The sequence below is a fragment of the Lepeophtheirus salmonis genome, chromosome 7, assembly GCF_016086655.4.
Source record: "Lepeophtheirus salmonis chromosome 7, UVic_Lsal_1.4, whole genome shotgun sequence".
Classification (NCBI taxonomy): Eukaryota; Metazoa; Arthropoda; class Copepoda; order Siphonostomatoida; family Caligidae; genus Lepeophtheirus; species Lepeophtheirus salmonis.
Window position 1 is genome coordinate 36887131 of NC_052137.2, and position 60948 is coordinate 36948078.

The window sequence follows — 60948 nt, forward strand, 5'->3', positions numbered from 1 at the left end:
ATGCGTTCAAATGCGGTCATTCTCGAGTAAATATATCCTTAGTTCTCTGAGTTTAAAAGTCCAAATTGCGCATACATATCTTATCAGACATTTCAGATGTTTTAGTTTATACTCAGTGATAATTAGTGATGTAAATCCTGTGATTTTGTAGCTGCTTTTTTTTTTTTTTGAATTGGTAATATGAAGAATGAATTTTCTTTTTCTTAGCTGTTGCCATTATTAGGGCTAGGTACTTTAGCCTTATACTATTTTGCCTCAGAACATTTTGCCTCAAGTAAATTTCCCTTAAAATATAAATAAATGAGCTTTATACGTTGTTATTGCCTTTTTTAGTTTAAATTGATTTTCCCTTTGAATTTTTTAATCAAAATATTTAATATTCAAACGATAAAAAAAACACTAAATGGTAGTTTTCTGTTATAATAATGATGGGACTATGCCCCAAAATTACACTGCATATTATCGAAATCTTACAATGTAATGAGTTCGAACTATAAACAAAATACGTAACATAATCAAAATATTAAGAAAAATAAACATAGACAACTGTTCGAATGGAATAAGTGTTCACTGCTCCGTTATTAATAATACATGTAGATATTATGTATGATTCATATGGGGATAGACAGACTGCTGGATAGACGAACGTCGAATATGCATAGTATGAGTTCAAGATTAGGGATTCCCACTTCGTCATGATCTAGAATATGTGAGAAGAAGAAGTGGTTGGCTGTGATGACGCAAACCACTGTTAGGATTTGGAGAGGCACTCAAAGGATGGCCATGGGAGAGCATGAGAAACTTAGAGACGTAAGCGAAGAAAACTTTTAAGCTCAGGACTGTTGGACCAGTTTAGAATCGAAACAGTTAGACAAGAACGATGGTCTTTATTTCTTGTCCAAGAACTACAAAACAGTCTACATTACGTAGTCACTCAGGGGGGCTCAAATACTTCGAATGATATATCTAGGACTGGGAATTCATACCTCCAATGGATTTCAAGCCAAATTATGGGAACCATAACTTGTGAATTATAGGCTCTTTCAACGAATTTTAATTTATAACTATACTATATTCTTAGTTTTCTCTCTGATCAAACCTTAAATATAATTAAAACTTTTATAATTAAATAACTTTAACTGTGGAGGCTTTGTTCAAATAAATATATTTATATTTTATTATTATTAAGTGTATCGATTATTTAATTAATGACAAGTAATATGTAATTGCAAATCTCTTTTAGCACGTAATCATCTTGAAATATATTCCTTGTTCAAACGATTTTTATTCATGATTACATTTAACTTATTGAGTTTATGTGCTCGTGAACCTCAAAAGATTCAACATAATGCCTACAGCACCAACAGTTATCAATTGCCCGTCCTCAGGTTGTGATGAAGTTATCGAGAGCGACTCAGAGGCAGTGGAGATTGCTCTATTCAATACTCATAGTTTGAGTCATCATAAACCACTTTTACGAGACTTAGAAACGGGTCGTAAGTCTAAACCACCGCCTTGTCAGATACCCAAAATTGATTTCAAAACAACTAAAGAAGGTAGGAATAGTTTTCTGGCTAGATGGGAATAGTTTACAAGAATTACGAAAGTTGAAGGTCGGCAAGGGATATACCAATTGTTTCAATGGTATGAGATTGCACTGGGAAATGATTTGCATAAAACAAGTCCAATTTTTTGGGAAGAAAATGAAAATGTAGTTTTGTTAGCTATTAAATACCTGGCAGTCTAACCAGAAATTCGCTCAGTAAAAACAACTGATTTATTTACTATGAAACAATTCCATAGAGAGCAAATTAAAGAGTTTGTGTCAAAAGTTCGAAGCAATGCGGCGATCTGTTACAAAGTGCAAATGCGATGGGAACATTGATTTTAGAGAAGAAATAGCTCAAATAATATTAATGACTGGAGTGAAGGATCAATAAATTATTCAGGGATTGTCACTATACCAGAAATTGATAAAAATAATCGCTCAGAGTTGACCCTAATTATTGAATCTAGAGAAGGAGCCAAAATTGCTACAAGCAGCTACACAATATCGGCAGCAGTTTCTACTTTCAATTGACGGTCCTGGATGAATCAAGAAATAGAGTAATTTTTTAATGATGGTTATAAGGGTTATAACAAGAAACCTCATAAAGAATGTCTAGAAGGTTGGCGCAAAATTAGAAACTAAAATAAGGAGGAAATTTCTGGAATTTCACAAAACCAAGATAATAAAGAAAATGCTCCTATATGGGAGATTTCTTCATCTCAGACATCAAAAGCTCACCTCGTATTCAGAAACTAAATAGGGATAAATGAAAAACCCCTGGGTTAAACAAAAGTAAAAGTGTAAAATATATATCACATAAATATCCTCATTTCGTCCAGTGATGATCTATGCAATAGCTTATACGTGTGCTCAACTTTGCCCTTGTGGATGACAAGATTTTTTCAAAGCCGGGTTATGACTGCAAGACCTTATAAAAATTCAAGGTCAAGCTATGGCAGTGAATGAGGAAAAAATAAAATATGTGGTGCTGTTTTAGTTAGCATATCAAAAGAGAGTAATGATAACAGTAGGACCAGTGGAGCAATGGTCTAATTAAGTCTACAAGATAGGAGTCTATACTTATCAATGGATGTATTAAATCAGCTGAAGGTAATTGAAAGGTATTTTCCCATTGTAGTAAACGCTGGGATGGTGAAAGAAGATCATGCAAAATGGGCCGAATGTGGCTGTTAGAGGCGCACGGTACCTCCAGAAAAACCAAGGGTATTGCTTTTTGAAACTGTTGAGTTGAATGTTGGAAAGTTGATAGATATGCAACATTTACTTTTAATACATGTCAATATCAAGCTTTACCCAACGTTTAGGGTCCACCAATACTATTTGAACAAAATTTGATCCTGGAGCTGTACATACTCCTTCGCATGTGCCCATTCACTGGAAGGATAAAGTGGAGGAAGATTTAAGAAATGACGAGAGGATGGGTATCATAGAACGTGTACCAATGGTGAATGGTGCCACAGAATGGTATTAACTAGGAAAAATGATGGATGTCCTAGACGTACAGTGGATTTGTCTCCACTCAATAAGTATTGTAAGAGAGAACCCTTTTCCATGAAGTCTCATATCCACATGGCAATAAAAGGTGTGATAGATTAAGATTGTCACTGGAGAAATTATTTTGTGTTTCATAGGAAAAAATAACTTACAAACAGAAATATACCGAATATGCCCCCCTTCTTCTTGATGGCTCCTATGATTCTCCCAGGCATACCTGCAACCAGATTCTCCAAGATTCCGGGGTAAAGAGTTTGCCAGACAGTTTTGACTTGCTGTATAAGCTTCTCTTTGGATTTGTAATTTGTCAGGCTCTTCAACAGATTTTCAATTTGGTTTCAAGTCAGGCCTGTTACCAGTCCATTTGTCTTTCATCCAAGACCCAGAAAAATGCTCAGAACACCATTTCTAAGTTGATTTTGAGGAATGTGATGTAGCAATGTCTTGTATGAATACGCACTGTGATGGCTGGAGAACAATTTTGGAGGTACTACTTGTTCCCTCATAGCTGTTGCGAGTGAGTTCAGTCCGAGCAAACTTTTCCAGAATCTCAGTTTGATAGTACTTATTGTTTATCCTCTTATTTAAGTCCACCACATGAATCATTCTGACTCCCATAGCCCCAAATTCACTGCCCACCATTACCTTCAGCAGATGCTGCTTGCTTTTTCTTGGCCTAATTCTTGGGAATTCAGTTATCTGGAAGAAGCTCTCATCTGACCATACTAAACGTTTCTAGGCCTCCACAGACCCCCCTTCTTGTCATTGGAAAGGCTAACCTCTTTTCTTCATCTACTCCGTGAGGAAAGGGTTGGAGCGCCTTTTGTAGGTCTTGGTGCCCAGAAAGTCCTTCAAGTACCTTCTCACTGTCTCCCTAGAGATCTTGTATCCCTTTGATGTTAGCCAGGCAGACAATTTACGGTAGACTGACGTTTTTCCCAAAACTTTTGGATATGCCCTATTTTGTAATTGGTGAGGTCGAAGAAGGACGACCAGGATGGTCCAATGATAAGAAGGGGTGGTCTGTGGACACTAAACATTGGGTAAAGCTTGATATTGACATGTATTAAAAGTAAATGTTGCATATCTTACTAAGCTCATGAGTTGCACCCCATCTCTCAACAGACCTCAAACTGACCCAAGTTTCTCGGCAATCATCTTCTTGGAAATTCCACCGAGTAATTTGGCTACGGTATGACAATGTTTACCCCACATATACGAAGATTCCAATACAAAAGAGCAACTCGGGATTTTTTTTCGAGTGGGGATAGATATAATCGACGTGTTGATGAGATCATGGTTGACTTTAATACAAGAGTTAGTTGCGTTGATGATACTCTAATGTATGCTACACAACTGGAAGGTCATTGGTGGAGGATATTAGTTTTTCTGCGGCACATGGAGAAATCAGGTGTCCTACTTAACTCAAAGAAATTCCAATTTCTAAATAAGATTGTTGTCTTTGCAGGTTTCAGTATAACTGATAATCGAATAGAACCCTTACCCAAATTTATTGAATCGATTTTTTCATTCCCAACTCCTAAGTTGGTTACGGATATTCGGTCATGGTTCAGATTAAATACCCAGGTGGCCCATTATGGAGGCATGAAAGATATAATGGAACCAATTAAACCATTCTTAGTCTTAAAAGAGTCCTTTCATGGAGTAATGCACTTAATAGCGCCTTTTTGAATACAAAATAACTCATCATCAAGAAAATAGCACATGGAGGCAGATTTTTGACCCGAAAAAAGCTACATGACTAAAAACAGACTGGTCCAAAAGAGGACTAGAATACTATCTGAGTCAAAAACATTGTCATTGTCTGTCTCGAATACCAGAATGTTGCTCATGTGGATGGAAGATTACACTTGTGGGTTTAATATTTCTAGCTGATACTCAAAAACGATATACATTGGTAGATGATAAATGTTTCGGAGCAGCATGGGCTTTGGGAAAAGAAAAGTATTTTACAAAGACGTTACAAATTGGTAGTTGTAACAGACTATAAGCCGCTCGTTAAGCTATAAGGAGATCGAATTCTGGATGAAATTCCATTTATGCATTTTTTAGACTTAAGCAGCGAACGTTAATGTGGAAGTTCAATATTTTTCATATGTCTGGTATTAAAAATTCATTTTCTGACGCAAAGTCAAGTAACCAATAGAAAGCAGAGAGGATGTGACTGCAGACGAAGAGAAGGAGTTGTTGATTGCTTTGATAAGGTCTGCACCTGAGTTGGGAAGAATCAACTGGAGAACAATTGCAGATATAACGAGACAGAACACCGTTTCTCAAGCACTGCTGATAATGATGGAAGTTGGAGTACTGAAAGGCAATCTGCCTAAAAAGATAGAGGGATACACACCTATTTGGAAGTGTTTCTATCAAATACGTGGCATGATTATGCACCAGGACAAAGTGATCGTACAAGCACCACTTTGTAAGGAATTTTTTTAAGATGTTAGCTATTGTTGCCCACTTTTGTGACATCGGAGGTTATAGGTACCATGTACATATGATTCTTGAAGCTTTACTAAAAGGAACAGGCGGTTTCTGAAGAAACTTGACAACTCATTTAGGGAATCTGGCGATGAGAATAAGGGAATCAATTTCGAGTCAGAAAGTGATCGAAAACAAACAGTGTGATAACGACAGGGAATACCTAAAAGGTCGTCGAGAAATAGAAGAAAAATAAATTTTAAGCCAGGGTGAAATCATGTGATATTTACAAAAAAACAACAACAACAAAAAAAAACAACGAGGTTTTTATTGTCTTAAAATATCAAGGAGGGGGTGAAAAATTATATAACTTTAACAGAGAACCTGACAAGTTATTTGATTGAGAATAAATCCTGAAGGGGGTTGAGTTCTATTTGAAAAGAGACTCAATGTGTAGGCTTTGTTCACATAATGATATATTTTATTATTAGAAAGTGTATTGATTATTTAATAAATGGCATTCAATATTTAATTGTAAATCTTTTTTAGCATGTAATCATCTAGCAATATATTGGATGTTCAAGAGGATTTTTATTCATACTCTAATTTACAAATATAAAAAAATATACTTGTTGTAACATAAAAATGACTAAAATTATAAGGGATATAAATTCGAAGATATGCTTTACTAATATTTAAGGTTATCGGCTGGATTATAATTCTGAACTTGATTTTGTAATCTTTTATTAACATTAATATTTATTAATTTTTCTACGTCTCATGACCCTGATCCATATCTCTTTTTTTTCTTTGATAAACAATATTCATTTTTTATTTGAATAATCCATAATGTCTAATGATCTATTTAGTAATGGAGCAGTGAGCCCTTATTCCATTCGAACAGTTATGGCCTTTGTTTATAATTCTTATAAAATTACGTATTTTATTTCTAGTTCGAACTCATTATATATGAGATTTAAATAGTATGCATTGTAATTTAACAATAATGTCCCATCATTATGCCAACTGAAAACCACCATTTAATGCTTTTTATCGTAATAATTATTACATATTTTAATCAAAAAATTAAAAGGGAATATCAATTTAAACTAAAAAAAACAAAAAAACAATAACGACGTAAAAATCTCATTTGTTTATATTTTAAGGGGAAATATCCTTGCGAACGGCTTTAAGACGATTTGTTCAAAGCAGAAATGCTGTAAGGGGAAATGTCCTGATGCAAAATAGTTTAAGGCAAAAGTACCGGTCACTTTTATTTACTTCCTGAGTAGTGAACATCCTTTTCTAAATAGATTCAATTATATTTCAAAACCGAATTAAACATTCGTGTGTGCTCATAAAAGACGGAACGTAACCTGATGATTTGTTGTGGAGTTGTTATTGTAAGTACTACAAGTAGAATTTGGGATCAAGTTCCTTGTTTATTTCTCCCTCTCATCCCGTGTCACAACTGAAAAAAATGTCAGGGTTACCATGTTGATTTTTAGCTTCTTTTTTTAAATATACCCATTATACACAGGATTTTAGGATTTCAGGATGATACTAAGCGTGAGTATTTTGGTCATGTAAAAAAGAAAAACGGGAGTATCAACATTTAGGTAAGACTTGTAACTAGGCTTGGACTCAATTTGACTATTTTTTTCCACTAAATATACATAAAGTAACCTTTGAACTATATTTTATTCCTTTATGAATGGAACTGGACTCGATGTAAATATTCAAGCACTTGGAATTGTGAGCAAAGACTAAAGATTTGTATAATTACTTTTTCCCGCCTCCGGTTGTTGGAGCTATGAATTCAGGATGGTTATCAAAAAATTTGTGTACTAAATATCTTTCAAAAACAAGCTTCTACTCAATTTACTTACCTACTGACCCTGAATCTCACATGAATACATTTTGTTTGATCAAATTATTATTATCATGGATAATAATGACCTTTCCAAATATGATTATATTATTTGTGAATGACATTCCCTGGGTAAATCAATCCAATTATCATCGTTATCATTATTTTGAACCTTGACTCACTAGAAATGAGTTTATTTCACTTGACCAAAATGATGAAACGTCTTACTAATACTCTTACTATTTTTAGCTATAAACTAGTGTTGAGACTCGGTCCAAGATTGATTTTTTTTTCTGGTTTGATCCTAACTGATTTTTTCTAGATCGGTTTTTAGGGTCTGAATCTATGGATCAATTTTCTTCTCCCCTAGCTTGATTTATGAGTTATACAAATATGATTTATTCAACATGTATATTTTACGTTATTGGGACGATATTCACAATTTTTAAAAACACATGACAGATTAAGAACACATCTAGAGAATTGGTCTGAATGGAATTTTAAATTAGACTGATCTAGTTCGATTGTTTTGTAACACTGATTATGATAAGTTTTGATGGAATAATAAAAATCATAACTTTCGCAGACAGGTCTAAGACTTTCGGACCGAAACTCTACAATTGTATTTACATAAATTTTTCTCAAAACAGATCATGGATAGATTTTATCTATTGTTTATCTACAAATCAGGACCATAGACAGCATCTTTTCCCTGGGGGGGGTAAAAATTTGGCCCTGAAAAGTGCCGGATATATATTTTTTGATCACAATATGACCATAGCCAGGATAAATAATAACATATCAATGTCATTTTCGTGTGGGGATCCACGCACTGTTCTGCGGTTTCTACGGCCTTGCATATATAGGGTGCAACAACATAATTTCCTTTTTCACAATGGTAACAAAACAACTTTTATAAATCAAAGGAATTTTATTATTGTTTCAGAACGATAGTACACATTTAAAGTTTTGTTTAGTACAGTTTAAAAAAATCATATAAGGTCCTCCATTGTCCATAGACTGAATAAACGAAATTTTGATACTTAAATACACGATGATTTTTTCATTTTTATTTAATCATAAAATAACATTTCAGTAAGAGGCTTTAGAGGTCTTACTTATGTTGTTTTTTGCAGAATCAAATCCTGATTCAATTACCTGATTAGCCAAACTGCGCCAAGTTATAATACTTGTACGTGGTGCGGGGAAAAAATCTTTACACTTAGTTTTCCCTATATTAATCAAAGTTTTTATGAATGCGGTAAAATTATTCCGGAAAATACTAAAAATAAATAAAAAGAACTAGATCTTCCTAAGTGCCTTAAATGCTATCTGAACCTGACCAACGAATTTTGTTCCATGCACTTTGGGCACTGGCTTGACGAAGTTCGAGGAGAAGTAGTTACCATGGTTCAGACTAAATACCCGGACATGAACGTGGTGTTCCAGTAGGTTGGTGTGCCTGCAAACACGTCCGAAAAAGAACCAGAATTGGTTGGAGGACAACTTTCCTTTCTGGCTACAGAAAATGTGGCCCCTACTCACCAGATGCCAACTCTTTGAACTTCACTTCTTGGGTGCATATTGAGTCCAAGGCCTGCACCGTCTGTCACCCAAATATCAAGAACCTCAAGGACTGGGATGCTATGTCTGAGGATTACATCTGCAATAGGTGCAAGGCCTTCCTTGGTACCCTGGAAGCCATCATTGCTGCCAAGGGGCTACATCGATAATTAGGCTAGTCAAAGCATCATATTCCTTATTTTTATTTTTATTGATATACTCTATTACAACTGGTTGTTGAAATACATCTTGATAAAGTTTTAGATTGAGAGTGTAAATATTTTTTTGGCCGCACCCGGTGTAACACCAGATCTGATGGCAACAAGGTTAGCTCTCTAACACAATTGTCAATGGAGTTATTTGTGTTCAAAAATTTTTGTAAATTTCAAATTATGAAAATGAATTGAAAAGATTGTTTTTTTATATTAGAAATTGAAGCTCTTAACTGATTTTCATAAGCTCCAGTGCGTGAAAGCGACTGATTGTATTTCCAAAAATACTTTTAGAAGATCGCCTCTAGAATGAACCCACACCCACCCAGCTATGGATGATTACCATGTATAGAAAAAAGGAGGTTATGCTGCAGCATATAAAGTGTTAATCTTTTCGAGTGGAACACATTTTTTACTTTCAATTCTGAAAGAGTAAAATTTAATAGAGAGGTTTTGTAAGTACATTTATTTAACAAAAACATTTTTTATACTTTTATTTAAGATGTGACACCTAAGCTCTAATAATTGCCTCAATAAGATGCTTAAACCCTTTGCAGGCCATGACTATGTAGTCAAACTCGAGCTTGGTCCACTCTTTCTTGATGGAAGCCTCTAGAGGTTGGATACTCCTGTGAGGAATAGCATACAACTTCTCCTCCAGACGTGACTAGATAGAGTAGTCCAAGAGGTTTGCGTCTGGAGAGAAGGGCAGCCACAGGATAAGGTCCCAAAAGACGGGAAAATTGTATCTCAGGAAGGCATGGATCTTGGTGGTACAATGACACGGAGTTCGGGCTTGATTGAAAACAAAGTTCTACCGAATTTTTGTCCTGGCCCTAGATAGCACTTTCTTACTAAAAGTTCGATGTAATCATCTGCATTGAGCTGCTCCATCCTCTCGACAAAACGAAGGACAGAGAGCTACCGTTTTATAACAAAGTTGAGAAACGAAAGACTCCTTGATCAATATTTCCATAAGGTATTAGTCGTGGTGACACTATTTTTCGTCCGCTAGGAGCATTGAATAGTACTTCATAAATAACTATACATCTTTTTAACTGAATAAAATTGTTGAAAATATGACCATAACGCGGCAATGTTTTTCTTGGTGGCAATATGAAGATTGTTCTTGATAAGTCCTTGGTAGATACGGAGTGGGATTTGCTTATATTTCCTTGTTGTTGTTGCTGCTCGCAGCACCTTTAATAAAAAAGTCATGTCAGCTAAGCTAATCCCCTCCCAAACATTCTTCAAATTGTCATATTTATTTTCTGTAATTAGTCAGATGGAGTTGAACTGATTAAGTAAAAGTTTTAGTATTTCCATCTGACCAAGGAATTGTCTTAGAAGTATATATATATATATATATACATACCAGGTATGGGCCTATGAAATGGGACTTTTAATTTATTTTTTGAACGTCACCATTTTTTTAAAAAATGGTTGCAAATTTTTGTTTCAAAGTATTAAAATTAACCACACATTTCCCATCTTTCAGGCAATTATGGATACCTTTCCCAAAAAATTGCTCGTCTTTGGCTGCAAACCAGCTATCCATCCATTTTTTGGTTTCAGCGTGAGAATCGAAGCATAAATCATTGAGTGCGTTGCCTATCGATGCAAACAAATGATAAGTAGAAGGCGCCAGGTCTGGTGAGTAAGCTGCAAGAGCAAGAGGTTCCCAGCTGTACCGTTCAACATGCTGGCGGGTGGCTATAAAGTGATGTGGTGGTGTGTTTCATCTAGGAAAATTACCTTGCGTTGCCTGGCTTCCTTTTTTGGGCGTTTTTTGGTTCGATGGTCAAACACCCAATTGTTCGGCGAGGTGTTCTTGCATTTGGCCATCATCTTCATCGATCAATGATTGCATTTCAGTGTCTTCAAACTTTTTCGGTGGCCTGTCGCACTCTTCATTTCTCACGCCAAAATCACCACTTTGGAATTTTTCCACCGTAAGCTTCCACAAGCAAATGATGGGTATGAGAAGCGCTTTTCTTCAATTAGTAACAAAAAATCAATGACGTCGGCACATTGTAGTTTGCAGGCACACAATTAGACATTTTCACGAGTAAAAAAAGTGCGTTGTTGAATAAAACAATGATTTTAATATTGTTGACACATGTCAAAATAAGCATTTAGATTTTTGGACCGGTTTATAATGTCTAACTGGTGACACCTAGGGACCAGTAGCCGAAATTCTCATTTCATAGGGACATACCTATTATATACATAATGTATATTTCTTTCTCTAGGAGCGATCGTGAATTGAACTTACGGACGTTGAGTTGATGAGACACATTTCTGCCGAGCAAGTTGTCTAATTTTATACTAAATGTCTAGTCCAGCTTGTTTTCATTTTTAGGCTCACCTTATTGTAAAAGATGGGATTTTTTTTTGATAAACATTGCAGTTGTATATCCCTCGTGCTCTACAAAAAGTACCATCCCTATTCATTTTGTGATCAAGGCTGTGGGAATGAGTGAATATAATTAACAAACATGTTTTTTTTCTTTCTTTCTTATTTAAACGAACTTTTATCGTCTTCCCTTAGAGTATCTTTACATTCGAATATATGTATTTGTTTACACTGGTCTCTTTTTGGGAAGACAGAGGGTAAACTAAATCAAAAATAAATAATATTTTTTCCTCGAGGTTTAGAAATGAATTGAAAAATCTATTAATAACAATGATTATTTTGGTTTTGTTTCACTTTTTGAGTAAGGCTATATGAAAAAAAAAAAAAAATAATAGTAATAACAATTTACGACTTCTGAAGCAGTATTTTGTCATGATTAATATATGGATGAATTGAGAACATTAAAGTTTCAAAAAAATGCATTGTACCTTGTACAATATGATCAATTTTGAATTAAAGACATTAAGACTCTCTTTAGCAGCGGCTCTTAACCTCTTTACCAACATTACCGTTGTAATTTCAGCATTTCAACTAATTTCGCAGAATTTGAACTCATAATTGTTATGACTTTTTTTATTTATTATGGAAATTTTTTTATATGTAAAGAAGAGCGGGATTGGATGGAGTCCTTTTAACTTTTTGGCATATAGCTCAGCTGGAAGTAGTGATATTGAGATTTGATTTTTTTTTATGCAAAGTTAAAAACAATTTGATGCTTTTGGCTTCAATTTCATAACATAGTAAATTGTACTTTAGTTAATCTTAATTGATGAATTCTAAAGTTGGCAATATTTTTAGCCAATTTTCCCCATCGATGAAGCAAATTGGTGTATTAGAGATCATGATTGAATAAGATAGAGAAAAAATCAGGAGGGCTGGGAAATTTTGTACAATTGAATTGAAGACAATAATCGAATTGATTTAAGAGTGTAGAATCCAAAATTACTTGGGATAATAGTAATTCTGTACTATTATCGTTTGAGAGTCCTTTTTTACCCTTAGAACAATCCCCAAATTAAAAGTAAGATTAATAAAACTTATGTCAAAGGGTTTTTGATCATTAAATAGTGTTTTTATTGATTGTGTATCTCGTTCAGAACTCGATATATTTACATTTTTAGGCTGAAAAATGATAAAAATGAAACTCTTCTTTAAACCCTTGTAACTTATTCATACTACATAGTGATGAGGAAGTTCATAGCCTGTATTATAGAAAAATAGTCAATGTATAATAATTTTTTTTTTTTTTTTTAAATATTTAAAAATAATCATCTCCAAGGGTTTTGTTCCATGACGTATTTGTTAAATGATCCTATTTGACATTTAAAAATTCTCTACTCCTCTTGAATGGATTAATTTATTGTTTCGATCCTGGTATCGCATTCGCAAGGAAGGAGTTCACTCTACTACATTATGAGGTCTGGTAATTTTCTTCAGATTAATTTTCCTCCAATTTTCCCTCGTAGAATTCGGAACCCGAATTCGTACAGAAATCCCTTTTTTGGCTTGAATTTATTTGTACAAAATGAGTGTTCCCCTGTGTAATAGTAGAAAATGATGGTATTTATCTATTTGTATAATTAAAATTTGATTTATCCAAAAATATATGTTTCAAATAATCTAATAACCTAATAATCATATATCATAAAACCGATACAAAATTTATATTAATAAGCAAAGTTTATCTGTATGAATGTATAAATGTATGTTAGAATGAAAAAAAGTAATTTTTGATGTAAAAAATAACCATTACACTTTATTTTACTAAAACACAAGTCACATAAATGAGTAGACATTAATTAATGCTATCATTTTATTCTGATCTATTAAAATAACGCATTATTATGTATTTACGAATAATACACATAATTGTGGGCATTTGAACTTTTTGAAATAGTAATTTTTATTGAAATAGTCAAAAAAAAAAAAAAAATGATGATATTCATAATATATGAAGGAACACGTCACGTAGAATTACTAACATAAAGTAAATGCATTTCATCAAAGTTCTTAATAACATGTCTTAGAAGTAATATATATATACTATCCATGAAATATTTAATTCTTGCATTCTTCTCATCAAAAGTGCTCCAAATTTTTCATTCAAATATTTCTATCTCATTTTTGAGTTGAACCTTGTAGAATTTGCTTATAAAAGATTCAACTTATATAAAATCGAAGCTTATACACGACATAATACATTAAGTGATTTCTAATGGACTTTAAACAAGAGCCTAATGCCCTTTCTTCTGATTGAGAATCACAACTCTATAGAGGATTTTCATATGACGTCGTCATTGTTGATGTCGACCATTTCGAACGGCTCAACAACCAAGTTTTATAACAATGAAACCCCCCTTTTTAATTAATACTAAGGAAATTAGTGAACTCTTTTATTTCAAAATGATTACTGATTATAAAATTTTAATTTTAACCTTGTTTTATTATAAGTAGGACCCTAAAATGTATTAAAAATATATAATTACATCGTTGTTTAATCATATTGCTGTGTTTTAGATAAAAATTAACTATTATAAGGGAGAAAATATAATATTTACTCCATTTATTCTACATTTATCGTCCCTAACCGAACCAAAAATTATAGAAATTTAACCACCTTTACTGAATAATATTTTTATTTAATTCAAAAATCAGAGTTTATCATTTCCATCAAGTAGTATTCAATGCAGAAGTTAAATCTATTTATCTCTTAAAGTCATTTGTTGAAGTTTTATCAAGATTGATTGTAAATTTGTCTATTTTATTTAGTAAAAATATTAAAAAATAAGAATATCTAAGATAGCGTCTCCTTGAATTATGACGCAATTTATAACGTTAGTGAAACATTTCTTTAGAAATATGGCAAGTATATACTTTAGTGCTGCCAACCAATCTAAAATTTTACTCAGCTGCTCAAAAATGATTTAATTGTTTTAGCACAAACCCCAATTAGTCTTTTAGTCGATTATGATGATAAAATCATTTATATTGGAAATATAAAAAAAATGATCATCTAATACTTCGTTCATAACTGTAATTTTAATGCATTGTTCATGACTTCAACTTGGATTTTAATAGAACGGATATTGTTTTAATGTAATGAAACGACATAAATCCATATTAATGTTAAACGGATATAGTTTTGAGTTCACAGTTTGAGACCGATTAAATAACTGTCATTAGTTTGATGATTACTCTTGAGGCAAATATGGACGCTAAATAGGTTGAATGTAGATTTTGAATTTTTAATAATATCATTCCATTACTCATTTTTGGAATACATTTCCAAGGGTCTTCCATGCGTTTTTTCTTGAATTAGTGATATTATATGGAGCCCTGCCAATCCTTTATGAACGGATCATCCTTACACATAAGCACATTGCACATATATTAATTTATATTTCAAGGAGCCATGAAGAAACGTCATACTGTTTTCCAGAAATGTATAAATTCAAATGTATATTTAAGGCTTTTGTTTAACTTATTATGACTCTCAATTAAGTTATGTATGCTTTAAAGTTCAAGCCACTAAAAAGGGCTGTAAACCTCATTCACTTCAAAATTATATATTGAATAATATGTACCTAAAACAATAACTGAGCAAAAAACAAAAAATATTTTCTTCTACGACAATTTCCATTATGAAGATTTCCTTAAAATATCAAAATACAAGTTTCAAAACATCTTGTATAAATATCTTCATGTAGATCTCTTCATTATGATATATGTATACTTATAACTTTTAAAATATTTTGTAGAAAGTGAAACACAAGGAATGACCATGACATTCCTTGTTTGGGCCAATATATATATATATATCATCATTATATTTTTTATATTGATGTGTATGTGTGATTCCTTATACCTTTTGGTTAGGATTTAATGATTTTTTATTCCTTCATTTTTTTGTGAGAGTCACTAATTCATACATAGATATATAGGTATATGTCCCGATGGATAGTCTTTCCCTATAATATAAAAGTCCTTTAATAAGAATTTGTGTCAGACAAATATATTTAAATGAACTGTGGAGTTCATTTAAAGAAATATATTTTGATTGTAGTGTTCTCCAAGGTAGTTGGAATTCTAGACACATGGAATAATCTTGAACTGTTTTTCTTTATGTCCCCTTTTGAGAAAATGGAGTAAAAAATTATGTTGACTCTTTTTTTCAAACAATAATTCAATTTATGTATATTCCCCTTATGTCGGAATACAAATCCTGCGTGATTATTCCAGGTCTCTAGAATTCATTGACGGGTGCTATAGTGGTACCGTATTTTATAATTTTATAAAACAAAGTAAGAAATAAAAACTATCTCCTGAACACTATTCAATTTCTGTGCTAATCACCACAAACACAATTACAAACAAAAATCCTTCGGATACGTCAGAAAAGGTATACATGTAAATTGAACCTCAAGACAATTTTGTTTTATATTTTAGTCGAAAGGAATTCAAAGCGGAACCTATTGTTTTTTTTTACTCCGGTATAATAGTGGTGCCGGGGCCCTGACACATTTAAAGCAGTACATTTTTACTAACTCTGTTATAAATTTGCTGGCCCAGAATACCACAAATATTCTAGGGGTCCCCTGTTACGGTTCTCTGGTTCTATCGGTCCTGGTTCTTTCATTTCAATGGTCCATATCTAACTATTTAAAGACTTTAAAAAATGAGTGTATTAATTGAAATATCAATAGAAACTTCCTATGCACTTCGTATATATACAAAGATACTTTATTGCCTTTGATTCGAAGGGAAACTCCTAAAGAATACTTGTTCGTCCAAACAGAAACTAGGAAACAGAGCGCTTTATGGAATATGTAAAACAGATCGGCTGGTTCGAGAATTTAAATTCACTGAGTCTTTTGTTTTAAAATATCAGCTTAAACAAACATTTCTGAACTACAGACTGGGTTTTACCAGAGATGAGCAAGCGTCTTTATCCACCCCTGCCTACTATACTAAATTGATATTAAAACCCGTACTTTGAGTATCATTACGTCATAAAAAATTGTCTGGTCGATAACGTAACCCTTCAAATTTATAAGTAAGAAATTTTTTAATATTTAAAACGAAGTAATATTAAAACTATATTCTATAATAGATGAAATAAAAAGATCTGAGCATTTTTTCGCTTTATTGGAAAAATTAAATTAACATAGTTTGGGTTATCCGATTCAGATATTTTCGACGTCCATATTACCAGAACGGAATCGTATAGAAACACCACTTCACTAATGCATTCGATACTGTATTGGGTTCATATGCAACAAACATTTTTTTGGTTGCCTGCTCCGTCTTTTCATCTTGATCAAAGATATACTGAATAATGTATCAAATTTTCTCTTTTTTTTACTTCCATTTTAGAACGTTGTAAAACACAACCGTCTTCACCAAACACAAAACTGTAAATGAACTTTTTTAGTGTAGACTTAACCTTTAAGCTTTTTTTTTTTGATGGGATGTATTGATCGTGAGATACAGCTCACTAAAGATATCTAGCAACAAACGCTCAGAATTTTTGACTTAATCTATGATCGTCATCAAATTTCTTAGATGTGCCTTTTCCAAACAAAAATATTGTGGACGCCCCTAAAAAGGGTATTTGAATTACTCATAACAAAATTTTTGTTATATATTTTTTTTCAAAATACTTATACTAGCTTAGATAGCGGAACGTGTACAAAAGTATTGGTATCGTGACAACACTAATTAATTGTATTTATTTAGTACAATTAGTTTCAGTGGATATAGAATAATTTGGAGCATCCCTCTTAATTTCTAGGTGAAACTTGGATTATTAAATAATTTCACATAGAAGGGAAGGCCATTATTATCCTAACGGACATCCAAATAAGACATCTGACAAAGTTTCAAAAAAAAAAACCTACATAAAATATATCTAATAAATTTTATTAAATAAACTTTTTTATTATAACGGATTTCTGATTTTCTCAAAACATGTACACAAGCCACTAAATATTTTTAATATAAAAGGAATTATATTTACCATAAGAGGCGTTGGCAAGAATTGTATTTTGGTGGGCTAATTTTGATGAAAAAAAGCCAAAAATTAAATTTTTTGCAAATAAAATTTGAAAAACTAAATTTTTTGAAAATAAAATATGAAAAGCTAACCTTTTTGGAAAATTAAGTTTCAAATAATAACTTTTTTTGAATTTTTTTTTCCAAAAATCCCCATTTTTTCTCAAATGTTAAATTTTTTGTCAAAAATTCACACTTGATCACAAAAAATTAAATTTTTTGAAATTTTTTTTCAAAAATCTACACTTGACCACAAAAAATTAAATTTTTTAATTAGTAATTAAATAATTTAAAAAAAATTAAATTATTTTAAATATATTTAACAAAAAAAACTCATTAATTTAGGAGGGGGCTAGAACCTACGGACGCCCCTGACCAAAGTATGTACAATTCCCCTAAATTGAGGTCATTTTAAGTTATATCTAAGGCAGAGTTACCTAGGACAATACTAATTAGCTCCCCCACTACTCAATAAATAATTTTTCTTCCAAATAAAGTACCTAATCCCCTTAATTCCTGTAGGGATAGAAATTACTATAGTAGCCACTCTAAAGTAAGCACGAATATCTGAGTCTAACCCTACGGTAAATATGTGGTGGGCTCAAACAATACAGCCTAACACGCCAATTGCGACCATGGCATAACGCAAGGGACTCATCCTTACATGTCTCTTGTGTGATAGTTTGAGAAATTAGCCCAAATCCTGGAAGAATTAGAATGTACACCTGAATGAACAATGAATAACAAATAAATATTTTAATATTAAAAAGAAGGAATGGAATGACAAATGTTTCAAAATAAGTGTATTTGAATATGCTTTAAAGTCCATCACTTACTTTTATGTTGAATAAAATATAGATATTATAAAATCAAAGAGCGGTTAATTGACCTGGATAATGGGAAATAGAAATCTCTTTCCTTACTTAAAAATGAGACAAATGTGATGTTATGGAGTCTCAAAAAGTATACAAAATAAAATTACTAACTGACTTTCTCTAAATGCCTAACAATGATATCGTCAATACATTTCGTCAATTTTGTTAAATATGCTTCAGATTAAATAATGTAATATTTTGTGAATAACTATGGATTTTTGAAACTTTTTTCTAAAAAATTTAATTTTAGAATTTTTTTTGAACAGCTAAGCATTTTTTAATTTAATAATTTAAATTTCATTTTTGAAATTATTTTCCAAAAAACTTAATTTTCTGGGAATATATATAAATCTTTGGGATTTTTATTCCCATTTTTCATAAGATGCCTGGGTAGTTTAACATCTTCAAAAAACTCAAAGAAAAAAAATCTGAGTTTGCAAGTCAATCTCAGATTTAATTTTTTTTTTTTTTTGCGGTGAATTAACACCAAATAATCTTCAAAAAATCACAAATTATTCACCTTAAAAACTTAGAGTTGGATTGAGTGTCTGATCCAAAATTCCATTTCTGAGTTGGTCTATTGTCAATAAAATCACATACACAATTTGAGTCAAATCCGTTCCCTAGTACCAAAAAATTATCATGAAATGACCCACCTTTTCAGCACTTTTGTGATAAACTTTCATTAAGAAAAAGTTCACTTTCCTTTTTGGTACATTTTTTTTGTTTGACGTAGTAAATTGTTTAAATAAATTTTTCATTTTCACGTAAACATGGAGGAAAAACAGGTCAACCACAACACCCATGGTCTGTTTCATTCCTCTTCTTGATTGTAATCTTGAGTAATAGCTAGTCAATAAATATAAAATTACAATCATGTATCCCATGATGACCCTAGGGCATCATGCCATTGATCCTTCCCCTCTCGTTCTCTTTTACGTTTATTATATTGATCATATTGTTGGAAATGAATTAAAATAATCATTTGGTTTTTGGCTATTATAGGGAGCCATGAATAAGGACTCATTAGTGGTGTATAGTAATAAGTAATAACAATAGCCTGTATAGAAAACAATTGTAAATAAGATACACATATATATGTATTTCGTACTGTATATTCATAAATGAATAGGATTTCTAAAGGATAGCTGATGCCTAAGGCATTGATTGTATAGGTAGGGACATACTATATGATATGATATGTAGGTAATCTCGGCCCCTCTATTCAATTCTTTTAAACAGGCATTTTAAAACTACTTTTCCTTTAGTTTTAACAAAAAGCTATACACCATGTAGCAAAAGAAAAAGCCACGTGATCAATAGTTGCACAATGACGTGTTCCTAGGGATAGTTTTTTACTCCATAATTACTCTGTAACTATTAATGTGTAAAATGTAGATAAAAATTAGTGAGGGGACGATTAATCAGAATTGGGAACAGGAGAATCCGGTGTTTTTTTCTGGAATCAGAATTTGCAATTCCGATAGGTATCGCTAATTTTTAATTGTATTGCATCGGGATCGGCATCGTGATTCTTTTTATCGTCCCATCATAAATAAAAATTACTTTTTTAACATTTAAAAAGAAAAAAAAAGTACTTTGTTTGTTTGTTCATTCTTTTTAAGATCGTGTAGTCTTAACATTTCTATCTTTGAATGATGTATTCCCCCAACCCCTTACTTTTGCTCTTAATTTCCAAACTGCAGATTAAATTTATAATATAAATGTTTAAATATAGTTTCAAACTATTTTACCTGCACTAATACTATTTTAAATATTGAAGGTCTCTGTAGCAGTTATACATTTTCTTCTGCTAAAATCATTGAATAGGTAGTGGATATTAACAAGGGTCTTAACTCTTTAGTAACGTCAGTTTCGCTCTTGCCTTCTCCTCGTACTTTTTAAAATTTCTTTACGCTATCAATAACTAACTTAGCGGCATCCATGCATCCAACGTTTTAACTGAATTAACGAGGTAAATTCTGTAACGGGAAGAAAAACTTAAATACAATATGAGGGAAAATCACAAAAAAATGATGTATTAATGTCACTTGTGGTATTATACATACGACATTTTGCGTGTGAAAATTATACAGTCCGTTCTGCTATTTGTTTTAAAGCTTTAGTGTTAACTAGTGTGTGATTCTAAAATAAAATAATTGAATTTACTATAGTTAATATCTTTGACTACTACACCCACTTACCCGATATATTTTTCTGGAAATTCGACTCTACCTACTTGAGGCTGAGAAATCGAAACTTGAAACATTCAAATATTATAAGAATATATACCAACACTCAAAAGGATTATAAAAAACTACAGAGACTTATTTCTTATTAAAAAGGAGAAACCGCATTACATATTATCAATGTTTCCAGTTTAGATGATTTTTGGCTATATCGATCCGATTTTTAACATATATATCCAAAAATAATATAGTTTATCTAATACCACACAAATATGGCTGATATTTGAACAGGGTTTTTTATTTTCCAAGGCTGTTATCGTTATTTTTATGTAAGTATTAAGTGCAATAGTGTAGATTAACATTGAGTATAAGGGCAGGTCCTTGTTGAACTCAGAGTAGAATTAACGATCGATATCGAGATAATTCCTTGCTATACCATTGCTAGATATTGAATGGGTTTTGGGTTTATTTCCGTCCTCTAACCCCTAACCCCCTAAAGCTAATTTAAAAAAAAAACCATGGTAGCTAAGTGGCTAAAATCTTTAAACTGCAAGAGCAGCCATTTTAATTTTACGGTTTCTTTTTTTTTTAACACACCAGCAACTCATCTTTTTTACAACAATATTAATTATTTACAAATTGAAAGCTTCCATGTAATAGCTCACAGCACACATGAAAATGTATCAGTTTTATAGGGTAACCCAAGGGCAGCAGAAAATTTTCAAAAGTTCAGGGAGTGGAGATCAATAAAAAAAGGGCCACTTTCAATAGGGGATGAGCGTTGTTTACTTATGTTCGTTTCTAAACTCGGCATCAGATGAGTAGTTCCATATTGCAGAAAATAATAAACCTCCTTGAATAATAATTATAATTATCCAGCCAAAGAATACAAGCTACTTCCTAAAGATTTATTGGCCTCTTGAAAATTGCTTTTGCTGGAGACGTGGAAGGCCTCACGGATATTGTTTTAACCTTTATTGGCCTCTTGAAAATTGCAGTTCTAAAAAGTTAGAACCACATTCTCTTATACACATTTGTCTTCATAGGTCCAACATCAACATATACCTATATGATGGCAAAGTGACATAGTTACCGTTGAGCTATGACGTCATCATAAGATTTATTTTACTCTTTTTGGGTCATGTACATATTTTTGGCATTTTTTGACCTCATCCCCATATTCACATTTAAGACACATAACATGCGTACTTTTATATATATTGATTTCAAAACTTGTGTAGCTACGTACGCACATTGTACATAGCCCCTTTCATCAGTTACTAAACACGTCATTTTTAAATTGAACAGCACTAGTATATTGTCTGTGAAGTCATTGAACAAGCTAAATGTACACAATATATTAAGCCGATTTTGAGCCAAATGTTGTCAAAATGTGCTGACTTTTAGTGACAGAAATACCTGAGTTTCCTTAAGCTGGCCATGTAGCACTACATATTATGTGAATGCTCCAAAAACTCAAACACGACCGAAGTTAAAAATTTGTGCATTGACAATAACAATAACTCGGTTATATGGAACCTCATTCATAAAATAAAAGGTTAGACTATAATTTAATAGGACTCCCAAGAATATTTAATTTGATGTATCGTACCGACTGCTGGACAAAAAAGACAGATTTTGACAGAACACACAACCACTCATACACTGTGACGTCAATATTAAAAGAGTGTGGTGAAAATCAAACATCAGTCGTACACAATACACACGTTATGGTATGACATTGTATTTCTATTAACATTGGTAATAGTGATTCTATTAACCTGTTCCGAGCATCAATATAAAAACAATCTTGAACAAAAATCAAAAAAGGGGAAAAAATCCCTATTAATTATTTTACTTCGTATATAAACATAGAGGCCAATAAATATGTAGCAGACATATTTGAGTTAGTAGTAAGCTTTCCATTCAAATTTGTGGGGTGATTTAAGGTACTCAATAATTATAACTATAGTTTCAAACCTTTATTTGTCTTAATGGTGCTGATATTATCCCCGATATAGACTTTCAAACAAAACATGTCAACTTCTCATTTTTTGTTGTGACGCTCAATTTTGGTTAGTTCTATAAGAATAATTTGTTGATAGAAGGGCGAAAATTTGTAGAAGAATGCAATATCAAATTTTGAGTAAATCCTTCTATCTTGATTTTGTGTGTTGACGGACTACATATATGTATGTGTTGGGTTTCGATTTGGAAATGATAAACCAGTCTGAGACCGTTACACAAAATAAAAAACAACAAAAAAGCTCGGTTTGAACTGGTCTCATATAAAAATTAGGTCTAGATCGGTCCAAAGGAAAAATTCGGTCTATTTTGGTCTCAAACAAAAAATAGATCTAGACCGATTCTACAGATAAATTGTTAATAACATAACATCATATGTTTTTTCAAGTACAATGACGTTATACGAAGTTAAAACAGAGATATCTCGGATTAATTATGATTCCGCCGTCTCTTATGTGTATAAATGTGTTTGTTCCAGAGCTTATCGTGTACTTTTGAGATTTTGGGAAAAAAATGAATGATTGCTGATCTGCAAAAATAAAAATGGTCTCTCATAATATATGAGACCGAAAAAAATCGGTCCATAAAGTGAGACGGAAAAAAATCGATCTACGGTCTGATACCGCGGTCTGGACCGAAAAATCTGTCCCAATCGGTCTAGAAAAAATCAGTTAAGACCGAACTGAAAAAAAAAATCGGTGCTGGACCGAGTCTCAAGACTAATATATATGTTTTTATATTTAATACCAATTTGAGGGGAAGAAAAAATAAGTACACAAAACATCCTGGGTGTGGCCGTATTGAAGCTCACTTTATATATATATTATAATAACAACATAAATATGATTAGACTATTATAGAGAAATATAGTATATAAACGTATCTTGACCTCGAAGAAATTTAAGTTGGATCCTTATTCCTACCCCCCCTCTTATGAAGTGTCTTTTCTATCAGCAAAAAATATTTGATATTTTTTTACACATATTATATAAAATTTCTGTTTTAATTAACATAGTAAATTTTTCTTTTTTGAATGGTTCCATCCTATCTATCAAGGTTATCGATATTTTATATTTATGTTGTTAAATAATTTCATTGAAAGAAGTTTAATCTGAAAAATATTGCAAAAAACTAAATAATATCCAATGTAATACTGTAATACAATATATATTTGAAATATCACAGCTGACGTTTATATGATATTGTTTTGTTAAATACATAATAACAAAATAATCGTCTATATATAACTTTACCTTCTTCATTTCTCTCTCCTTTTTTACATCATCTACTCTAATACTATGATGGTGCATTCCCTCTGGATGGAAATCTCCTGGAACTAAGATGATTAAGAACTTTAATAATATTTTTATTGCTTGTTGAAATTATTGACAATTCATTTCAGCATTTTCTAAAAATGAAATGTAATTTATTTTATGTTAAACATTTTTTCATATCCATATACAGGGTTGTTCAAAACTTTTAAACCTTATTATTAATGCAATAATTAAATTATCAATAAAAAATCTAAATTTAGCTGTTATAAAAGTCTATAAGTATATTTCGAGCAATAATTTTTATTAATAGCTATCCGCCATATATACGCCATCATTCGAAACTATTGATGATATTTGACGTTGAAATGAGTTGCATGCTGTACGGATCATTTTTTCGGGTAGTTCTTCCCATGCAGCTTCGATTGCATGTCATAGAGTATCCAAACTTTGATAGGATCGGACTTTCACATTCGACTCTAGATACCCCATACAAAATAATCGCAGGAATTAGTATCGGACTTGAAGGTGGCCACATTAATTTGTCCTAAAATTAAATGTCCTTTTCCAACCATTCTTGAGTTCGGCGTCTGGTGTGTATGGGAGACCCAACTTGCTTGAATACGAACAAGCGTTATTTTCAAACCAATGAAGCAACACAGGTTCTAAAATCCTTAAAATGTAATCATTCTGGTTATTCGGTTACCTTCGGACAAAAAAACTAAGGGGAGTTTCTCTCCGGAAACTCCGGCCAGACCATAAGAGTGGTAAGAACAGATATGGTTTTATCGTCCATGCACACAACATTGGACCTGGACCAAATCCGATCGTTTTGTCTTTTGAATTGTTGATTCTAATTCCACTTCTTTTCATCGCTGAAAACCATTTTCGTCCTTGGTGTACAAACTTGTAACAATTATCGACAATGCTCGACTTTTTTCGCTCTAATACTGGCATTGATTTTTTGACCGTATGTTAACATGTAGGGCATCATCTTCAAATCCTCACGTACAATTCTACGTTGAAATTCCTATTTCATCACCCATTTTGGATATCGATCTTTTGGAATCATATAAATCTAGTCGAAGCATTTCAATGTTCTTCGGGTTTTGTTAAGTCCTGGGGCGGCTGGATCTTGGATTAAAATTGACAATTCAGGTCTCGCAGAGCTTCTTAATTGTATATTAAATCGAACTTAAGCTTATTTTCATAGATAAAAGTCGATAAATTTGAATTGGTATTGTTCCGTGGTTAAGGAAACTTAGACTTCATTCTGTAAGGGGTGCATTACGACTGAGGGAGTGAAAATTTGTTATTGGAGTATTGAATCTCTTTTCAATGTCAGCCAATCAGATTCCCCATTGATTGATTTGGCGCTAAAATAACTATGATGTAAAATGAGAGGTTTAAACTATTGAACGACCGTGTATATGCAATATACGTATAAATATACACTTGAAATATTTTGAAGGGCATTCTAACCTAATTAATGCATTTTCATGCACATTTTGTTCTTAAAGGAAGGAGTTTTGAGTTGAGGGGATTATAGCCAGGGCTGTATATATACTGAAATTTAAGGATGAGCGCAAGTCCGTCTTGAAATTCATTATCAAGTACCGAGTCTAATTAGAATTTCAAGTCGGAGTCCGAATCTAACAAGTTACACAATTGGATAGATATATGTTCACACGTATATTGTAATGTGTCTATCAATCTTGAGGTACACTACCACAAACAGATGAAATAACGCTCTCATACTCTGCTATGTGGTACACATTTAAAGGTAAATGAGTCATAGAAGCTAAACTAATATAGTTTTGATTTTCATAACAAGGGAAGGTAAATATTATCTTCAAAACTTAACATAATACTATTTAAGAAAATAAACAACAAGTATTTGCGAATCCTTGTTTGCTCAAAAGAAAAGGATTCTATTCAGAAGATCTTCCTTCATTGATAACCTCTGTTTTCTTAAAGTTAGTGTAAGAGCAGAGAGCCATCTTTTTACACTCACTTGTAACGATGGCATTGACACTAACTAATGTCCAGAATACATGAAATGTTCTTTAATTATGGTGTCAAAGACAGTTTTTTCTTCTCCGAGTCTATGTTCATTCTCGACACTGATGATTGATTTTATAAATGACATTTTTCTTGAGGTAGGGTGAAATTTTTGATGAACTTTCTTGTGTCAGACTGCCCTAATAAACTTTTATCAATATTAAAAAACAGAAGGAAGTACTCGGGACTTGCGCTAGATCTGTCCGATTCCTAAGAATACAGAGCAAATACCCGAGTCGTTAGCGCTGGTTATAACTTCATATTTTGTATGACGCGTTCCCCTTGAATTATTTGGACGTTCCATCTTTAATAACTTATGATAACGTAATCCCCCCCCACTCTGATCATGACGTTGAATTATAACTTATTATTATAAGTAATGTGATTATCGACTCAGACTCAAGGAATTACTTAACAATCAACAAACCTTGATGCCCTCTTCTTCAACTTACTTAAAAGAAAAAAAAAGTATACCTTAAACACATATTCCTTAACTGGCCGCTCCCATAAAAACTTATAAGTGTCCTTGGGACTTAAAGTTGCCGATCTGTAATATTTTTTTGACCTAAGGTATATTTCTTTCTTCTTTATGAAAATTATCATTGTTATTTTTTAATTTTTTTAATCTGCCTTTTTTTAAGGGTCTTGTACTATTTTTGACCAAAGTGTTTTTCAATGATGCAATCTTACAATACAATACATGAAATAGACAACTTCTTGTTATCTTCATTCCTTAAAATGAAAAAAACCCTGCAAAATACATTCTACATCTTTACAAAAAAAAAAATAATTTAAACCATCCAATTAAATTATATCTTAATTACTATCTAAGGACAAAACGTCATTTGTTATGGTTACATATATATGCATAGGTATTTTTTTGGTTGAAAAAGAAGGTGAAACTATGGTTTTACTCAGAGCAAAAAAGAATAAATGTATGTAGTATGATCAGGGCCGGTGCCACTAGGGTTGTTGTGTGACCCTCTCCCCTAAAATCATTCAAACTAAGTGTTTACAGACTGTGCAAACATTTAATTTTTAGGAAAAGAGACTCACAAGGCTTGAATGACCTCTTTTTAAAAAAAAAGTTGATTAAAAAAAAAAAAAAAATTCAAACGTCGTTCAGTAAAAATGAACCAAATCATTGATTAAAAAGGGCCTTTTATTATGTTTTGGAAAAATGAAATGGCCCATAACGGTTTTTTTTATGTTCGTTTAATTAATTAGATGGATAGTGATGAAAATTGTGCTTATTTTGGGGATTAAAAAAAAACAACAACTGAAAGTCAACCTTTTGAAGAATGGTTTGAAGGAGAGCAGATTACCTTTCATAACGTTGCATTAGATCAGCTAAAATCAGCTATAACGACGGAGGAGGGGAAGAAAGGAATAAACAAGGACATAGGAAGAATGAATCCAAAGTCGATCTTCAATTCTACTTGAAGTCCAACAACTACTGACAATTAGAACTCCTGAATAAATCTTTATGGGCACTCTCCTTCTTTTTTGAGCATACACTATTGATCAATCAGTTTTTGAGTATAATTGATTGTAGAAGGAAAGGAAGTTCACTATTCAGGATTTAAATAATAGTGACAACAGCCGAGGAAAAAGAATTAATCCTTCAGATTCCAGGCCCAACTATGCTGGCCAGCAAAAAATTACATATTATTTATCTACCAACAGATGGAGTTGCACTGATTAAGTATGAGTAGAGGAGGGATTTTTGAAAAGAGTGATTTGAGAAGGTGGGAGCGAGAAATATGGTATTACTGGAATAAGACCTATGTTAATAACAGCCGGTCTGTTATATGATTTTGGGTAAGCAAATGAATTACTGCTATAATGAGGAGAACCTTCTAGATTTAAAATAGTATTAGTGCGTGAATAATATCATAATTATATTTACGGTGATTTATATTTATTTTATCATGGACTTTTAAAACAATTTATACTAAAGATAGGGGATAATTCTTCTTTTACAGGGAGTTATTAACACCGCGGCGACCTATTAAATAATGAACAAAAAAGAAGAATGAGCACACGCATCAACCGATGAACTAAGTTTTTTCTTTACACCGATCCCTCCTTTAAGTATATGTAAGTAAACATTATAGTATAAAAATTACTTTATCTAATCTAGGAATTGTCTTTGAAGTCCATATAAGTAGTGTATATTTCATTCTCTATGAACGACCATGATTCGAACCTACGCACATAGAGTTCAAGAGAGAATAATTTCTCGTGAGTGTGCAATTCATTGAACTACATCGCTTCATAGATTTACATCCTATTTAAAAAAAAAAAAAATAATATCGTCATATCAGAGTTGAAAAAAAATATCAAAACCCCCTCCCCCAAAAAAATCCTTGCATCAGTCCTGAGTATCATAGCAACAAGTACAATTCCACTCAAATACGTCATGCAAATATTTAATATGTAATCAATTATACATTATAAAATATACCTGATAAGAACCTACAAGTACTAACAGTTTTTTTTTTCTTCTATTTTTCATGGGAGAAAAGTTCATGGGATGCATCATGCAGGGATGAAGAAATTTACTGTCAAATTCTATAATTGATGCATATTTAAACAAATATATACAACCATATGTATATACCGGTTGAAAAATAAAAAAATATACACTCATAGAATTCAAAGCTCCGAAGTGATAAATGACTGATTTTCAAAATTTCAGGAATAAATAAAATATATAAAGTATCAGATCTCAATACTAAAATTTCTAATTTTTTAAATTGATCTGAGAATGGCATCAGAGTGGGACATACGACTTAAGTTCAGAGCTTTAATTTGTGCAGATCATACCCTAAATCAATGTTAATGGAAATACGCGTGTACGACTGATTTTTGACTTCCACCATGCTTTTAAATATAGACGTAATTGTGTATGAGTGTTTTCTCAAAATCTGTTGTTCTTACCCAGCAGTCGGTACAATACATCATTTCAAAAAATTCTAGTAATAGTGACGTCATAGAAAAGGATTGGTTGCATGTTCTGTCAAATTCCACCAATCGGTACGATACATCAAATTAAAAATTATATGATGCTAAAAGACCAAAGGAAACTTTGAAATAAGTATTGCAGTCGTAGAAAATCCATTATCTATGCAGATAATCTCAAGAACATCATTGAGAGGAGTCAAAGTGGCTCCTTATAGTCCCAAAACCAATACTTTTGATTATTCGTTATGGCAGTATTTATGTTTACTACTATTATTAATTGTGTATAGAAATATATGTGTGATACGCGTGTACCTATGTAGAAGTATCTCTTATTCATTCCGTGCTTATTATAAGAATATATCCGTGATAGGATTGAATAACGGTTGGCGTAGTCGATAGTTTAAGCAGAAAAGACCAAGCACTGTGAGACCATAGGTACTCAAGACTACTAGGTGAAGAAATTGATCCAGCCACTGAACCTTCATTATTATTTGGCCACCCTTCTCTGCACACTATTTCCCCATTGACTATGCCATTTGAGGTGTAGTCGAGAAGATAACCATCCTAGCATTTACCAAAATTTGGATGCTCTCAATCAGCAGTGGGTGGACATTTACAAGGCCTTCATTCAGAAGTGCTGAAGCTCCTGTAGCCACAGTTTGGAGGCCAAAGGAAATAATTTTGAAACTTAGAAAGGTATATAATAAACAAGTCTGTGAAAAAGCTTCAATTTTATACTCTTTTTACTGTATCTCTCTCCATTGAAGGATTACTCCAATAGTATCAGCAAAGGTTAACAGAATTGAATAGAGAAATAGCTGACTATAATGGAGATGGTATTTTATACCATATTATGGAAAATAATAAAGTACCAACTGTGTAAATTTGTTGTTTGCACCTTGTATATAGGAATTTGCATTGGAATCAATGGGAAAAATGATTATCTAACAACATATGTTGTTTGAGTTTATGCATTTTTTTTGTACATATGGTATATCGGGTGAAACCTGGGAATTTACATAATCAAATGATTCCAAATTCGATTAATTTTAGGTGATTTACTTAATTACATCCGAATATTTATTGTTTTTATCAGGTACAGATTGATTAGCAAAATAATTTTTTAATTTTTTTCCATTAATGAACAAAATACCATTGAAGCAGAAAACAAGGCAGAAGGTTTCGACATACACATTCCCACTGAAATTTCAAAGCAAATTGGTGTATCCAGGAAGACTGTTTACAACATAGAAAATAAACTGGAATATGATGGGTGGGAACATTGAAGGGAAGGATGGCCCTGGTAAGAAACCTAGTTTTAAGTCGAAAATCCTCAAAAAACACATTAAGGAAAACCCAACTACATCAAAACCAAATAATTCTAAGGTTCTTGGAGTCTCACAAACTGAATTTAATGGAACAGTTGGAAAATTTGGTGGTAAGTACTTGGTAATGTTGAAGAGGTATTTACTTACAAACAGTATGCTCAATCTCCCACGTTAGTTTGTAAATTTCAAGTTTCCACCCGGTACATATTTGAGACAAATATTTTCATGGGAAAGGATGTCAAGGAAATGGTGCATTAGGGGTGTCGAACATACGACTGGTCTTGAAATTCAGTCAGGGAACAAATCTACATGATTAAAAAAATATTGTTATACATAAATAAGAATAAAAATCTTTTCAATAAATACACAATTTTATACTTTAAAAATGGGATGTACTGGTACATAGATAAAGATCAATATAGGGGAGTCAAAGGGTGTCCATTAGTAATTCGGAAGCAAGGGGTTGGAGGACCATACCAGGGTGTGGGTATATATGATGTAAAATCTGGCTGGTGATTGTGGGGCTACAGATAATCTGGGGTAGAGGTATGCCCCTTTATATTATGGCACTCATAGGCTTTTCTCTGACAAAAGGGATAAGATAAATATAAAACAAATTAATATTTTGTAAATTTGCTATAGAACTGTTCTTTCAACCAAATCCTCAGAATACCTAAAATCCACTATAGAATGATAGTTTAAAACGTTCACAGTTAAGAAAAAGTGCAATATATTTACAGAATCAATGTTATGTAGACGACTTTACAATGATATTTTGGAAAAGTCCGTATAAGACAATAAAGTCAATCAAAAACAAGTTTGGGGTCGTATATAATCATTCTCTAAACTATCCGGGTTGTTGATGAATGAAGAGAAAACTGAAAATATCATTCATTATAACAGGTTACATGGAAAGGCTTGGCCTCATTTTAAATTGAAATCAAAGTTACAACTCTTGGAATCTTGGATAGGCAAAGGAAGTTGCTAAATGAATGCAAAGAGATTTGTAAGATAATTTGGAAAACAACTTCTTACTTATCTTCTTTCAATTTAAAAGTATGGGATTAGAACAGAGCATGGAATATTTATATTATTCCTAAAGTAAAGCACCACTTCCGTGTTACACCTTTCAACAAGAATATCACTTGGGGAAAATTATGTATAGAAAATTCCAACTTGAATTTATTAACAAAAAACTTAAACCACTAAAGACCCATTGAACTTAGGGGCTTGGGTGTGATGGATTCGTTTTTCTATGAAAATATCTTAATTTCTATTGGATTAAAAAGTTATGGAAATATAACGACTCTTGGAAAATTCATTTAAATAAATTCTTAAAGCTAAACCACGTGGAATTTCAGGTAGGGACTTTGGATGTTTATTTAGTATACTCGTTATACTCAAAGTGTTTTAAAAATTTTTGTGATGGTGTTGGAGGTTGCATAAGCAAAAGTGTTGTGTGTAGTATAAACTCCAATATTGCTGCAGATGTTAACTTGAAAGATTGTCTAATGGATAAAATGGTTTTTGTCTTATATTCATCTATTTTTGGGGAAAAACAATTTAGTAAAACGTCCTCTCGTCCCTTTTAAACTGAAATCATGCGATACAAGTACTTCCTACTTGAGAAAACGTATATAACCACCAACCCTTAACACCATTCAACGCATATTTGGAACAACACATCATTAAAAAACGTAGCCAAGAAAGTCTTAAGACAATCACCGATAGATTTTTTAAGTTGAGCAAAAGATAATTTAAATACAGAATACTATCCGGGACTCTCGAGGTTGCTGCCAAGTATTTTAATGAGGAACGGGGCATTTGCTTCTTCTGTCCATGTTTTAAAGAAACAACCAATCATATTTTGTGGGAATGCCAATCTTTATTTAAAATTTATGGGGATATTATTAAAAAGGTTAGTATATTATTCAATAACCAACTGGGTAAAAAAGATTTCCTCTGTACTTCAAATAATAAGAAAGTTGATGCAATTGTTATTAAAACGCAATAAATAGTTTATAAATTACGGACAGCAAAATAAAACAACCTCAATGGAATTTTACATATTCCCAATCTTTATGTAAATGTCTTATTGAAAAATTCAACTCTTTTATTTTTATTTCATCGTCCAATTAATGTTATTTCTAAAAATGTATTTTAAATATTCTTGATTGTGTTGTATTACAATGAGATTGTTAATGTTAAAATGTATGGCAATAAAGGCCAATAAAAAATATTAAAAAAAAACGATAGAAAGAAGATTCCTCTGTTCTTTTTCAAAGCTAGCAGTAAATCGGCCAGGAGGCCTACTATAAAATGCTTAGGTAGGCCATCTTACCATGACTGAAGAGCAACTACTCGGAGGGTAACCACGTGTGGACTCAGGACGACACCCTCTCTCACACGTCTTCCAAGTGCAAAAAGTTATGTGCACATAATATGGCTCGATTCTGGTCCAAAGTGATATGCCCCCCTTCCTCACCAGATTGGAATCCACTGGACTTTTCTATATGTGGCACTTTGGAGAGGGAAACCAACAGGACCTTACACTCAAATGTGGACTCACTGAAGTCCTCCATAGTGCCTGCATGGGGCAAATTGTCAGAGAAGTTCTTCATCTACTCCTGAATGGGCTTCAGGTGACATATGAAGGCTGTGATTGATAATGAAGGTGGTCATATTGAGTCAAAAAGTTTTGCAGATACTTTGTTTACATGTTTTGTAAACATTTTTTTTTACCTATTATTGAAAATATAACATTATTGATGTATTTCTAAATCCATCTCTCGAGTATTTGTTTTGCTGCCCTACCCCCTGTATATGTATTGTGGATTGGAAAAATTTAGTTTACTCAGAATATGAAGGGACACACACACATCCACTTGCCAACTATGCCTTTATGATATACATACCCCTCTTTTCAAGTGAAGTCAACGTATCCCTTTTCTTACACATACCTGGTTTAGTATATGTTTTTCTATGGTCTAGCCCATAAAGAAATAGGTGAATACATAGAGATGACAAAGGGATTTCGATTGACAGTTCAACATATTAAGGCTATAGTAGAAAAAAAATCTTCCGTCCATAGCAACGAATGTCCCCTATGGCAAATGATAGAAACAAAGATACAATAATACCTTGAAATACAAGAACCACAGCATGCAAGCATTTATTAAAATACGAGATGGTCGAGAGTTTGCAACAGACCGCTAGAGTTACTTCAAGCTTAATTGTATTAGTTATTTATTTTGGGATAAATTGATTTGACTGACGTGATGAATGGTAATATAATTACAATACTTTCCCAGCTCCAATTCTATTTGAAATGTAGAAGATTCTGCTCTTTATGGCAGTATTTTATTTTCTCCCCAACTAATCATCATAAATTTATATTTTTTGTCAAACTCTTATTATTTTTCGTTGATTCTTGAGGAGATCGGATGTCATATAATTGATATAATTATTTAGTAGTTATTTATGAGTATACTCATCAAAAACAGAGAACAACACTGAAGATTTCTTGGGGAGTTATCTTCTATATTAAAAAAAACCACATTTGTTTATTAGTCTACCCCTAATTACTCTGGTCAATGCCGGGCAACACAACTAGTATATATATATATATTAAATATTACCATCATTCAGGAAGTTGTATTATTTTGCCGCAAGACTGCGCCCCTTTCATCGTTTTGTAAACAAATGAATGCCCCATTACATGACTTTAAGAATAGATAAATAATGTTTTTTTCACGCAGCGTAATGATAATATTTAATGAACATAATTGTTCATTTATGTCACAATTTAATGTCACTTTTTTTCATATAATGTCCGCATATAATAAATACGTCATAATATACATATTGATGTGTTTTCTTGTACCACAACTGGTGGATTGATTTATTGGTAGATCACGTCAATAAAGTTTTTTTTTTTTCTTCCATATACATACAACGAATGAAGGCATATCATTTTTGTTTCTTCAAAGCATATTTACTTTCTAATAAATATCTAATACTCTAATTATCATCACATGATCTTTTCGAATTCTAAGTAGCACAAAATGATTAACTTTCATTTTAATTAACAGTTAAATTAATCTCTTATTGATGATATAAATCATGTTGAATTTTTTTCTTCTCAATGTTACTGACTTGTTCAATTTGTTGTTATATGTATGTCCATAGAATATCAAAGTGTAGCCCTAGTGGAAGTGATATGTGTTCAACAAAAATATACAACAGGTAAACTGCAAATCATGGAGTACATCGTTGCCCCCTTAAATTATGAAATACAGGGTGCATTATTTTTTTTACTACTGAAGTAAATATTAAAAGCTCTCTTTTTGACACATAGCATCATATATTTTTTTTTAAATTGGGATTTTATTAAAATTTAATATAAAGATTAAAATAATAATAAAATACATCAAGAGGGATTACGATAAAATTAATCATAAATAAACTTTATGGTTTGAAATTAACCCTTCGATTAGAGCCCAACCCTTCAATATTAACAACTATTTTTTTTTTACAGACTATATAATAATATACTAATGTCTACAACTACAAAATTTTAGTACATTCAATATGAAAATGATAAAATTAAAACAAACAACAACAGCTATGTCTCTGATGTTCAGGAATCTACTTACTAAACATTGAAGGGTTGAGTAGAACTTACATGACCATTCTGAGAAAAATCAAAAAAATTCTGCAGCGTATTTTCATTCTCTATCCTCGCAACGGGGGATCCTGAAGGAAAAGGTTGCGTATCTTGCTGCAGATGCAATAAAAAATTTCCTCAAAGAGTAAAAGCTTATTGGACACCCAGAAGTGAGGCAGCTACCTACATCGTATTTGGTGTGGTACAAGTGCCTAATTTTGACCCCAAAATCCCTTTTATAAAATAAAATAACAAGTAATTAGTCTTGGGTTGGTCAAAAAATGACTACTGTTCTAATAATCCGTATTGGTCTTTAATCGTAACTATAACAGCTGAAATGACGTAGTTACTAAACATGTCCTTCAGGCTATTCAACATAACTTCTTTCAAGAGACAAGATACTTGAAGTTTAAATTAGGATGTGTTTGGCTAGAACTGATATGTTATGTTCTACCTATAATTCATTACTTTCTTTGTTTTTATATTATTCAGTCCTAGCTATAACCAAGTTGAGAAACGTCATTAAGCTTTTAGGACTGATATGCAGGACTGAACTGGAAGGGGACTGTAGTCTTCAGTTCGTAATAAAGACCTACACAACACTGTTCAACAGCAAAAATGGATCAATAACAGCTTAGTAGAATTTAATCTTCTAATTCCAAATATGGCCTCATTTTCTCTCTTTAAGCCTCGTGGCCTTCAGAAAAAGGCCATCCATTTTTAACTATTTTCGGCCATTTTTAAGATTCAAAGCTATTTAAAGCACTTGAGTTTGAAGATAGGAATAAATTATGTCAATAGATATTAAAGCCTAATGTTAAAAAATTCAAAAACCTTTTTTAAAAGTCTGCATCATGGCTATAACTCGAGATATCTTTGTTTAAAGTGACAAATACTTAGGTCATTTTTTATTCAGAGGTTCATAGCTTCAAGACGAATATATTCATAAAGTTTCAAAGTATATCATATAACAAAAAATGTGTAGCCTTTTTCTGAAGACCACGAGGCTCAGCCAGAAAAAAAGGGCTATATTTGGAATCATGATATTAAATTATACAAAGTTGAGCATGTGCTGTTCTAGAGCATAAAAAAAGTGTGATTTTGTTGAATAGTGTATTAGGTATTCCATTTGACAGTGGAAGATGTAAACACCCTTGTGTGTATGTGAGGTTACATCATTGAAGCATTAAATGTGATGAGAAGGTGGAGACAATATATAGGTGCGCATGTAGGAATTAGAATGTAATGGATCATTTAATATACTGTATATTTATAAACTATATCTAGGTATATATAACTTTTTTTGTTGAATAAAATAATGGAAATTTGTCTACTACAAATAGATACAGTTCAATATTACAAAACAACACAACAATAACAAAAGGCATTGAACAACGGTACAGAGCTTTCCATCCTTTTTTATTCTCTCCTTCCATCAGCCCTCCTATTCCCATCTTGAGTTCAAATATATACGTATGTATTTCTGTCTGTATTTTTCTTAAACAGTGCGTAGTATCACACACTCTACGATCAAGGAGTGTCAAAATGAACTAGGATTCAAATCCCGAGGAAACTCCTACCAAACTCGAGGATCGTTTAATCTGTTTAGAAATACATTGAGCATGGGTATCTCGGAAATGGAACTGGATTTACTCTTTGACGTTGAGGACTTGGCACTGAAAGTTGTCGAGGCTGTGTTCGTTAACTCTGTAGTGGACTTTGATGTTATCTTTTGAGCGGATGCTATAGAGTGTGTTCCAGGTGATTTCTACATAATGTTATTGATGAAAATCATTGATTATGTATGTGTAGAGAGGAAGAAGAAAAAAGAAGTCTAATTAATACAAAATTATTCATAGTGTATAACGACATACATATATTAATTTTACGATTCTGTAGCGTGTGCGTATAAGTATATATAGTATAATATGAAATGACTTGGAAATAACAGGAATATAAATTGGTAAAACGACAGAGTCATTTAATCAAACATTTGAAGAAAAAATAAAAAAATACAAGAAGAATAACATATTATAGAATTCTTAAAGAGTTGGCCAGCTGAGGAAGATGCTTTTGATAGTCATCTCATTATTAGTATCCAGATGTGTTAATTGTCCAAATTCATCTGTATTTATACATATACTTGTGTACATTTTAATTGAAATCAATCAAAAAAACTTACATGTGATGACTGCGAGGGTCGGAAGTCCTCATCATGTCTTATGTTATATTTTTTGGAGGATACATTTTTAAGGGATGATGAGGACTTGAGTCTGGCTCTATACGAAGACTGAGATACATCTGCAAAAAGAAATATATTAAAATCACAGGCTCGAATGAGAATATATTCTTTAAGATTATTACAGTATTCATCTTCGTTTGAGCTTGAGCTGGTTGTGCTTGAGGTAGCTACTTGGCGAGCAGAAATGCTCCTGGATCGATGATAGGACTCAAATCGAACGGAATCATTGTAAAGAGATGACTCACTATCGCTATAAGCAGAGAAATTGCTTGAGCTTCGACTAAATTTACTTGAACTCGATAAATCTGTTCCTTGGAGGGGAGGGATTGTCATGGATTTAGAATGACTTTTATTTAAGCGAGGGAGACGAGTCCGAACGGCCGGGATTTGATCGCTAGATCTATGATAAGAAGGCTTAGAATAAGAATTATTTTGATGAGGGTAGGAATGATAATCTTCAGATGATCTTCGTTGAAATTTACAATTCTTGCCGGATAGATTATGCTCAGAAATAGAGATAGAGGTAAGAGTGGAACTACTCTGAGAGTCCACTATCTTACGATCTTGCTTCGAAACTCTTCCCTTATGCTTGTGTCCTATAATAAAATTGATTATCAAAAAATATTTCATTTTACAGGACAAGCTGACACAGGATGTCTCAACTCCCTACCTCTTAAATGAGCTTGTAATTGATGAGAGGAGTTCACAGAAATTTGGCACATTTCACATTTCATTTCTGTGGCTGCATCATCTTGACTAAACTCTGCTCCCGAGTCTTGAAGTTGTCTAAATACTTCCTTTGACTTGACTTTACGAGCATGTCGAGATCCAAGTTTGTGGTTATGAAGGATATACCGTGTGGGGAATGACATGCAACAAACGTCACAATAGGCCTTAGGATTGAATCTATTTCGTTTCTTTTGATCAAGTTGTTTAGACGGGTCGATGTTTTTATCTGGAGCCTTAGATGGGACATTTATGTTAGGAGGTGGCAAATGAAATGTCGGAGGAGGAGGCAAATTAGTGGATATTGGTGGAAGGGGCGTAACACATTCAAAATATCCTTGTTGTGCAGTTGGAGAAGCAGGAACATAGTGAGAACATGGATGATAGAAACATGATGAGGTGCAAAGCTGCTGCGTGTGTGGCGTCGTGGTTGTGGTATACGAATAGGTAGGATTTGGAAGAGTTATGTAGGATATAGTTGGTGGTGGATGTGGAGGTGGAAGGGGTGGAATTGACGATACATGAAAAGGAGATCCTGAGGATCCTGGTAAGATGATCTCTTCCCCATTTCTTTTTTCACTTTTCGATTTCTCAACTAGGTAAATGAACATGTTAGTTTAATTTTATTACAGTAAACAAAAAGATGGATGGGCAATGAGATCCTTACTTGTTTCCATGCAGAAATGAAGGTACTGGAGGCGTTTGTCATGCTTTTTCCCATTTGCATGAATTTCAGCTTGACGGCATGAGTTGAGTTGAATATTGCATACTTTACAGTAGTGGGGTATTGCCTTGGATCCGTTTCTGAGATAAATAAGAGGAGATGAAACATAGGTAAGCTCAAATGGGCATAATATAATATGTAAATTCCTTACGTGTTACTGGGATATGGATCAAGTATCGTAGGACATCGACAATCTTCTCCAGGATTATCATATATTGGCGGTGGGGGCTTTGTCTTTTTAGATGGAGCACTCGTAGTTAAATCCGAGGACTTCATCTTAAATAAATTCGTATATTTGAATAGAAAAAGGAGAGAAAAAAAATTAAACTACGATATCCCACTCATCACAAAAAATCACTGAATGAAGTATTATTGCTAACTAGAGTCAAAGTGAAATCACACGTTTATTTTTCGGCCTTAAGAAAAAAAAAAAGTATCCCCTGAGTTCTAGTATTTTAAAGGTATATAATTTTGTCTTGAGCTCCACTGAGAGGAGCGCCCTCTCCATGCCTTCATTTTTTTATTGTAGTTATTATTATTATGATTTCAAGTTACAAGAAGACCTTAGTTTATTGCCTTAAAAACGGGGATGGTTGGTTTCACCCGCAAGCCTTCTCAGGCGTGCGATAGAGCTAAACAACGGTGAGTTTTATTTTTTTTGCTACGGTTATCTTGACCATTTCTTTCGTGTGGAATGCTTCTTCTTATATATGTTGGTAGGTTGGTTGGTTGGTTGACCTATTTTCTTTAATAGGCAGACAAAGTATGCATCCATTTCACTTTCATTTCAGGTTCATTGCTAGATTTTTATTATTCCTTGCTTGCTTTTTTCTAAAGGTGTAGTATATAGGTACATAATAGTAGTAGCATGTCGAGGCAGCAGGAGCAGGTGGATGAGAATGAGTACCAAATGGGAATAATATCTAATCCAGAATCATACATTTGTGTGTGTCAATAACTTATACAATCACATAATGGTCACTTTTCTGTACAGGTAAAGAGAGGAAGAAGGAAATATTTCGATAAAAGATTAACCTTGGACAAAGCCACTCATAATGATGGACTATACAGGGGCGTACCCCAAAATTAAGGATTTTTTAAAAAGATTTCTTTGCTTAAAATAGTGTCATTCGGGCATAAATATTTGTTTTCAAAAAAAATAATTTTCTGTGAATAGCTATGGATTTTTGAAATTTTTTTCAAAAAAGATTAATATTTGAAATTTATTTATAACAATTGAATTTTTAGAATTTTTGGAGAATAGCTATTGTTTTTCTATTTTTTCAAAAAAAAAATTGCAAAAACAAATCCCCCCTCCCAATAAATAAATATATATATATTTAATCTTGCAAACACCTCTCTTAAGAGTTGTGACTAGTTAAGTCCTTCCCATTATTTTTCTCCTCTTGGGGTGTCAAAGGAAATGACAATGAGTGGGACAAATTTCAAACCAACCATATTCAATAACTACACGGAACAAATTCAGTTGATCACCAAACCTCTTTTTAAATCTTGGTTTTGATAAATACAAATAGCCCTTCCAGAAAGTAATACTGGAATTACTTATATCAAAAAGAACTGTGGATCATACTTCTTTTCTTTGAAAAACTATCCTCCATTTTTATGATTTTATTTTTATGATCACATCGGGTACCTTGCAAATTTTCACTTCAAATACCCAAAATCACATCCTCACAGTAAAATAATGAAAAATTAATTGATTATTATTTGAAAGCCCATATCAGCGCCAATATAAATTTCTTAAATCGAATAAAGGTATTAAACTATTATTAAAACTTTTTTCTATTTAATTTATTCTGCAAATTTGAATACAAAGCCTATAATTGACTCAAGTATAGACTATATGTGTATATGAATTTAAAAAAATAATTGGGATTTTCAAATAATCCTTGATTTCTTTAAAAGTTAGTTTTAGTGTTGATACACCACATATTTAGTTTTTAGAGTGCAATATAAAATAAAATATCGGAAATATACATTTATATTACCTATCATAACTATCTAAACAAAACACAAAGTAATATAGAAATATTAAATAGTTCTGAGTTAAATTGAATTTTAAACCAGAGAAACTATATTTCTCAAAAGTCAAATTCAAAAAATAACATTCAAACTATTAACAAGGTTGTCCGCAGGCGGTGGGCTGAAGGTGTTGTAGCCCCTGTCCAAAATAAAGATTTTTTACTTTCTACTATAATTTTAAAGTTCAGGAACTTTAAAAATTATATGAGAAAATGGGGTAAATATTTTTTCATTGGGGCAAGATCTGCTGCAGAGTAAAAATTTAATATTTGAAATTTTTTTCCGAAAAAAATTAATTTTCTACAAATAATTATGGATTTTGAAACTTTTTTCCAACAAATTAAATTTTTTGTTAATAGCTGTGGATTTTTAATTTTTTTCCCAAAAAGTTAAATTTTCTTCAAATAGCTGTGAATTTGTAAATTTTTTCCAAGAAATTTACTATTTAAAAATTTTATTTTTGAAGAAATAGTATTTTTCTATTTTCTTCTGTGTATTTTTGAATTTTTTTCCAAAAAAATTAATTTTCTGTAAATAACTGGATTTTGAAAGTTTTTTCCAAAAATTAATTTTTTGTTATTAGCTGTGGATTTTTAATTTTTTTTTCAAAAAAATTTGTACATGAAATTTAACTTTCTTTTTTTTTCAAAAAATTAAATTTTCTTCAAATAGCTGTGAATTTTTGAATTTTTTCGCAAAAATTTAATGTCTAAAAATATTCTTTGTAAAAAATAGTATTTTTCTATTTTTTCCAAAAAATTTATCTTTTAGTAAATAGTTGTGTATTATTGAAATTTTTTTTTCAAAAAAATTAATTTTCTGTAACTATGGATTTTGATACTTTTTTCCAAAAAAATTAATTTTTTGTTAATAGTTGTAGATTTTTGAATTTTATTTCCATGAAATTCAATTCAAAAAACCTCCTAAAAAAATATATATAATCCTGCGGAACCCCCTGATTATCCATGAAAAATAAGTCACAAATACTTATGAGAGAGTTGAAACACAATTTCGAATGTTGCATGCTCTAACAAACATTTACATTTATTGTAACTAATGATTGTATCCGGATATTTATTTGGAATAAAAGTAAAATTGCGTTTCTTCAAATTATATTAATACATAATACATCATGTTATCTTGATTCACCTTGGTACAAACTAACGCTATAAAGGTTCATTATACTTGCTAATAAAAATGTTCCGACAAAAGAATATATTCACTAACTAGCGACGAACTTCATTACTTCTCTCAACCTTTCCTATGTATATTTAAGGGATGAGGTTTTGTAAGTCATTATAATAATCTTAGTTTCCATTTGTTTGCCGACATTTTATATAAATAATCCATTTTCAGAAATGAAGATTAATAGAATACGATTTTTTTACATATTCAAATTAGCTGAGTCTAGAGGAAACATTCAAGGATTAATACATTATTAGATGTTCAAAAGTAAATAATATATAAAGACTTTGTTTGGAAATAAGTATATAAAGCATTTACTTCTTTTCTAAGCCATTGAATAGAAATTTATTAAAATTTGGAAAAAGGATTAAACATTGCATAATATCAAATATAGGATTTTAATACAATTTACAGTACTTCAAATCTATATATAATAACATTAATTGATTGAATGATAGATAAAAAGAGTGTTTCAACTCTCATGAAAACCATTTAGTTGATTATCATCAAAGGAAGTATCCACTATACAAATGTGGCTTGTCAAGATAAAACAATCTTGTATATAAATCATGAACATGTGAAAATCTGCATTAATTTATTTAGTCCATATTTATTTTATCATCATCCAGAAAATTTAAGGATAATGTATATTCAATTTATCTGCTAAAATAATTACAGTAATTCACAAATATTTTGCTCTTACATGATGGGCCCATTATAGTGAAGTCAATCCCTCAAACCAATAACGACCAGTCTTAACCACAGTCTCCAACCTCTGCCCTGAACCTGACACAGGCCTTGATGAGGAACTCATTGCCCATGTTAGCTACCACCTCGAGAAGGGAAGCTCACAAGGAGTCAACGGTATTATGTGGACGTTTATTGGACTCTCTCTCCATGACGCCCCCCACATAGTAGTCCAAGGGGTTCAAATCCGACTAGCTAAGAGGAATAATGTACATTCATTTTAATCGTATATTATATTAATTTATGACCAGTTATTCCTTGAAGGTGTTTGCGACCTGCGACTTCTTGATATCATTGTTAAAACTTTTAACGTTTTGTTTTTACTGCTTCATAAACTCAATAATCTCCTTGGGCAGGCAACCGGCACGGAGGCACACAATATTGGCCTAACGCCGATCGTATTTGAATGACATATCAAGGATTTTATACTTTGTTATTCAGGTTTGTCAAGTGAATCTAATGAACACACTTTCATCTCAAGCTTGTCAAGATATTTAGGTCTAAACTTTTTGATTTAAGAAAATTATATTGTTTGTTAATAGTAATTGACGATAATTTGCCTAAAATAGATATGAAAATTCATTCTATCTTTAATTTTATGTAGACAGGCCACGTACATATGTTTTAAAGTGGGTTTTAGTTTGTAGCTCTGGATGTTAATATCTTCTTTTCTCAAAGACAAAATATGCGAGTTAATGTTATGATTTTAGTTTTCTCTTAGTTTTCGCCACAGGCTCCAAAAAATAAATATTCTTATTTATTTGCATATTTAAAACTACTTCACTAATACTTTTCACAAAATACAGCTAGTGTAGTGCAGTTAGACATTAAGTAGTAATTATTTTAGAGCCCTATCTTGAATTATTATAACTCTTCTATTTATTTTTTCTTTTATAACACAATGCATAAAAGGCCATGATTTTCTCATACATTAAAATTCAATTTTCTAATCTAAGGAAAACAAAAATGAATGAATGTAACGCATTGAAGCAAAGATAAAATCATCATTCTAGCTTGAAAGAGCAGAAAGAAAATATGATACGTGTTCTTATTTTACAGCAAAATATTGAGGAAGGTAGTAATGAAACAATTCATGAGTAAATTCAAATTGGTTAGATATATTCCAGGGGCATCCGCAGGGGGTAGGCCGGAGGGGATTGAACCCCCTAGCTACCAATATTATTAAAAAAATATATTTTTATGTATGTAATCTTTTCTCTGTACTAATGGTAATTAAATGTAAAGGATCCTCTTTTTTATGACAGTATATCATTTTCTCTACACCCTCCCAAATTTAAAAAAAAACAGCTGATGTTATCAAGTGTCTTGATTCAGTAATACCATATGTATTGCTCTCGCCTTCTCCTTGCACTCTCCAAAATACCAACCTCTAAATGATTATCACATAGTAATAAGCATATTAAATACCAGTAGAATCAAGTATCGAAAACTATTTTTATTTTATTTTTAGAAAAGCCAATTTTAGCGAATAAAAACTTGTGTATATTAGTGGCAAAATTCCACTAACATTGACCAATCTGACAACAAAATTGTAGAAATACAGGTTTTAATTATTATTTTATTTATTATATTCAGGGTGGAATATTCTAAGAAGCAGTAATTTCAATTACAAGTAATTTTAATAAACAAAATCTAGATTTTTTCAAGACAAAAAAACACATTTAAAATAGCATTAGTGCCGCGAAAATATTAATATTTTCTTTTAATACATCTATATTTATTTAATTATGTATTTTTAAAAACAGTTTACAGTAAAGATGAAAGATCATTCTTCTTTCAGAGGGAGATTCTAACACCACGAGGATATCTTAAAGAATGAACAAAAAGGACAAATGAGGACAAGCACTAATATTTTTTCTTTACCTAATTGATAAACTTTGGGGTTTTCTCTACAAAAATTTCATCCCTATATATGCCTCACCTTAAAAAGTCAAGTGAAACCTCTACTTAGTGGAACTAATTTTATTTCACCTTGAACTTGAAGACTTTACTCAATTCATTTTAGTTTCCCTAAATGTTTGGCCAATGTTAATATTAACCATAGAACTATTGATTTAATAGTCAATACTATTGTTCAAACTAATTTGTATTTTGCAATGGCTTAAAAATTATTTTTCAAGCTGCATTTGTAAGTTATGATCTCTCTTAAACCTATTTTCTCTTGTACTTAAGCTTTTTTACTTATTTATAACTGAGATCTCAATGGAAACAATAGCTATACTCAAAGGTATGACTCTATGTCCCATTAAAAAAAATGTTCTAATGATTCATTTAAGCTATGAAAAGAATGAATTAATTATATACACCCTTAATTATAAAAATGTGATTATCAATTTTAAATTTTATTTATGGGGTGTTATTGACTTTTTAACAGGGATAAAAAACCATCAGTCAGTAAAATATTTATTTTTAGAATACTCTAACCTTCAATTGTGAACTTTTGACTGGAAGCAAGGATAACTACAATGTACTTAAATAGATAGATAGTTGAAAAAGTACTTTGACATGGCTGACATCATTGGATTGAAATGATAAATTATGCCCTTATCATTTATTTATAAATACTCTATGGGCTTGAACAAACTATAAAGAATGGTACTGAGAAAATTGCCCAAGGGGGGAATTTGCACAAAGAGGAAGATTGTCCAAGGAGGAAATTTGCCCGAGGAGGAAAGTTGCCTGAAGCAAACAGATACTATTTTATATAAAAAGGGATTTGAAACAAAATAAGAATTAAGACACAGGTATTTTCATCTTATTTTTTTACATTCTACACATTTTTTTAAAATCCACCATATAATGTTGAAACTTGTCTCTTTTATGAATTTGCAAATGAAATTAAGGTTGATGTTGTTTTAACCAAAAGTTAAAGATAAATTTATACTTTAATCCTCCTCCTTTATTTTCTATCAAATGATATTCAAAAAGGCAAAAAAATAATTAGAAGCTTAATATTGTAAATTAAGCCTTTTAAAAAGTAAATGAAACAAACATTTGACCTTTGTTTGACAATTTTCCACCTCGTTCAATTTTCATTCAGGGAAGTTTCCTAGTATCATAAAAATTCATTAAATCACACATGTGAATGTGTTTATGAAAAATGTAAAATAACACGGAATATTTGTGGGGGAGTGTTGTCATTTATAGTTTTGCAGCAAAGTTTGTATGTCCGTCGACACCTAAAAACCCCAGATAATTCCGGGTACTACCGCAAGTTACTAATCAGTTATTAGTACTCAAAACGCATTAAATGTTTTTACTTTACCCATTCTATCCATCTATTTAAACTGCCCAGGTAAGTATCAATCAAATTAGGCTTTTTTTTGGTGGAAAGATCTAGTTAAATCAAAAAAATATAAATATTCAACCTTGACATTACCTAACTTGAAATACATAGATAAAAAAACAAATTGAATAAAATTGACCAAAAACATATATTTGATAAATATAATTTTCTTAATCAGCCCAATGATTGAATATGAGATAACTATGGAGTGACAAAATACATCATTTCTTTTATAATAAGAATATGCTTATCAAACTTTCTTCAATATATTAAAATTTAGTCTTTTATTTTTTTAATGTCTTAGTTTAGCATCTTTGATGAATAGTTAAATCCTATGTAATGTTTCAATTATATAACAACACCACTCACTGCAAATTTTGTAGCTGTGAAATGCAATAATAAATAATTCCTTGGAAACCCCCATTTTCGAATATCGTATAGATTTTGTGCTACGTCATTGCAAATATAAACAATTATAAAGACACGGATGAGATCATGGCTGCCTTTTGTTTACATATTAAATCATTTAAAAAAAAAAACCCTCTCTAAATAAATAAATAGTTTATAAACCGATCTATATCTGAATTTGATGACTTAAGTTGAGTGTTGTCTCCGTCTTTGTTTATTTGGTCTTGTCCAATCCAGTCTTAGGAAGTGCCCTATCAGTCCTAGAGACCGGTCCTTAAGACTGTCAATCTTTCGTACTGATTAAAAAAAAAGAAGAAATAAAGTTGAGTGGCATTATCAAGGACCGAACTTTATTAGTCTTAGGTCTGATATGTCGGAAAAAACTGGACGGGACTTTAGTCTTTAGTCCTAAATGAGGACTGACATAACACCACTTATGAATAATACACTTCTTTTATATGAAGCAGATGTCATTTGCAAATATGTTCAACTAATTAAAGTAACAGAAGCTATTATGTGGAAATAAATCATGTCTTGATAAATGATTAAGCATTGGGTTTCCATGAAAAAAACGATGATTTAAAAAAAATAATTAAAACGTAGTTTTCTGTTAAGTTAAAAATAAAACTTCAATCTAAAAACAAGAACATCGTATTTATGTTTGTATTTATAATTCTTATTATGAATTGAAAAGTAGCAACCTTTAAAGATCCATCACATGGAAATTTTGACAATTATTATGAAGCAAGAAAAAATCCAGTCCTGAATGTTGTTGAATTTTAAAGTACATAGATAATCAAATCTTCGATATTCTGTAATAAGTATATGTTGTATCAAAAAACAAAAACAAAAATATAAAAAGGTCCTTGAACGCGACTTTTAGCCTCTTATTAAGGGGAATGAACCTAAAGAGATATAGTAGACAAGGTTGTCTTAATATAATCAAGTTTAAATATGCTCGAGTCTTTGAGTAATTCATCATGATGGATCATCACACATAGGGAGAGAAATACGTAACATAGTCTAAAAACAAAGATACTTCAAACGGAGTGGACATATTTGTACTCAAAGATACTCCAAACGGAGATGACATATTTGTGCTCAAAGATACTCCAAACGGAGTGGACATATTTGTGCCCTTTTGTTTGTTACAGAAAGTGAACGCTAGTCGGGCTGTAACCTGGGTATTGAAATATGTGAGATCGTTGACTTAGAGTACATTTTTATTTTCCCTGGGTGGAGGTTGGGGGGGGTTAAGGCAATTACTTCTTTTTTTCGATAGAGTCTCAAAATTATATATGACTTGAACACCTTGCGTGCGAGCTGACCCGCAGGTCGCTCATTTCAAAAAAATTAAGTAACTTCAAAAAACATTGTATAAAGGGGAGAATTTTAATTTTTTTACCATTATTTTTTTAAATATATTGAGTATATAAGTGAATGAAAAAAATCAAGATCCTTAATCCGTATATTTCAACATTCCTTGAATAGGGCACTCCACAATGGAATAGAGCTACGAGTACTGACCTGGTGAAACTTGTTAACTCCTGGTACGCAGTACATACGTACCCAGAGACCCTTCCACGCAACGTGAAAAAATATTACAGTTGATTATGGGGCTAAATAAATCTAGCCAGATCATCAATGGTTTTAGGTTCACTCAAAAAAGGTTGCTAACCCACTATTCTAATGTAATTATTAATTTCATAAATAAAAAAAAAAAGAGGTTTATTGTTTAAATCAGCAGTTTAAAATCAACTATTTGAGGTATATTTTAAAAATGGTGATAAATCAGTATACTACCATGTTTTAAAGAAATTAGGGGTAATATTGAATTTGTTGAACAAAACAAGAAGGGAATTTTTTGTTCTTTTTAAATCTCACAATCAGTCGACCTATATTTCAATTAAAAATAGTTTAAAGACAGGGGTGGGGCCAAGTACATTGGTACTTGTACTTAAGAAATCATAAAACACATCTACTGATACTTGCTATAAAAAGTAGTAATTAAGTATCTACAATTACTACTGATTTATTGCAAGATGAAAAGCGGGTTCAATCGGACAATAGTACAAGATTGTATAATCATCTTTAAATGATTAGATCTGCCTTCTCCCTTAAAGACGATACTTTGTTTTCTTTGCAATGAATTTCTAAGCTCACTCACAGTAATTTACTTGCTGTTAAAGTAGACTAATACATAAAATAGGATTATTAAAAAAGAATAAGTTAATATGTTCTTCATAGTACTTAAATACATTACAAGTACTTGGCTCAAGAACATATCAAAAATTACAAATTTTGGAAAAGATGAGTGAGGTCCAGACCAGATCTCATACTTGGCTAATGCATTGAATACTGGATATTGTTTTCTAATAACCTGAGACTTAGTAACTCTTTAATATGGTAAACCGCATAATTTGTTGAAAGTGGGTATGAACATATTTAAAAAATACACCATATCTTCAAGATGGTGCAAATGTTGTCGTAATAAACAAATGAACTGCTTATAAATGCAAGTTGGCGAGACTGTCTCCTTGGATATGTAAACAAATTACAAATAAGTAAACAACGTTCAGGCCTCATTTAATATACTTGTGAATTATCTTATTAGCAAAGCTTGGTCCCTAAGATATGAAGTTTTTTATTTCAGCATTATTTATAATGATAAAAAAATAAAAACTGTTATACACACCCAACTTCAATTTAGCATATCTACTGAACTTTTAAATGAAACAAAAGAAAGTATTTGCTACGTATTTTGCATCTAAACTAATTTGATCCAGACAAAATTTTATCCACGTCATAATTTGAGGCCATGAGTTCAAAACAAGCTAAAATTAAAAAAAAGTTTTGAATAAAACCCTTATTTTTTAATTAGTGTCTGCGACTGAATAAAATTTATATTTCACATATTTCATTTTTCCGAATTACTTTAATTGTTTGAAATTGAACGGAAGGTATAGAAGATATGACAATTTGAAATTTGATGTAGAACACAGTTTTTTCTTATATTCTAACAATAAAGGACTTCATGCCCCCCCCCCCTCAAAATGTGTTTTGTTGATTGCAGATAAGGTTATATATGTCTACTAAATTTACTCCATGAGGAGATTGGGTGAAGAATTGCTTTTATGGGGGGGGATTTGATCCTATAATTATATTTATATTTCTTACGGGAAATCTCAATTTCTCCTAAGATAAACATACAACAACAAATTAAAATTATACCTATTAGTTTTTACATTCATTTAAACAGTTTTGGTCTCGGTTCATTTTGATACATGCTCAGTTTGGTAACTGACAATTAAAAAATGGGGTTTCTCGAAAATTCGGGTCCAGGGAAGAATATTAGATACAAACAGGGTCGCAGCTAACTTATACGCAGAGTGCATAGTATCCCAAGCTCCAGTAGGGCCATAAAAACTAAGATTACTTAAGACAATGGTTTTCAAAGGGGGGTGGTAAGGCAGGGCTAGTAAGTGGGGGGGGAGGACGTAGAAAGATGGAGAATTGACGATTGCTACACATACAAAAGTACACATGTTTGTATAAAAATACCCTCAGCTAAAAATTATTAGTATATGGGGGCCTTGGCATATAATAGTTTTGGAAACGCTGCCTTAAGAAACATTATAGGGCCCCGACAAGCTGAGTAGAGGACCTGGATCTATAATCCACCACACATCTTCCCTCTTTTATTTACAGCCCCTGGTGCCTAAAACCACTTTTCCAGATAAATATACCAAAAAAAGAAACACAAGAACCGATACATTTAGGTAATATATTGTGGTCTCAGTTTGAATTTGTCGTTTCAGGTTCTAGAACCGTAACCACTTCAACTGCTAAAGCAATAAGGGTACATACAACATTGCTTATTATCACTGAATTAATAAATTATAATTCTATTTAATTGGACATGATATTTTTTTTTTTGCGTATGATCCTTGTTTTTATACGACCGCCAGTTAAAATTTGACCGTGAATGACGATTGAGACATGTACAGCCTCTTTCATAGCCGTGACTAATAATTTTCTTTGGTTTGGAAGCAATCCCATTACTAGTAATTTTGTTCGGGCGGGAATTTGACAAAAATTTGACAATTTTGAAAGAATGGGTTTTTTAAAAAGCAATATTTTAATAGGACAAAACAATTATTTAAAAATAATTGATAATAAGACATTCATTTCTGGGCCAAAAAAGCTGTTTTTTCGAAAAGTATGGTCCCATATATCACCCCGTTATATTATAGGCCTTTGAGGGGGGGGGGAAGTGCACTAGTATTTTATTTGATCAAGGTGATATTTTTATTTACTTATATTTGTTTTTGTCATGACAAATTCGATTTTTTGATAATTTAAAAAAAAATGATTTTTTAAAAAATAATGTTTTGCTCTTTAAAAGTTGTTTTCTCTTATGCAAATGCAATCAATATTTGTATTTATTAATCTTATAATATTACCCTCCAAAAAACATCGACTGGTCAACATATCCTTCTTTTTTTAAATTAAAATAGGCTCACCCTACTGAATTTGCTTTTCAGATACTTAGTTATGCTGTTTTATAGTAGTAAATTTAAAGTTATTCGCTTAGTCCTAAATGAGCCTCAATGAATGGAACAGGTATTTCCATAAAACAGTTAGAATAATAAAACATTTAAATAAATAAAAAGTTTTTGGACTGATCGCTGATATCTTTTTTTACATCCCTTTACGGGAGATTATATCAAGGATAGGTTTGGTTCAAAGGGATAACTGACTCACACAATGTATGTACTCTTGGTTTTTTTTTAAATACATAATTTATACCATGAAAAATATATTTTTCCCCCTTAAAACTTGATTAAGTCAACTGTACATATTGTATAAATAAAACAACAATTTTAGTGCGTACCTATAAATGTGTGTTTGTTGAAGACACATGGGTACTTCCTCATATCCCTTAATACCACCTCTCAATGGAATACTCGACCACTGAATTGCAACGTACTATGTAAATACGTATTAAAAAATTGATTTACGAGTATTCATGTACACATGTTTCGTTGCTTTATTTATCAATCGCAATTCAACATCGGCCAACATACAGAGTAAATGATCCTCATGCGTTATCAATAGAGGTTTAAGAAACATGACCTCCCAGTGCGCTAGAAAAAAAGAGAGCAAAAATTAATGTGTTATTGCAGACAATTTGGAGAAGAGCAGCTTAGCTGTCATGACGTTTGATTAAATTAGCTGCGAGCAGTTGGAATATGAAGGAAATAAAGACAAACCCCACTCTAAATCTAGCTATGATATCAGCAGGAATTACTTGTCAATTCTACTCCGATTCCACCTAGGACTTTGCAATTAATCCTCAGAGGTTCACACTCGTGATTATAATATCTACATACATTTCTTATTTCAAAGTTAAACAACAAATGATAAGAGCTTTAGAAAAGAAAAAATCCAGTTCAGGTTGTAACTAAAAAAAGTCTTGCATGGGGTCTAGATTATATTTTTTACAAGTCTACCTTGTTATTAACCGAGTTTTTATTTTATGAAGCTGTTATTATAATTTGTTTAATTAGTGAGAATGGAGCATCTAAGTATAAAGATATAACTAGTATCTGTGCCCATGAAAGGTGGACAATGATGACTAATTGGGTATTATAAGTATTGTTGACTTGGAGTTGAGTCAACAAGGATCAACAACGGAGTAATTTTTTGTGTATATGTTTTTGGGATTTGTGTGAATTTCCTTCCTGTCATGGCTGCGTGCAGCTGATTTAATAAAATGTTATTATAGCCAAACTACTTTCCTCCTAAACATTTTCAAATTGGCAGGATTACCATGGTTTCTTTTATAGTTCCATAACGTCAGGTCATATTTTACACAACTCTAGTTCAATGATTCTACTAAAATTTTCATATTTCATCTGTCAACACAGAAGCTACCTAGAATTATTTTTTTCATTATAGAGTGTGGATTACATCTGTGTTCATTTACAAATTATATCAACAAAATATTATTATTAATCCTTTGGAGGCGTCCTAAATTGTACTTTAAGGAGATAAAATTGATTATTGCAATAAAAATATGAGAAATTGACACATTTATTTAAAAGACCAAAAGGAGGCCAATATCTTCAATCAAATAAAGATTCTAAATTATAGTTGAAATTATAGAGTATCTGAACTCATCCTACAAATTTGAATACAATGCCTCAAATATATCTATGAAATATTTTAGACCAGTGGTTCTCAAATGAGGATACGCATACCCTTAGGGGTAATTGAAATTTTGAAAAAATATGTTAGAAGTGGTACATATCTCAGGGGCGTCTGCAAGCTACAGCTCCTCCAGCCCACCCCTTGTGGGTGCCCCCCCAAAACCCAAAGTTAACGAATTTTTGTTTTTTACAAAAAAGATTAACATTTGCATTGTTTCCCAAAAAATATTCATTTTCAGTGTATAAATGTAATTTTCTTTGGATTTTGGATTTTTTTCATGATTTGAAATTAATAATATAAAATATAATTTAAAATAATTGAAATTTTTTGAAGAAAAGTTTAATTTTTTGCGAAAAACTGTGGATTTTTTTCCCCTACACACTTAACTTTTTGAAAATGGATAATAGATATGGATGTTTGAAATTTTTTTTTCCAAAAAATGTAATATTTTGAAAGGAATTTTTTCCAAAACATTTAATCTTTCCAATATTTTTCAAAAAAAATTATTTTTTTGTGAATAGCTATTGATTTATGAAATTTGTTCGAAAAAATTGAATATTTTGAAATTTTTTCAGAAAATTTAATTTTTGATATTTTTCCTAAAACATCAATTATTTCTGATTTTTTTTGTAAATAACTGCGGATTTTTGATTTTTTTTTTTTACGAAAAATTTTTAATACTTGGAGATTTTTTTCCAAAAATTTTATTGTAAATTAATTAAGTGTGTACTTGGTCTAAGAAAATATTTTACAAGTGATACATCACTAAAAAAAGGTTGAGAATCCATATTGTACTGTTTGCAAAGTAAGTAAAAATTAAAGTAGGATTTTCTCCTTTTTTTAATTTTTGTTAAAGATTGATTTTATGTTGACGCTCCAGATATTTTATTAACAGTACATAATGTCTTCATTCCACATAATATAAACGTTATGATATTTTGAACGTCGTACATAAATTCAACTTTGTGGGTTATTCTGTACGACAAAATATTCAAAGGAATTATAATTAATGACACGGAACATCGTATGATGGGTCGTATGTTTCTGAGATTGATGAAAAAAACAAATAAATTATTGATGGGATTTAATGAAAGTGGCTTGCTCCGAGTTTTTAGGCATACAAATAAGTCAAATCTATTTTAAAAGTAATACTTGAATTAATTCACTTCTTGATTCATTATAATATCCATGAGATCCTTCATTTAGGCTTTAACCTATTTGAAAAATAAACATTTCTCCTTATCATACATATTTTGATTGAGTCCTTGTTACCTTTTTCTTTACTACCTTTACTCAAAGAATTAAAAAATAATAGGATTTTATTATTATTTTTTGAAACTTATTTTGATAAAAACCAACTATTGAATTGTGTACTTCACAAGCAAAAATATTACTATTTTTTTCATATTATTTGAATAAAGGTAAATTCAAAGAAGACTTTTGACATGGTTCGTAAATTATATTTTAATCCATGGAATAAGCTTAGAATAAAGATGAAAAGATGGCTGTAGCAGGTTATAATTAAATGAAAACTACACAGGGATTACCGTTATACCTTTGAGGTGGATTTTTTTGGCAAATATTCCAACTTTTTTTTCAAGAAGAACCCTTTTTCAATGTAATGAAATAAAATAAGAATTTCCTTGCCAAAAAAAAAATAAAAAAACTCTTTTTTAAGGAAAATATTAAGTGAACTATAATTGAGTCTTTATTCTAATTCTATAGTTAAGAAATGATTAAATTCTAATATTTGAACGTTAAAAATAAGAAAATTGCTCATATTTTTTTTATTTCTAAAAAGTTAGTTTATAAATTTGAATACATACAAAAAATAGGGCTGTTTTTATACAAACGCATCTTTTACTATTTGGATTATACATTTATAAAATATATAATGTTTTTGGTTAAAGTTCAATTGAGCATTAAATGTGTAGATATGTAAAATTAATGTGGGTTTTATTAGATCAAAGGTTCATCCATCAAAATGTGTCAATGATATTTAAACAAAATTTGTAGCACAAGTGTAGTCATTGAATGCATTATCAATTATATTTAAGGACAAGATAGGTCACGAAGTTGAAAAATGCGCAATTAGTACTTTAACAAAAAATAAAAAGTAGTTACTTATCGTCATATTGTGTGGTAGAAAGGACGGATGTCCTCTCAAGAGTCCACAAAGAACCTGCATTTCCCTCTGCATGATTAAATTATGATAAACAAACGAAATATGTGAATTGACGCCATTACTAACAAAAACCAGTTCTTCCTACATCATCTTCAAAAGCAGTTATTCTAAATATTTATGTGTTGTAACTTAAATCTTCAAATAAGGAAATAAATTCATATGTCCAACAAACTGAATATCCATTGCGTTGAACATTTTTACGCTCAAATCATTATTAGCACGACTTATTAAATGTACTGCGTTTAAATGATGAACATGCAATGCACAGTTATAACTTATAAGGACTGTGTATATAACTAATGTTGTAAAAAGTATGACCAGCCGGTATATTAAAAATTAGAAATGGTTAAAATCAACTTGGTAATCCTGACAACTTGAAGAATGTCTTTGAGTGTAGCAGCTTCACTGTCATGACGTTTTATTAAATTATCGGGCAGCAGTATAAAGATGAAGGAAATAAACACTAAGATCCACTCCGGATCTAGGAATGATAAATGCAAGAATATCAATGATATTAATCCTTAATTCTACTCCGTAAAAAATACTCTGATGTTCTCTCAGTAGAAAAAAAATAATGATAACAGTTTACAACTACAAAAAGAATCTCTTATTTCCTTAAATAAAAATCCTCTGTCATAATTGCTAAAATGAGACATCTACATAATTTGAATATGAAAGTTTGCAGACTAAATTTACAAAACATGATTTAAATGTTCTGTCTAAATTTATGATCATTTGCACACATAGATTCATATTAATAAAGGCACCAGGGGCGTATGAAGGAATATATATATATATTTTTTTTTTTTGAGGGGAGGGGTGGAGGGGTTTTGGTTAAATTACTAAATTTTTGGGTTTTTGTTTTCAAATATTAAGTTCGCTTTAAAAAAAATCCATTCATTATTAACAAAAAATTTAATTTTTTGCAAATAAATTTAAGATATTATATTTTTTGGGAAAAAAAAAAAATCAAAATTATTTTTCTAAAATCCATAGCTATTTACAGAAAATGAAATTTTTTGCAAAAACAATTTCAAATATTAAATTTTTTAGAATTTTTTTTAGAAAATTCATAGCTATTTACAGAAAATTAAATTGTTTGTAAAAAAAAGTCAAAAATCCATTGATAAGTATTCAAAATAATTTTATTTTTGGGTTTGCTGGTTAATTTGCCTCAATGAAGAAAAAAAAATCTATTAAAAAAAGTCTTTAATTTAGAAGGGCTACAGACACTCTAGCCCACTCCCTGCGGACGTTCCTGGGTACATCGTTACCTTTATGTTATCATGCAACATTTTTCCCGAAAAGTAACAGGGGAAAAAACCAAAAATCAGTTGGTAGTTAGCCAATTACTTCAATCTATGCAACTATTATTCAATAATGGTAGAGAATTGTTCATAACATAACAAGAGCTAATAAAAATGCAACCAATTAACGTTCAGAACAAGGCTAAGTGAAAAAAATAAAAATAACTGCAACAAAATACAGTGTTAGTTTTTGTGTTCGTAATGTAATTTATTTACTTATAATAAAGTTCTATTTTAATTATATCGTTTATGTAAAATAAATTAGTTTGACGACAAATGCATTAACACTCCTTATGAAACAGTCACGATCAAACCTTCAATCAAGAGGTGTTTAACTTTATGTAATGTTCTAAAGTTCAATTGAAGGTTACATCAGATCAAGAATCTAGGAGTGCATTATTTATTCTTCTTTTTTGGAACTTGTATCCTTTTCAATCTCTACTAAAGTCATTCAATGCTTCCTTTTTTATCTACATATCCAATATAATACATATATCTATTACTAACTTACATCATACACACCTATTAATCTGTCAGTAATTAGTAAAACTAGTGTAGTCAATTGGTTATGAGCAAACAAAACAAAAATTATTAGGAACTAAGTAGAAAAAGAAGGTAAGAACAATGCATGTATGTTTCTGCTTCCTGCTTTGATCCTATCAATGGGTCAATTGTTCCCTGTCAAGAACCAATCATTTTTTATTGATGACTACACAATACACTTTTGCAGAAAAAAAATAGAAGACATTAAGAGTCGTTGTCACAATAGCCTTACCATGGACCAATGTCTCCCAATTAGAGCTAATTGGAGCCCGTACATCGTAGATTAGATAAATAACTAAAATGCGTACTCACTAGAGCACAAATCTCCGGCTATGGTCATTTTTCCTATATTGTAATCAGAGTTGGGCAAGTTAATGCAATTTCACTTAATTTAGATTAATTAAGTTAATTAACTTTTAACTTAACTAGTTAATTATTTAAAATGTGTTATTTTAACTTCAACTTAACTTGTTCATTTTTAATTTATCCAAATTAACTTTTAACTTATTTGAAAACTTTTTAAACTGAATTATCTTAATTTTAACTTCACTTGATTAAGTTAATTAGTTAAAGGTAAATTTATTTTGTTATTCTAAGTTGAAATACTAAAAGACTGTCTTTAAGTAACCGTTAGTTCTCCGATGATTTAGTTATACACTGTGTTGACACTATCTGTTCTATTAAACTTTTCTACTTGGTTTTCCACATCAAATCGATAAAAATATATTTTCTCAGTGTCGGAGAAAATGTCGTTTTCACATTATCTCTGCTATTTAATCAAATTTTACATGTAGTTTAAAATTATCATGGTGCCCAACAAACAAGGAAAAGCAAAAATACAACCTTCGTTCCACATAATTGACAGAGGTGATAAATAAAACTTTTGCTAGGGCAGAAGATATTAAAAAAATACCGTACCAAGGTAATTGCAAGACTTTGAGGGATCAAGACTAATTGGATACTAAGATAAACAATTGATATTACTTAAATATTACTATAGTAAACATTTTAATCTAATTACTTTGATTATGATTATAATAATAGGACCAAAACTTTGACGGATCCAGGCTTAGAAATACCCTTCAAAAATTAGTATCTAGAACATGATTTATCTCAAAACCCACATGTACCTTTTAAGGGGCGATAGCAAAACTTTGAGGTGTCAAGATCGAGACTAAATCTTCAAACATTCATCTTGGCATAAAGACCAACAATTAAAACGAAATTCTGGGATAAGAACATGTTTTCTGTTATGGGTATTATGATTCAAATCTCAATGCTCTTATTGGTGCTGGAAAATTAAGTACATTTTCCAGGTTAATTAGTATTAATCACGATTCAAATGAATAAATGGAATTCATAGGAAATTTAAACGGAAGTTGTATTCATTACATTAGGATGATAAATACACAGATAATAATCATTTATTATTCAACTACGTGGTAAACAATGAATTACCCAAGTGTAACAATAAACTATAAATGAAATTATATCTCATTGAAAACCAACAATATGAATGAAACAGTGCTAGAACACTTCCATGAATGTTCTTTTATAAAAATTCACTTTTTTTCAAATTTGAAAAGTAGGAGGAGAGACTATGGACAATAACAACAGTTTTAGTTATAGAAGGCCAAAACTTTTTTTTTGGTCGTTAGGACTGTTGAATATCACTCATAACAAACTACTCAGTCTCCAAGAATGCGCCCTTTTAATTGAATTAACAAGGGAAGAAAAAGTTGAATACGGAAAATTGAGGTGAAATGATAAAGTGACGTCATCAGTGGTATAATAAAAAACAACATTTTGCGTGATAAAAAATATATTACTCCGACCATGTACAGCTATTTTGTTTTAAAGCTTTACATTGAGATCGTTTGACTTAGACTTGCCAAATTTGATCATCAAATACCATTTGTTATATTTTTAATTTCTGTACAGGTTTTACCAGTCAATAGTTTTGCCACAAATGACATTTGAATGCTACTTATCAAATGTTGCAACTTTCCTCGTAGATGGTTGTAATAGTTAACAAATATCAAACTTATATTCAAAAGTTAGATAAAACATTTTAATTTTTTATATTTATGAATAATTAGCTAGACTTTTCATGTTGTTAAGTTATTACACGTCTAAGTATCATAGAAGATTAAGATTTACTGATAAATATAGTATAGTTCACAAATACATCATCAGATAAGTTCAATCTCCAAAAACTCTTGAAAGCCATGTTTTGTCTAAGAAACATAATTTCTGTTTAGTATAATTACATTTATAGAAGAATAAACACCATTTGTTGCATTTGTCCCATTTCTACTGTGCAAGGAACGTCGGCATGGGGTGGGCTGGAGGGGCCCTCCCCAAATTAAAGAATTTGGGGTTTTTAGTAAAAAAAATTAATAATATAAATTTAATTTTTTTTTTTTTTTTGAATACCTGTGGGTTTTTATTTTTTTCCAAAAAAATTCTTATTTAAAATTTAATTTTTCAATTTTTATTTGCAAAAAATTTAATATTCAAAAAATAGCTGTGGATTTATCATTTTTTTCTCAAAAAAATTAATATTTGAAATTTAATTTTTTATAAATAGAACTTTGGATTATTTTTTAAGAATAGGTAAAAAAAATTAAAATAAGACATATTTTTTAATGAATAGCAGTGATTTAAAAAAAAAATTCAAAAAAAATTAATTTCCTTGAATAACGAAGGATTTTCATTTTTTTTTTTTAAATTAATATTTGAAATTAAGTTTTTGATAAATAGCTGTGAATTTTTGATTTTTTTTAGGAGTGGCTAAAAAATTTTCAATTTATTTTTCGAAAAAATTGACACATGGCATTTAATTTTTTTAAATGGTTGTGAATTTTTGAATATTTTTCTTTCAAAGAAAAAATTTTTTATCAATAGCTAAGGATTTTTCATTTTTTCCAAAAAAATTGATATTTGAGATTTAATTTTTATAAATAGCTGTGATTTTTTGATTTTTTTTAGGAATAGCTAAAAAAAATCAATTTTTTTAGAAAAATTAAAATATGAAATTTTTATTTTTTATAATTAGCTGTGAATTTTTGAAATTTTTTTCCAAAAAAAAAATTATTTGTATGAATAGCTCAGGATTTTTCAATAATTAAAAAAAATTAAATTATGAAATTAAATTTTTCTAATTTTTTTCCACACAATTTTAATTTTTCGATTTTTCTGCAAAAAAAAAAAAAGAATCCAAATACTAAATAAATAATTTTATAAAAAAATTAAAAATGTATATAGATCCTGCGTACGCCCTTGTTGTGCGTTACAATATCTCAAATTTATCCTCAATGAGTGGTTTATGCAATTTGATAAGGTTATATGCTCTGATAGGAAAATAATTAATAATTAAAATGATTACAGTTACATGAAAACAATAAACACTGTCTACAGTGTTACAAAATATTGTTTCTCCAATACCTCGAAGAAATAGTGACAAAAATGATGTATTTTTTCGCAATCATCTCCATTATATCCTACAATTCCCATGTATATTTTTTGACTGTAGCACTTTTGATGTTTTAGACAAGAGACTGTTGCAACTACCACTTTTAAGTCAATAACTGTTTACCTACACAATTATGGAATCTTAACAATTGAAATAGTGAAGCATATGTTGTGGTAATTATATAAAGCTTGATTATTGTCCTGATCGATAACTACTGATTAGTGATTGCATAATAATCATAAATAGAATCGGTTAAAATATTAACAAAAACCTGTTTTTAAAGGTCAGTTTACTGATGGAAGCACATGAGTTTGCGCCTCTCCTCTTTTTGTTGTCTATGCTTTTTCCCTGAGCAATTTTGATGTACGCATATTTAACACAACCTTTCAATTTTTATGTAATAAAATGATGATAAGTGAAGAGTAATTCGAACCTAATCTTACAAAAAATTTGTCATCATATGATTACATTGAAATAAGTAATAACAACTTGGAATCACGAATTTCAATAATATAAACATTGAGTCATTCTATTTCAGTTGAAAGAATTGAGAATCATCACATTTTCCTCTCAACAAGAATGTTACCTTCGAGGAATCTTTCCTCCCTGGAGTAGGTGGGATTAATCCGTAACTAGTGTAGGTCCATAATATCAAGGATGTGTGTTTGCCTCAAAATTGCTTTTCTGTTTTTGTATTTCCAATTTTTAGATCGTTTTAGCCTGTAGGAAATGAATAAAAGTGACATGAGGTCCTTGAATGACAGTCAAATGATTGAGAACAGCTCGAAGCTGTGAGGAAAGTAACAAACATAGTTTCATGAAAAGTCAAGATCCAATACTACT

At 31.1% G+C, this 60948-nt stretch overlaps 1 protein-coding gene across 2 annotated transcripts; it reads right to left on the bottom strand.

Annotated features, from left to right (window-relative positions):
• Positions 1 to 36502: 36502 nt before the first annotated feature.
• Positions 36503 to 40690, bottom strand: LOC121121732 (uncharacterized). 2 transcript variants are annotated; one of them, XM_040716702.2, is made up of 6 exons: positions 38844 to 40690; positions 38636 to 38772; positions 37913 to 38563; positions 37365 to 37838; positions 37183 to 37301; positions 36503 to 36768 (listed from the first exon to the last, which is right to left on the bottom strand). In XM_040716702.2, the coding sequence occupies exons 1-6, from the start codon at positions 38966 to 38968 to the stop codon at positions 36577 to 36579; spliced, it is 1698 nt and encodes a 565-aa protein (XP_040572636.1). In that variant the 5' UTR covers positions 38969 to 40690; the 3' UTR covers positions 36503 to 36576. The 2 variants fall into 2 exon arrangements, with proteins under 2 accessions (XP_040572636.1, XP_040572637.1); XM_040716703.2 differs by lacking the exon at positions 36503 to 36768 and adding an exon at positions 36850 to 37125.
• Between the last annotated feature and the right edge of the window lie 20258 nt (positions 40691 to 60948).

Coding starts and splice junctions, on each gene's coding strand:
- LOC121121732 (XM_040716702.2), bottom strand. CDS start 38,968: ATGAAGTCCTCGGATTTAACTACGAGTGCTCCATCTAAAAAGACAAAG. Junction 38,773..38,843: donor GATCCATATCCCAGTAACAC/GTAAGGAATTTA, acceptor TATTTATCTCAG/AAACGGATCCAAGGCAATAC. Junction 36,769..37,182: donor GACCCTCGCAGTCATCACAT/GTAAGTTTTTTT, acceptor AACATTATGTAG/AAATCACCTGGAACACACTC.